This window comes from Physeter macrocephalus, chromosome 10 (assembly GCF_002837175.3).
Source record: "Physeter macrocephalus isolate SW-GA chromosome 10, ASM283717v5, whole genome shotgun sequence".
Taxonomy (NCBI): Eukaryota; Metazoa; Chordata; class Mammalia; order Artiodactyla; family Physeteridae; genus Physeter; species Physeter macrocephalus.
In genome coordinates, this window is record NC_041223.1 from 37,144,242 (window position 1) to 37,216,330 (window position 72,089).

Consider the following 72,089-nt stretch of genomic DNA (forward strand, 5'->3'; position numbering starts at 1 on the left):
TCCATTTGGAGTTTATTTTTGTGTATGGTGTTAGGGAGTGTTCTAATTTCATTCTTTTACATGTAGCTGTTCAGTTTTCCCAGCACCACTTATTGAAGAGGCTGTCTTTTCTCCATTGTATATACTTGCCTCCTTCATCAATATTGCTGTAGTTTTTAATGGTGTTTTTTTCTGAAGTAGGCAAGTTCCAGGCAGGTTGAAAACGATAAATGTGAAAATAAACCACAAGGTGGCGTCCTAGTCTCATGTGTCTCATTCAGACACGTTTAATCCAAGTAACCCATACTTACCTTGGAAACGTTGGATATAGTCAAAATCTAGAGTTTACTGTATTCATAAGGAGCAACAGAGGATTTTTTTCTTTTAGCGTCTTTCTTCTCGTTTCATATGCTTGATTTTACTTGCATATGTACTGTGCTATCAGATTAAATTTCGGGGGAAGCAATTAAGATAAACTCAATACAACAAGTAGGCAGGTCTAGCGTATGACATTTATTCATTCATTCTTCATTCAGTCAGTCATGCATTCATGTATTCAGTCACTTAACTAACATCCACACACATTTTTTGAACGTCTCTTCTGTACCAGACACAGGGCAAAGAGGCCCTGGAAACAATGATGAACAGAAACATAGTCACTATTATTTGCTTTCAGTGTAGCGGTGGAGACAGATTATAATCATATAATCACAAATTTAAATTGCAACTGACAAATTCCGTGAAAGAGAAGTATGTGGTTCACAAGATTCCACAATATGGTTTTGAACCAGCTGGAGATGTTAGAGGAGTGATCCATCTCTCGAGATGTGAAAAATAAGATGAGTTACCTAGGTAACTAGTTGAGTTACCTAGTTACCTAGGTAAGAAGGAAAGGAAAAAGAACATTGTGAGTAAAAGGAACATGTGCAAGGCCTTGTAGCAGGAGAGAGCAAGGAAATAAAAGGGCTGGAAAAATGGGGGATGGCTCGGTAGCAATTCAGAGGTAGCAGAGATAGGTGAGGAGAGGTCTAAGAAGTGGGCAGGGGACAGATCTTGCATGATCTTGTGGCTTGAGGTTAAGGATTTTGTCTTCATTCTAAGAGCATTAGGTAGGCACAGAAAGGAGGGTGAGAACAGCTCAAAGTCCCTGCCCAGTCACTGGTGAGTCAGTAGCGTCATCAGGGTTTATGACAGATTCTGCCTTAAGTGCTAGACAGTGGCAGGACTCTGTCTGCCTATGTGTGATTAGCTTTTTGATAGTGAAGGACATCATTTAAAAACAGTAATATAATTTCAATCTCGGCTGCATTTATTAGATTTAAGATTTTTCTTTTAAAGAAACATGACTCCATTGTATTTATTTTGGATCAAACGAAAAGCCATCGCTTTTTGAAGACAGGAAACATAAAGTGTGCTATTTTAACAAATAAATAGATTTATTTAGCTCATCCACAACAAAATGAAAACCTTTGGCACCTAAAATATAAAACGTATGAAAGAAAGTGTTTCGTTTACGGTCATACTGTCTCAGAAAGAACCATGTATTGGCAATTAGGAGACCTGGGTTAGGAGACGGCTGTGGGGAAAGATCATCGAACTTGACTGAGCTTCCGCTTTTTTCACCTGCTAAATGAAGCACTGGTCTAGGTTATGTTCTTCCAACTCTGAAATTCTGTGAATCTCTAAATATATTCAAAAAGAAATATGTACATGCTATTAATTTAAAGAGAATGAGTATTGGGGGACTACCTGGGCATGTATTTGAGTAAAGTTGTGTGAATGGGACCGAATGAGACTTATTTTGGATCTTAAGACTTTTTTTTTTTTTAACTTTTTGGCCTCACCGCGTGGCACATGGGATCTTAGTTCCCCCACCAGGGATCGAAACTGCACCCCCTGCAGTGGAAGCATGGAGTCTTAACCACTGGACTGCCAGGGAAGTCCCTTAAGACATTTTTAACGAACTAAATTTGAATAAGCTACACTACCATTTGTTGATAGTATACCATGTGCAAGTCTTATGAACATTATCTCATTTTATCCTCCAAAAATCCTTGTGAGATAGATGTTGCTTTTTAAATCCTATTTTACTGATGAGAAAAACAAAGCTTACACAGATAACAGAAATTTGTCCAGAGTCACACAATTAATACATCTCAAGATGTATCCAGATCTGTCTGATTTCAGAACTTGTCCTTTTAGTCATTATACTATTTATTATACCCACTGAAGAGTTGAGATTTTAAAAATGACTTATAAATATTGAGTAGACTAGAGAGACATTGACTAGAATTATAAATATGGATTTTAAGTTATTTATAAGTGATTTGAATAAGTACCAAAATTTTTAATAAGCTCCCACATCTTAAACAAAACTGCTTAATAGACTTGATTTAACTAAGTTAAACATGCAGTGTCCTAGATAGGGCTGTGAAGCGGCACTATTATTTAGCAAAACACCCCCTTGCTAATATGTCTTTACTGTATCAATAGGGGATATGCCTACAGAATTATACTTCTAATCTGTACATTTAAAAAGAACAATTAGGGCTTCCCTGGTGGCGCATTGGTTGAGAATCAGCCTGCCAATGCAGGGGACACGGGTTCGAGCCCTGGTCTGGGAAGATCCCACATGCCACGGAGCAACTGGGCTCGTGAGCCACAATTACTGAGCCTGCGCGTCTGGAGCCTGTGCTCCGCAACAAGAGAGGCCGCGATAGTGAGAGGCCCGCGCACCATGATGAAGAGTGGCCCCCGCTCGCCACAGCTAGAGAAAGCCCTCGCACAGAAACGAAGACCCAACACAGCCAAAAATAAATAAATAAATAAAATTTATAAAAAAAAATAAAATAAAAAGAACAATTAAATAACTCTTACAATTCTCTCACTTGTCATATCCTGAAAATAAACAGTGGTGAACTTTGTTTCTCCTTCTGTCTCAAGCTCCTGATACCCAAAGCGAGTAAGTTGCCTGCTGGACCTCGGTGTCTTGAGAAGTGACTAAAGGCACTTACACTGAGTTACTGCTCCTGTGTTGTTTTGTCTGTGGCTCCTGCTGTTGGGCACGCTTGGGGTTTGACAGTCACATCAAAGGGGTAGACTGTGTTGTGAGAGTGGTCAGCGTGGGCCAGATAATTCATGGGTTTATTGCTGAGACCTGTTCCCATGACAGTCATGGTTAGGTGGTACTTGGTGTTTAAGTCTGTTCTCTTGGTGTAAAACATATGCCTTAAGCCTGCTGAATGACTCAGCAGTTGTTGACTCATGGATATTTTTGGGGGGGCTTTCTGAATTTTGAAAGGGGACACAATGGCCCATCAAGCCTCCTTATTGTAGCAGTAAAGGATGTTTGTCACTATAGGCAATGCTTGCCCACTGAGCTTGACTGTACCCTCATCTGATGTCACCAGGCTGTCTGTGACTTTTGATGTTACAGCACTCAACCATTTGTACTATGCTATGCTTATCTTTCTGCTGTCAGAAATATGTCAAAATAACAAAATAAATTTAACAGTGGCTGCTTGTGAGACAAAAAAGTGACTGGCTTAGTTCCTGTTTAGGAAGTGGCTGGTGACTGTGACTGAGAAGTGTGTTATGATGACAATAAAATATGGCCTGTGTGCCTCTGTGTTTTGCCCTCCTGACTGTGAACACGTCTCCATCATCTTGCCAGGCCCCAAGGGAAGCCTATTTAAAGCAGCTGTGCTGAGATAGACTGGCTAGGATATGGGAAGAGGCCAGCCATTGCTGGCCCAGGAGAAAATGTACACAAACAGAGCTACACGAAGCTCGGGTCATGTTTTGGTGGGAAAAAAACAAAACAAACAAACAAACAAAAAACACAGTCTTTGGGTTCTCTGCAATTAAGGGAAAAGGCTAAAAGAAAAAAAAAAAAGCAATGATAGACCTAGGAAGCAGGCAGAGTTTTATAGTTTTATAGTATGATAAATAATATTCAGTTCAATAGCTTATAATCAGGAAAGAAGGGGTTACCTCAAGATGCTCAGTTGTTTTAGGAGTTTATGAGCAATATAAAATTTATCACCCTACTTATTCAAGTGAAACATTATGAATAATAGCCATTCTTTGCAAAGTAGTTTTTCTTCCGCAGGAGAAAATTTGTTTTCACAGCAATGAAAACATAAAACTATTACAACGCAAGCTTAATGCACGAAACTTTAGAGTTAACTTGCCACTTTCCATCCCTTAAAAAATAAGCTTATAAGGCATTCTATTACATGCATATTCCATTTCATACGCATAAATCTCTTCATTCCCACAGACTAACAGAATGACAGCAGAGGTCAAGGAAACAGAATATTCAGTTCTCAGAAGACTAAGAATTTAGAGGCATATAAAAATGTCTCTGGATATAAGATTTTTGCAAAATTATACACATATAAACTGTTAACTGCTATAGAAAGCATGCTTAACTGCAGGCCGAAGAGTTTAGGTTAGTTAAAAACCCCTTCCTGATAACAAGACTTGTTAAAGTGAATGGATTACTGAGCAGGTCTTCATAGGCCAAATGAAGAATGTTGTTTTATGACATGATGGACCTGGAATGTATAAACATTCAGAATAATCCAGCATTTTTCCCTCAAAAAAACTCTTATCTTTTATATCTAATGGATGACAGGATTTTCTTTCAAACTCAATTTACTCAGCTATCTAGTCTTAATATGTCACTATTTTGCCTCACTTTTGTCAACCACCTTGACTGAGATTATAGAATATTTTTGGTAGATTTAACAGAGGGTAACTTCACTGATTAAGATAAGTTATTTAAAACTTTATTAACTCTCAACTGCTTGACAGATGAAAGTTAAAACTAGGGAACTGCCAAAATAATTTCCTTTTACGTTGCATTACAGAATAAAGTGGAGTTTTTTTTAATCCTTTCATATATTAAAAGGGAGAGATGGTGGAGATTTTTATGCTAATTTACTCGTATTTAGCTCAAAGTGATCTCAGGCAGGTTGAGATTCTTGGTTAGTCTGAATGAGTGAGTCCAAAAGTACTGCCAGAAGCCACAGCCTAGAGGTCAAAGGTATGAGCTTAAGAATCAGACAGGCCTGGGCTGAGTCACAGCTCAAACTGCTAGGTATAACCTTGGACAATCAACCTCTTCTTCTCTAATTCCTAATATGTAAAGATAATAAGACTGTCTACTCTATAGGATAGTTAACCAGGCTTAAGTGAGGTAAGAGATTTCAAGCACTTAGCATGGAGCTTAGCACAGAGAACCAAACAACATTAAGTTAGTATTACATCTTACATCCGTTTTTAGACCTGTGACTTAAACAGTGTGTGTTGGTTCTGTCAGTTCTAAAAGAGGACCTGATTCCCTAACCAGCCAACCCCATTCATGTCTGTTCTTCCAAAGTTAGAAGTGAGGGAGAAAGTGCCAACTGGGACCTAAGGAACCATTTCTCATCTGCCCCTGGCCCCTCATACAAGTTTGTCTATGGAAGCCAAAGGACTTTTCTTCTTTTAAAGATCTCTCATCCAAGTTCAAAGACTTATCCTTCCTTCCAAAGAATATGAGCTATAGTCACAGTTTATGATGTCATATTTGCTGTAATGCTTTGTTGTAGTTGCTGAAATGCTCACAGCCACAGTTATTGCTTAGATCTTAAAAGAATTACAAGGGGAAGTCAAACTCCATTCTTCAGTAAAATGCAGAACTAGGAATAGTCCCATTGGGCAATAAAAACATGAAAAGCTTAAAAAATATATATCTATCTTTAGATCATTAAGCCATTACAAAGTCAACCCAGATTCTTTGATTTCACTAGGACCCTATGCTGGTATTTTAAAGTAAGCTAAATCACCCACATTTTAATCTATGTACATTCCTAGCCATGGATTTTAAAAATCACATTCGAATATAATATTATAGTAGTGCCTCAAATCCAAGATACAATTTTGAAAAAAAGTTTTACACTTTGGAAATTGGGATGTGTAGTTATTTCGTGCTGGTACTTTTCTTTAAAAATCTGACCTTAAACTAATAGGGTATCTTGTAATTGATGGAGTCTTAGACTTACGAAATTATGAAATTCTAAAATTATCTTGCTTTGTGATGATGTTACCTGAGGTGATTACTCTTACTTTGTGTTAACTTAATTACTGGCAAAGGCACAAGTTGAATGTATAATAAGGAAGATAATTTAAAAGGCTTCATTAAGACCGATGATACATAAGTACATGTGGATAATACAACCATCACTCTAGTTAATATTTGAAATATTTTATGTTTTAACATTACTTTAAAAGTCCCTCAGGGACTTCCCTGGTGGTGCAGTGGTTAAGAATCTGCCTGCCAATGCAGGGGACACGGGTTCGAACCCTGGTCCAGGAAGATCCCACATGCCGCAGAGCAACTAAGCCCGTGCGCCACAACTACTAAGCCTGCGCTCTAGAGCCCGTGGGCCACAACTACTGAGCCCACGTGCCACAACTACTGAAGCCCGCACGCCTACAGCCCGTGCTCCGCACCAAGAAGCCACTACGATGAGAAGCCCGAGCACTGCATCGAGGAGTAACCCCTGCTCACCACAACTAGAGAAAGCCTGCGTGCAGCAATGAAGACCCAACAGCCAAAATTAAAAATAAATAAATTTATATAAAAAAATAAAAGTCCCTCGGATTTCTCCAAATATGATAGGAAATATCATATTTGTAATTGCCAAAGATCCCAAGGAGAGAAAAAGCTTCCCTGGCTAGTTCCTAGGAACCCCTTTCCTCATTTTCAGGGCACCTGCTTCTTTTGAGGGTCCCTATGAATAGCTAAGGTGGTAGTCATACCCATCACTGTCAGGCTGTGGGATCCCATAACATTAGAAAGCTGATGTAGACAGCACAATGCTAGGCACACAGTAGTTAGTCAATAAATACTTTCTGGCTCAATGATGTGAAATATAAAGCTGGGTTCTAATTAGACATACATATAGCTTTCATCATTTGGGGAAAACCAAGTTTCTAAAAAAGTCCTTTTTTCTTTTTTTTTCCTTTTTTATCCCCCCCACCAAAAATCCTTTGAGTTAATTTTGGGACTAACTTTTACAAAAACAAAACCCACCAAAAATCAAACCCTAAAAGTTCTTTTCCCTTGAACTATAAACAACATTTTTCTTTTTTCTGTTTTGGTAGTGAACATGAAAATTACCACAACTAAAGGTGAAACACCACTTTCACAAAACATTGGGTCAAAGATGGAAAACTCAATGGTAAATTTAATAGAGTGAAATATGATGTTAAAAACTGAAGATATGAAACACTGATCAAGAACCAATGAACTTTAAACAACTGAAATTACTGGCAATGATTATCTTTAGGAACACTGACAACCCTTAGCAATTATGTAGCATGTTGGCTGGCAAATATTTTAATCAAATGATTTGAAAAATAATAACCCATATGTAACTGGGAAGAAAAAAAATGTAAGAAAAAAAAAGGAAGAGGATAAAAACAAGAAGGAAGAAGGGGATTTATCTTAAAATATTTAATCCAAAAAAAAAAAAATCCCGATCACTAAAATAGTTTACATTCCAAAAAAAGAAGTTATTTGAATGCTGACATTACAACAGGCACAGAATCAACTATTAGATCCTAAATCAAAATTATTTCTATGCCTGCTATCCAAAAATCACGATTAAAAAGCAAACTCCAAATACCACTAAATCCATTTTCTTATTTGTTACTTAATTATATCAGCACTGACAATATAATAGTCACAGAGCTTACAGACAAGGGGAACGAAGGTGATCTGTTTTTGCTCATTTTTTCACCCACTTACAGAAAAAAATTAGATAAACTATATGCTTGATTTTTCAAAACTAAAATAAGAGGCTCCCACTTTTTCCTATAACTTTGAGCATAATTGATAAGCATAACAGAAACATTAAAAAAAAATTCTTCTCATATATTTGGCCCAACAGCTTCAGAAACTCTAAATAGTCTATTTTAGGCTTCACTGAAGAAGGAGGGATACCTGCCTAATTTCTATAGCATCAAAAGAAATCTTGAGGTAGGTACAGAGAATTTATCATCAGGAGGCATATATATATATATATATATATATATGTACACATACACACACCTATCATGCATGCATGTGATGTTTTAAAAATACTCTATAAATATTTCTGAGTTCCAAAATGTATTACACATTCTAGCTTATTACCCTATGTTCGGTATACTGTTATTTGACCTTCTGGTATTTGCACTTTTCCAAGAAGAATGGTTAAGAATAAAAGGCAGAGGAAACTGATCACTTCCTGCCTCCAAATGATGTCGTACTCACCTATGCTTAATTGGTTTACAGGCTCAAATACATGCTATTTTCAAGGCTGTGAATTATATCAAATGACTTTGAAAGAGAAAAAGTAAAGCCATGGCTTAATTTGTTAGTGAAACAAGGCCTTGCTTGAAATTCACGTCAACTTTCCATTCTGCAAAGCAAGTCATCCACATAAAAATGGTCAAAAAAGGACTTCATTTAATTAGTGATATGTAGACTTTTGCATAGAAAAAGGTTACAAAGTAATACAAAAAAGACTAGGTACAGTAATTTTAAAACAAATATTTAAAAGTATAATTTTGCATAATGTTTAACATTTTCATAATGTTTATTGCTTTCTCCACACAGCAGAGAAATGAAGTGCATAATAATACATGCTGTGTCTTTGTCTTTCAACCATAAATTCTCACGTGCTCAATTTCAAAGTATTAAGAGATTATTTTGTCATTAAACAAAATAAAAACAACAAAACCAAAACACCATTATGTAGCACTAGTCTAGGCATGGACAAAAATAATTTATGTACATCCCACTGCATACATTCATCTTGACTTGGGATCAAATACAATCACAAGCTTGACAAAGGACATTTAAAAATCGTGGCTTTTCTCTTCCCATTGTTCTCTCCCTGCCTCATCACTTCCAGAAATGCAACTTCTCCCCAAAAGGTGACAAGAATAGATTTTACATGTTATCGGGATGAAATGAAGAGGATAAATATGTAAAAATAGTCCAAATGAAACTGAATAAATTAAACTTTTACAAACTGGAGAGTTTTCAAGTTGGCATGAGTCAGATAGCCTCTGGTGGGCACACAGTAGGCAACTGCCTCTAGGTGCACTCTATAAATGCATGTTTTATATAAAGAAGCACCGTATTTTGAGCCATAAAAAAAAAAGTGCCTGGGGGTTTGTAGGCAGGGCAGAAATGCTTGTTAATCTGAGCACTGACGTAATAATTGCTTATACTAATACACTGTTAAATGTCACAACTTGGCAAGTTTGTACAAAAAAAGCAAACTAAAATAAAACTAGGTTTCTCAACTTGAAAATTACTTTCAGCAATCCTTTTGGCCAATAAAAACCTGTTGATTTCAACAGAGTGCTCTTTTCTGGTATTTGTACTAAAATGTCTGCTGCCTAATGCAAGACTTCTGTCCCTTCTCCTTTCTTAACCTAACCTCTACGCTCCTCTACGCTCTTCTACGCTCTTCTTTACTTGTGCAACGCTGTATGTTCAAAAGAAAACTTTACTAGCTCAGGCACTTATGAAACACGAATTTTTTTTTCCATTTAGTTTCAAGAAAATTCAGTCAGGGCATTTTTCTTCCGCAATTCAGACATCGTGATGCACTGCTGGATGGTTCAGTCCATATATTTTCCAGGAGACTTCTAGATGAAAACAAGTGTGACATTTTCAAAAGTTGCTGATGTCAGTTACCAAACTGCCTTAAACCAAAACAGAGAAAAAAGATAATACCACATTTCCACTTCTGAGGTTTGTGTCTCAAATAGCTTTATTGTTCCTTTGTGGATCCGCAGACATCTGTATGGCTACTTTCAGGGTGCAGAGGTTTTAAGCTGACTCTGAAATGAAGGACATTCAGTTACTACTGCAAGAAGTTCAATGAAAACTTAAAAAGCTCCCACTTCTGTCCCCCAGGGTCGGTAAGGTTTACTGTTTGTTCCACTGCTTGTCTGCTGAGGGCTGGACGTGGCTGATACCGACAAGGGAGGGCTGATGGCTGTGGCAGCTGCCACCGCTGCAGCTGCGTTTGGGGGGAGCATGGGGAATGCCCCAGCAAAGGACAGGGGGAAGCTGTGCGCAGCTGCCGTGGCTGCTGCAGCGGCCGCGTGGACAGTGGCTGAGAGGGACAAGAGAGAAGTGGAGAGAGGTGGCACACAGGGGGCGATGCTGCCTGTTGACGGCATCCGAAGGGCAGAGTCTGCGTGGGCAAACGTGGCCGTGAGGAGGGTGGAGCCGTGGGCAGGAGGCACTTCTGAAGTGGTGGAGAGGCGGCAAGGCGTGGGCTCCGAGGCGTGGAGTCCGCTGGGTTGGAGCAGGGCTGCCGGAAGGTGGTGGAAGGCTGCCGCCCAGTGGTGAGGATGCAGGGGGTGATGGTGGTGGGCCAGAGAAGAGGTCATTGCCGCCGCCTCTCGCTGTGAGGCACACGTGCTGAGATGAGAGACCAGGCGCACCCGCAGTGGATCGGAGGAGTCCAGGCCTTCCACAGAGCTCAGGTACCTTGCCACTTCGGTTAAGCACTCTCGGAATCCAATGCTCATGAAGTCCATGGCAAGAGCATGGGCGTCAAAGTAGCCTGCAAGGAGATTTGAGCAAAGTGGGGGCCAGGAGAGACAGTGAGAGAAAGAATGATACAATTATGAAGAGTAGCCACCACCTACATTCCACCCTGTCCTTCAGAGATTTAAGTAGAACGACGATCCTTTCTGAGAACGTTGCCAGCTATTTATGGTTGTAATTTTTGCAGAAGTTAAGAAAGTGCACTTTGCAATTCACATGTGTGACAACTCTGGCAATGCTACGTACTGTAGTTGTTCCTGCAACCAAATAGCACAGTGGGGAAAAGAATTAAGAACATCTGTGTTTCAAACACTTCCAGAAAAAAAAAAGATGGTGTCTCTTCTTTTGTATTGTGGGATAGTGAAATTTTCTAGTAAACTTTTCCATGGTATAACAGAGTACCAGTCTCTCTGTCTCTGTCACATGAATTGGAGATTAAAGGGTTTATCTGAAACATCCTCACTCTCTTGGCATTTATAACCGAGATGTGAAATGCATATGAACAGTTTGAGGACTTTTTTAGAAATGTGCCAGAACTGCTTAATAAATTCATAAATGCTTCTTGACTCATAGTGTTTTTTATCAACAAAATGAAAACACCATTGCTTTGTATGGAAAAAAGTTAAAGAAGCAAAATGACTTTTAAAAATTTGATTACTAAATTGAAGATCTTATTTTTCTATCAGGTAATATAACATTACTATAACTCCTAGTTTCCCTGAAGTCCAAATATATATTTCTTTCATTGGTTAGCTTACTTTTTTCTGGCATCCGTCCAAGAAAAAAATGTATATTAATTGTGTCAGTGTGTATACACATACCCTTACACCTAAGGTTACTACCATTAAAATGGCTAGAGCTGGTCTCATTTATGAGAATCCCTTTTTATCCAAGGATAATACATTAGAATAGAAAATAGTAACATCTGATTAGTATCAGTGACAATTTAGGGTACTGATAATAATCAGACATTTGGGGAAATGTCACCACTTTGAATAAGTAACCTCTAATGTGTATAAACGTAACCTTTCTTTTTTTTTTTTTTTTTTTTTTCCCGGTACGCGGGCCTCTCACTGTTGTGGCCTCTCCCGTTGTGGAGCACAGGCTCCGGACGCGCAGGCTCAGCGGCCATGGCTCACGGGCCCAGCCGCTCCGTGGCATGTGGGATCTTCCCGGACCGGGGCACGAACCCATGTCCCCTGCATTGGCAGGCGGACTCTCAACCACTGTGCCACCGGGGAAGCCCCAAACGTAACCTTTTTAGACTTTTTTTCTCATTTGCAACTTTTTTTTTAAACACTTTTCAAATTAAAATTTAGTCTACTCACTTCGGGGATGTGTATATACATAAATGAGAACTATCACATTCAAACAAGGTTATTTTCATCTAAGGCATTTACTACATTCCCTTTTTTTACGTTTTTGTAGATCAAAGTATTACCTGTTTTGTTTAGCATCTATTAACAATTAGACTAGCACTTTGGAAAACAGTAGTCACAATATTCTAAGTCCAAGAGCTAGAATTTCAACAGAAATTTGGAAGTCCCAAAAAGAAATTTGAGGAAAAAATAAACACCATTAAAACAGTAACAACAACAGCACAAAGCTGACATAAGAGAATATCATGAAATGTGGAAGATTAGCAACAAAAAGAGTCATCATCCCAGGACTTCAGCATGGTTAGCAATAAAGCCCCTGGCATTAGGAGGGAACGTTCTTCCTGAAGAAGATGCCTCCAAAGAAAGACTTCACATTAAGAGTCCTCAGGGTTCTCTGCAAGGCTTTGCAGACTTCTGACTTCATGAGAGAAGGGAGATAATCATCAGAGTAGACAAAGAGTCCAGAAACCCAGAGGGATCTAGAAATTTAGGTTACTCTACTAAATTCTCTCTAGAAACTCCTGCAATACCAAGACAGACTAAAGAATGGACCAACAGAATTGTACCCCAGGAGCTTCCAAGAATCTTCATGAGTCGGCATGAAGTAATTGAAATTTGTGATTTGCCAGCTGTATGCGGTTGTATATGGGTGAGTTCTCTGTTGCATCTTAAGGAATATAAATTATGTAATTCCTATACTGTTGCTGAATGCAGAGGGAAATGACAATGAGCAACTGTTTCCTGTGACCGCATCTTGGGCCAATAATCATAGCACAGGGGTCCACACCACTTCCATCACTGCTCTCTGGGCTTTAAGTGAATAAGCTCACAACAACCTTGTGAAGTGAACACTATTACTGTCCTCATTTTACAAATGAAGAAACTGGGGCTCAGAAAAGGTCAGTCCTTTATCTAGGGTCACAGACCAAAAAAAAAAAAAAGAAAAACAAGCCAGGATTTGAAACCAGGCAACCCAAATGTAGTGTCTGTCCTTCACCAGTACATTCTGAGGCCCCCATAGCAGCTGTGAGTCTTTTAACAATTCGAGCCCACACTACCAGCCCCCCTTCTTCAAGGCCCACACGTTCTCCTGCGAGGTGACCTCTCTAATGAGCTGGCAGTCAGGCGACTTGTATGGAGCTTGCTCGGAAATGTCTGTTCACAAACTATTTTGGGATGAATTTTAGGACTGTTCAGGTAGCCAAGAATAGCAACCAAGATGGAACTTAGTGTTTATAATAAGGCATAAGAACAATATTACTCTTTAGAAGTATAGCTCATGCCAAATATTTGAAACGCTGATAAAAATTCTTAGCCTTGTGGCTAACAATGCCAAGGGAAGTAAAGCAATCAAACAACTTTCCCTGCACGATCACTAACCCGATCAGTCCCCTAACATCCTGAGGGAGCAGGTGTAGAGACAGAATCCTGGGGCGGCGGGGGGCCTTGAGGGCTCAGAGTGCTAGTACAGGCCTCCCTGTGCAGCCCAGCACCTCTGTCTCGGCTTAAAGGTTAGTCAGTGGCCAAGCTGGGCTGGATCACAGGCTTCCAGAATTTCATCCAGTTCTCTTCCCTATTACGTAAGAATATTTGCAGCCTAGGCTGAGGGTTACATTTTAAAGAGTAGAAATCACAATTCCATACCCGTTCAGGATGGTTATTCAGGCAGGATGGTTCCTTGAGAAGGTACAACAGAGGGTAAGTCACACCGTGTGTGAGGGCGTCCCTTTACAATGATCACCCCCCCAACCTGACACAGGTAAAAGATGGTGAAGGTCAGGGCTGATGCTCCACAGGTCCTCAGCTGGAGTTAAACACTGAGATACTTCAGTACCAATTGATAAACAGCTATTTCCCTCCAATGCCCTGCTCCTGTCCTGATCTAGGGCAAACTCTGATACTACGTAATAAAAGGCTAATGCTGAGCAGAGATAAGTGTTCAGGGTGTAGCTGCAGCACTTAGCCCCTGTGGTACCCTCTCCTTACCCAGTTATCAAATATATGGAACAGCACCCTTGGCTAAGATGAATACCAAAGGCCTGCTTGAAGGGTGAAAAAGATATAAAAGGGCAAAATCAAGTCTGAGTGATGTGTGAGAGGTGGGATAATGAAATCTGAATGAATACTACATCGTTTAGGATCTCAAGTCCATTCACAGCATGAAGTGAGGGTCAGTTCCTGACCCTCTGGACTTTTCTTCCCTAAATCACTATCCAGTACAGAAGACATCTCTCAACAGCACTGGGCCCAGGGCACCTGCTCCTCTTTGCTCTTCACAGGAATGCCTGCTCCATCAGTGGTTTCCAGGACAGAGATTCACTACCTGCACTTCAAATGCTCTGTGTGGTCTAAATCCAAGATCAACCAAACTCTGAAAACAACAATGAAAATTCACTTCCTTTGGAATAGCTACATTATAGTGAGTCCTATTCCTGATTTAACGGGGGACTGGGGAGAGGGAAAGAAGAAGAGAAAAAGATTGCCTCTAACCTCCTGTTTATGTTTGGATGTTTGTGTGTTTGTTTTGTCTTTCTGTACAAATTCCAGCATGCACTTCTGAAAGTCCCAAACAAACCTCTGACCAGGCTGCTGTGAATGAAGCTTTACTCCCACAGTATTATAAAAGCAAACACAAGCCCAGGGTCAAGTGCTTCTTTTGTTCCAGAAGTTCTTTCCCACGAGTTCAATCCTGCCATTAGCATTGATTTCCACAGCTTTAATCTGGGACCTCCTATCTCAGCTCGTTAAAGAACTGTTCAACTATGACTTCCTTACAATCTTAGGGAGAAAAAATGAAAAGAGAGAGGTAGAAGGGGCGGGGGGGTTGGGGATGAAGTCACCTACTTACCTTTACCCCCAGTTGCCTGGAGCATCTTTAAATGATCGACTGTCATTTGCAGTATTTCAGCTTTTTCTAACTTTGCAGATCCCTGAATAAACAAATAATAAAATCTTATCAGTCCTATGGAAATGAATTTGGAACAACTTACCCTGAAGTTTTAATTTTCCCTCTCACTAGAAAATTCTAAGTTTAACTTTTTCACAGAAAAATATGAATTCTTCCTGAACTTTACATGAAAACACTAATTGCATCACACCTAATGACAGATATTTGCCATTTTAACTTTTAAAGACTAAAAGGCATAATAAATAATTTTTAAACACAAAAATAATTACACTAAGATCACTCTACCCAAACTACTACAACTGCAAAAATCTCAAACTGCATCAAACTGGTTAATAATATACTTTATTTTATCAGGGGATATACAATAGTCTTATATAATGCTGAAGTCTAGATCAGTTGAATCCAACTCTGGAGGAAAAGCAGATAGGATCTCATCAAATTATTGTTAAAAAGCATATTTTTCAAAAATAGAAAATTCTATTATGCCTTTAAGGTAATTCATACTACACCACTGTTAAGTATAGAACCAAAAGTGCGAAGGGAAGACTTTCAAGGTTTTTTTTTTTTCCCAATAATTACCAGCAGGTGTCACTGTAAATTCCAAGATCATAAACAAGGAAGCATAATCTAACTTTAATCTAATAAGCATCAAAAATGCTTAAGGATATTTGAACACTTTAAAATAGTTCTTAATAAAACTGTCATATTTTTATGCCCCTCCCCCATTTTAAAACAAGGCAACCTCTGGAAACCAACTGAAATACAAATGTGCCACTTCAAACTCTCTCAGAGGGCTGTGGGTGGCTTCTAATTTCTTGGAAGAGCTAAATAATTAAATCAGTATGTTTTCTTGAAAAGGAAACTGCAGTTTATTTCAGGTTCCTATGCTTTACTTGTTTTGTGAAAATTGTCAGCACCCAGTACATGGTGAGAGTGCCAGAGTGACTTAAACTGCTTGAAAGAACACTCTTCTAATTATATTGTGACAGGGCCAGCTCTCTAGGGTTGGTCGCCAAGCTCAGCAAATGGGAAAGCCTGTGTTTATGGTAACTAACTGCCAAACTACTGAGGTTTGCTTTTAAGGTTTAAGTCGACATTTAAGAAAAAAAATCGAACGAACTCCACCCCCCCCAACCCCCCGCCAAAAAAATCACCAAACTGTTTCTCATAATTGTAGACATTTCAGCACTGAAAGTAAAAACGTCACTGATTACTGATATTTTCATTTTCAACGTATTGTCATGGGAAATGCTAATAATCAAAACTACAATTTGCCCATTACATTTAGCTCATTAAAGACAGTTTCAGCATATAGAGTGGTGACTTTTTTCTCTTAAAAATGTATAGTCAACAGCATTTGACAACTTATACTTCTGTCAATGTTCAGTTTTTCCATGAATATGTACAGTAGTTTCAGTGAAAGTGACTAATAACAAAACTGCAGTTTCTGGATAATTTCCAAGGGCTTTGTCGGGCTTGCTTTATAATGTTTGTGGTTCATGAAGTAAACAACAAAATGGAATAAACAAACAACAGCTGTCTTATACCCTATTTGAATTTAATTGAAAGTTATTTTCAGCAAAGGTACGATGCCATACTCTGAAAGATGCTCTTTGAAATCTATCAGCCATGGCGGCAGGAGGAAAAACACAACTCTTCCAAGATGAAAAGGAAGATTTAAACATTTGGCTTCCTACTTTACTAAGTGTGCAAATCTTTTTTTTTCTTCCTTTTTTTTTTTTGGTAAAGGAATACTTTAATTCTGAAAAGGGGAATTTATGGCTAGTTTGATTTTTACCAAACTTCCACAAAGATGCCTCAAAACAAACATCATTCTATTAAGCCAGGGATTAAAAATGAAACCAAGTGGTTTGGTAAATAAATTTTGTTAGTATTATTATTTAGGAAATAGAGCTAGAGGTGTTACTTCCTCGGCTTTGATTATTTTTTAAAATAAAAAGCTTACTTTTAAAAGTTTGAGACAAAAATGAAATTTCACATAGATATCTTTTCTGAAGAAGAATACTACATACAGCTCAGTTTTAAACAAAACCACTACTGGTATTCACAGAAAGAACAGAGAGAGCATGAACATGTGAACATGTTACCCTTAAGGGGAAAATAAGCTAGAGAATGGAAATGTTTTTCAACTTCATGATGGATTATGTTTTTAATAGTTTTGCCACAACAAAGCATTTTATTGAAATAGCTGCTCTGTGCCAGATCACGGCACATACACCATTATTTTAATGAGCTTTAAGAAGAACCCACGTTGCCAGATGAGAGAATCAGTTTTTTTGAGCTCACTGGTGGGGTGGTCAGGATGGGGGGGCAGCTTACTTGTTTTTCGAAAGCAGTTGGCACCAGTCGTCTCAGCTCAGATAAACTGTTATTTATCCGATCTCGACGCCTTTTCTCTATTATCTATCCCCCAAAAGCAAAACAACAACAAAAGTTCATGAATACACAAATGATAAAATTACTCGTAATGGAAAAATACAACTGCTACACATTAGGCTGGATTACATGAAATAAAAAGACAAAAAAATAATCACATACCCCTCTCCTTTTCTTTCTTGCCATAATCTGAGATGTCGTTGTTGGAGAATTCGATCTAATCACAGAGCTAGTACTTTGTCTATGAAATAAGAAGAGTTTGTCAGGTGCTGAATTAACATAACAATTGTTTTCTTCTGGGTGCTTGATGGCACCCATTAAATATTCAGAGTGATAGCACAGTTCAGATCAGCATTATTTTATTCTTAATTCTTGCTCTTTGCAGACTTTGCTTTCAGCCCTTATATCTCTTTTCAGATAGGAATCATGCCTTTTTTTCTTTTAATTTTAATGAGTAACCCAGATGTCAAATCAACTGGCAAAAACGTCCCTAAACTTTTACCAAGCTTCCCAATGAAATAATTATGGGCAGTCAGGGTGAGAAGTTAGATATTAGTACTTCCTAGTTCCACTCATAAATGTTTCTTAAAAGTCAATTAATCTCTAATAGCATCCCTCCTCCTCCCTCTGGTAAGACCCAATGAACAAAGCAAAGCTATTTTAAAATAATTACTATCAAACAGATATACAGCCATCACATGTCAAACTGTTGTCCCTAGATGCAATCTTTAAAATAAACAGAAGTTACCTTACTATTTCAAAACTCCAAGTAGTCATACAAGAAAAAAATGACAAATTCAATGTTTTCTATATTAATCTTCCAAAAGAATGACCCCAAATTAAATATGCCACTAATAGAAAAATTAAAATTAGATCAAATACTAAGTAAATGTTTTACTTTGAAAATAAAACTCTAGGTGAGTATCTCTCAGCCTTCAATCTAAGCTTAATCCATTCAGAGTTGTAATCCATATTGAGTTTGCTAATGAAAATATATTCTATATCAAAAGTTCAGTCAAATCACTATACTGTCACATAATTTTTATGATCCTTTCTAGTTTGTATCTGTTTCTCTTCATAATTCATGGATACTCTGCTTCCTCATGTTCTCAAATTCTCCAGGTTCCTGTTATTTGTTCTCTTTCATTATAGAAATATTGCACACACCAGGTTCTTATTACCTCACCTTCTCACTTCTGGATCTTATTTCTGAATTAACTGTTCCCCTCATTCCCACCCCCTTCTCAACTGGTTTCACCTTTCACATGACATCTTTTGTTTTTCCGATCTCATTTTTTATGATGACACAACACTTTAATAATTAGAAGATACTTTGCAAACAACGTTTCAAGCAAATATCTTTGCTTTTGCTGATTCCGGGCTAAGGTTTGTACATATTAGAATAATAATATTGAAAGAAAACCAGTTTTCCAAACGTAGAATTTTACTCTTTGAGTGACAGCTGCAGATAAATAATTAAGGTGCTTCTGGGGATGGCAATTAGAAGCAATTATCATTTGACCCGCCTTGGCACTAAAACGCCTCCATAACCTCCCTCTGTCACTGGAAAGTGGAGGTCTGGCTTCCGTGATCACGATCTCGATCTTCTCCAGACTCAGGAACAAGCAAAGAGACAGATGATGCCTGAAACGATCCTTCATCTGTCACTCACACTCCCGTCAGTCAAGTCACATACGATCAACCTGGAAATCTCAGCCTACTTAGCCTTGACATCGCTAATTGCTTTCATGGCTCCAAAGAGCAAGTCATCTTTTAGTCTCTTTAAAAATAAAAAAAAAAATCATTTTTTTCTCTCTTCGCCTGGCCCATTTTGAAAGTGCTCCCAAATGCAGTTTCGGTGGCGGGGGCGTCGCCCGTCTCCCGGGCGTGCCAGTCCGCAAGCCCAACGCTGACAGCCGGGGACCCTCCTTCGCCAACCTCTGCACACTTTCGGCCGCCCCACCCCTAGGGTGCAAAACCACATGCCTCGACCCACCCGAACACGCGCTCCGTAAGCGCCCACCCCTGAAAGTTTTTCGGGCAAAACTTTCCCCGCTCGGTTAGAACGCGGCGGAGAGGAACCTCGGGATTTCCAAGGAGCCGCTCGTACACAAAGCTCCCCGATGCCTCGGGCTCCGGACAGCTCCCGCCGAGCCCGCGCTCACCCCGAGTAATTGTTCTCGCTCCCCACGTCGATGGTCTCGTCCATGTCGCTCTCAGAGGTCGTCTCCTCACAAGGGCGCTTCATCACGGCGAACACCGCGCGGGGTGCAGCCGGGCCGGAGCCTCGGACACCGAGCCGGACGCAGCGCCCTCCCTGCCTGCCTCCTCCCTCCCACCCTCCCTGGGCCCGGGCAGGCGCGGCTCGGGCGGCGGCGCGGTCGTCTCCTCGCGGCTCTTTCCCACGCTGCAGCCCAGCTCGGCCGCAAGAGCCGGCGCCAGCCACGCCTCCCCGCGCGGGCGGGGCCCCCTAGTCCGCTTCCAGCGCGCAGGCCCCCGCAGCTCCGCCGGGCACCGCCTCCTCGGGAGTCAGCGTGGTCCGGGATTGGCCGGAGCGGAGGGGCGGGGCTGCGCTCGCCAAAGCCCGCCGCGGAGCTCCGGCTGAGGCGTGGGAACGCGGCCGCGCATCTGGGGCCCAGGAGCTGAGCGCGGGTGGGGAGAGGCGGCGGCGAGCGGGAGCGCGAAGTCACTAACTCTAGATAGGGAAGCGCGCGGACGTGGGCACAGGCGCCGGCGCGGGCGCGGCGGGGGTGGGGGCGGGCTGGCGAGGGGCGGGTTCTGGACCTCGGGTTTTGGCGCTCCTCCGCACCCAGCCGTCTGCCGGTGAAGTTTCAGCCCTGTGTTTAAAGAATAACCCCAAGCGCGTGGCTGAGTGTGAGCGAGCGTGTGTGACGTCGGGAGGCGCCGTGGCTTAACCGAACCGCCCCACTCGGCTGTCCCTTGTCTGGACCAAAACTGCTGACTGACTGACCCTGGCGGTCACATTTGCCCTCTGGGGTTTTCGAAAACCCTAAATCAAAGTTGCTTTTCTCTTTGGCAACTCCCAAGGCTACTTCCGCGGCCTCTGGGCTGTGAACAGATAAGGACGCAAGTTTCCCCGACCAGGTACTTAACAGCTGGCGGTCGGAGGGTCTGAGAGACCGGCCACCAAACGATTTTCGATTTGCACCTAATCAGTTCTTTCCATTTGGCCACTGAGGCTGTGGATAATAGATCCCGTTGAGTAGACCGTGGGCTGGAGTTGTGTCTACTCTGGTGGCAGGAAGGACTAGAGCAATGATGCGGGTATTTCAGGACACAATTTTAGTAGTTTTTCAAGTTCGAGTTTTTCGGGCTTGGATTATCCAGATAATTGCAATTCTCCACACTCCCTGGTTTGGGTAGTCGCAGCGGTAGAGTTAAGTAGAATCCCGGACGTGAAAAAAACATCGCGCTTGGAAATTTAGTTTGTTTTTAATTTGTTTTTTAAAAATGTGTTTTCTAAAAGACGAATGCGTGTCCAGTTTTTAGTGCATTGGACAGCGTGGGTTGTGTAAAACTCTAGATGTGCTTGTAAAACATGTTTTCAAGCTGCTCTTTCCCTCCATGCGCTGAGGTAGTTTTTTGAACCCTCTACGCAGTTGTGTCTATGCGAGGGCGGCGGGAGGCGGTGGGCCCGCCGGGGCGCCGCGGTACCGGGCGGCGGGCGCCGGGTTGGTCGGGGTCGAGCTCGAGACTCCACTCGTTGCGCCGGGACAGCTCGGTGCTTAGGGCAGAAAAGCCTCTGAGAGAGAGGCGTCAGTCAGTCGCCACAGCCCTGCCACGACGGAGTCTTATTTTTCTGGGGATCTGCTTAGGGCGTCCCCCTCGGACACTCCATTCTCTCCTCACACAAGACCGGCGCGGGGCGGGGAGGAGAAGAGGAAGGGATGAGACTTGAAAAGACCGGGCCCGGGCCGGGGCAGGGCAGGGGGAGAGCGGGGAGGACCTGCAGTCCGCGGGTTAAGCCCTCGTTAAACCACAAAACCCCTTCCCCACACGCCCTCGTCTCTTTTGTGCGGTCCCCACCGCGGCGCCTGCAATAACCGTGTGAACAGAAACCCGAAACGTTCCAGCCTGACTTCTGAAACCTAACACCGGGCAAAACACACAGTCGTCGGGAGCCGGGCGGGGCCTGGTGGGGATGCACCCGGTCAGCTCGAGGCCGCGGGGGATGGTGACCCCCCAGCTCGGCTGTGGGCCTCCTCTCCGCGCGGGACTCCGGGCCTTTGCTTCGCTGCAGCGCCGGCTGCTTGAGCGCGCTGCGGGGAGCCGAGCGGGCTCGCCTCCCTTCGGCTCTGACCTCCCCCGACGTCACTCGGCTCTCGGTCCTCACCAGATCTGCGCGGGTCGCCAGTCTCACCTCCCCGGCGGATGCGCCCGCGGCCAGTCCGCGCAGGCCACGCGGGGACATGCCGCCTCCGGCCTGGGGCGAACTCAGCCTTCACGACTTTCAGCGAAGGGTGCGCATTTTTCTGAAAGCGAATGTCTACAGATGCAATTAACCTTGGCCACGCGATCAAATTAGCGGGCGCTTCGAAGCGCCGGGGGCAAGAGCTGAGATCATCACTGAAAAAAAATTTAAGAGTTCTTTCTCACTATCCTACTGTATTTAATTATAATGATTGCGAAAAATTGCGAAGAGGGAAATGACTTGCTTGAAATAAAGTTGCAGCTGGTTAAAGTTTTTCCATATTTGTCTTTGAAGACTTAACCACTGTACCATGCTGTAAAGAAAAATATGGCAGGGACGTTCGAAATGCACACGCGGATTTACTGTCGCTTAAAAATACTTCTTAAGCAAAGAGGGTCATATTTTAAAAACGTTTAGAACAGTGCCTGGTACGTGGTAAGCGCTCTATACGTCTGTTAAATAAACAAGAATGCATAAGGCAAAAGACCTCGGCGTTTTGAACTCGACCAAATTAATAACATGCTAACTTATCTGCAAGATACTTGATCGCAATTAGGCAGCACGAGATTTTTCAATTAGGTCTTTTATTCCCCTCGAATATCCCATTTGCCTATGCCCTGGTCAGGCGCCTTGTCTAACACTGAAAGTGCTTCTCGGGTCAGAGGGAGAAACGGAGGAAACTCTTTAAAATGCCCCAGCATCATTAAAAACGGTAGTGGATTCTCTGGAGTGCGGGAGCGAGGTGTAGGGGTGGCGTCTGCAGAGAGAAAGAAAAGAGAATGAGAAAACCGCGGGATTTCAAGCTTCATCGCCCCTCAGCGACATCCTTTTCAGTGAAAGTTGGTTGAAGGCTTAGGAAGAACTCGGGCAGAAGAAAAGATGTCCGCGCGCAGAGCAAACCACAGTTCGTTCCTTTTCAAAGATTTGTACAATGAGATAATTAGACCGAAAGATACGAAGAACTTCCCTACAAAGGAAATGCTATTAGGAAAGAAAGCCCAGAAAAACAGATCTAAACGAAATAGAGGAGGAAAGACTCAGCTGTCTTCCCGAAACTGGTCCTTTCCTCCCTGTTTTGTCCTTCTGTGATTTAACTCACTTACGTGAGTGAGATGTCGAATGCTGAGATCTAGAAACATCAGGCTCAGTGGTCCTGATCCTCCTCCCCAAACTCTTCCCTCACTCATTTAATATAAAGTTACAGTTTTTGCACCTGTATTTTATACATCTGGCCATTTTGACCCCGTTATAGCTTGTCCCACAAAATTTGAGTTGTGTTGCATAAATTAATGAAGTGATTACTTTGCAGCATTCTAAAATTCTCCTTGCAGCATTTTTGGAAGGAAAGTAGGATTTTTTTTTTTTTATTATTATTCTAGGTCTGCTTTTTTCCTCATTAGAGCACTCTGATTTTTTCAAGATCAGTGGTCACACTTTGTTACTTGTTACTTCTCTGAATCCTTTGAGGTACTGCTTACAGTTACTTTAAAAAGTGTCAGCCACTCCAGTGTTTGGGTTCGTTAGAAAGTCACTAAGACATGACACCACTTTAAAAAAATGTTTTAACTTAGCTTCACAGTGAAATACAGGCAGCTCTGTTATTTAAATACCTTTATGTTAGTCTGAGCAGGCTAAGTGCACACAGTTCATATTGAGAAGTCCAATATTTCGCCCTTTCTGAAATATAATTATTTACACAGCTTTCTCTTGCAAATGGAAGACAAGCAGGTCGCCCCAAGATGTGCTAGTCTATTTGCAATTGCTGGGGCAGGTGACATGCACGTGCGTCTGTGGGCAGCCTTGCTGAGATGGCTTCCCTGACTACAAGGCTATTGTGAGCTGGCAACACTTTAAAGTGTGTGAGAATGCTGCACCCTGAGAATGGAGGCCAAAAGCAAGATCCTTGTAAATTTCAATACCTTTCTTAACATCAGTCTGGCAGCAGGCAGGCCAACCTAGGGTCACGGTGCGACACATATTTGCAAGCTAGTAAAGCAAAACAAAGCTCAAAGCAAGGGCAAATTTAGGCCCACCAACCTTGAAGTCATCTATAAAAGGGAACTGCTTTACCAGTTAACAATTATCCTTGCCTGGTTACCCACAAAAAGTGCATCGTTTTTTCTTGGCTTGCCCCAATAGGTGCTACTTATTTTTTACATCAGAAGCTTCAAGGTAGGAAGTCTAAGACCCAAAGGCCCCTTTCTTGGAGATTAGAATGTTTAAATTGATCTCTGTTATTAAGGGGCAATTTATTTAAAAGCTTTTATTTCATGAGTGATGTTATTAGTACCTAGCGCATGCCCAAGGAGGAAGGCTGGTTTTATTGCAGGACACTGGAGAAGAGGGTTGTATAATTAAGTAACCAGTTTTCCATACCCCTTTAAGCAACAGTCAAAAGATAACTAAACTCACTATATTAACTTCCTCTTTGTGAATGTTAAATTGATGTTGGCAGGCTTTTCTATTAAGGAAACTCTTTTAAATTTTCATTTTCTTGAAGTTGGTTTGATTGAGAGATTTTTTTCCCCTCTCTCTTAGGAATACAATAAGAAATATTCACTCCTCTCATGGAAATCATCTTTTAACTAACTTCATCCCCATCCTCTAGAATAGAATAGTGCCTGACACATAATGGATACACAATAAATGATTTGTGAATGAATTTCTTGTCAAAATTAATGAACTCCTTGCTTCTTTCCATATATACAGAATTTAGATACATCAGAATAATAAAATGGAAATAAACAACCGTGAAGTAAAAAAAAAATCATGAAAAAAATTGAAAAGAATATACTTAAACATGAGCAGGAAACCATTTGCTGTGAATGGGCCCTTAGGTCACTCCTGAGCTTCCTGGCAGCCAAGTCAGAGCAGAGTGAGTTTTCTAATTCTTGTAATCGGAAAAGAGGAAGCACATTATTTGTCAAAAAAGAAAAAGTTTATCCAGCTGCTGAATTCTAAACGAGCTACATGATTGCCTTTTTCACAGATTTAAAATTTTTATTTTGTTTAAAACAATTATTTTCTTTGTCTAAAATTTTTCCCCAAGTATCTGCATTAATTATTGCATGAACATTCATATTATGTATAAATGAAGACAATGGTTTATCTCCTAATAGGTGAATAAGTCATTTTCTATGCTCTCACTATTAATAAACTGACATTAATAGGACCAGTGCCTCACATAGTTATAAAAATGTGGATTCTCCATAGGAAAATTTCTTTCAGTTTTAGAAAAAGTTAAATCAAAGATTCATGGATCTGGTTGGTTGGTATTACTTGATGAAAGTGAAAGAGACTCTATAAGTTTCTGAAATATCAAGTGCTATGGAAAAGTTTAAGACTAAAGCAACTTCCCAGTAGAATGCAAATGACCATGTATATTTTTCTTCACACTTTTATTAGGATACATTGATTAGATGTGTGCACATTTATGCCCTTATCTGCTTATTTTTAAATTGATAGAAACTTTATGGGGAAAAATACCCCTCATAGACTGGAAATAAGAAGTTGCTAATTTTAGATTTATTGTAGAAAAATTGAAGGCTGTTTTTGGACCTTCGTGCTTTGTAAACCTATTGAAGTAGTATGTTACAAGGAACAGAAGAACAGCAAGTTTGGCATCTATTGTTTGAAGGGACAGCACAGAAGTTTTTTTTTCTTCTTTCTGGCTTTAGACTTCAAAATAATTTAATAATGTCATAATGTATTGGGAACATATGACTAAAATTTTTTAGAGATAGATTTTGGTCTTAAGTAATAGCTCATTCCATTTCTAGGAAATGAATAAAGAAAACAGTTCTGTGACGAACTGCAGTATTCATCAGGGCAGTGCAGTCTGTTTGGAAGCAAAATGTCATGGTGCTTAGTAGAGAGCAACCATGCTCAGCTGCAGCATGGAGAAGCTGTGTACTCTGCCTTGAATATGTAAGAAAGGTACATGGAAAGTACGTTTCCATAGCACTTTTAATCTGAGACTCCTAGGGCATTATTGAATCATGAATCTAAACTCACAGCACTGCAGCACTTGTCAAGGCTGGCTATCAGGATTTTGCTAGAAAAACTGTCTCAACAGAAGCATTAACAGAGTCTGAAAATAGACCAAGTTATGGATAGAAAACAAAAAACCAATAAAACGGTGTATGTGGGTATATATGTATCTGTCTCCCTACATACAAATGGATAGATAAAAGTATCTGTATATAGACAGATATAAAAGGCACAAAATAATTAAAGGTTTTTTAATTGACATGACTTGATTGTTAGTTTATAAAAGGCTATCGTAATATTTGGCACTGACCAGTAACTCACATCACAGGAAAATGCTGCATTTTGTAATTAAACCACCATTTGTAACATGAAATTTACAAATTGTATATTTTTGTGTGTATTTTCTCCACTTTAAAAAATTACATTCACTGTATTCCAGTTTATATTATTTTAGATATTGAAATATGTTATCTTTTATCTATTCTATCATCTACATTTAAAATTAGTTTCCTTATGCAATTAAAAAAATGTAGATCCTTAGAAAAGCAGACTAATAGTTGAACCTCTTGGTGCAATGTTATGTTAAAACTTTTGTTATGTTAAAGGATTGGGAGAGTGAGTCTCTCTGGTGTTCAGGTGAACAACTGAAAAATCATGTTCTCCGTACATGAACGCATGAAATATTGATAAATTAGCTGTATACTTGCGTGCATAGCTTCTAGTTGAAATAACAAAGGTTTGAACAAAATTTAACATGAAAACATACTAACCATAAATTTATTTTTGTGTGTGTGTGCGAATTGGGAAAAGGATGTCCATACTTTAATTTTAACAACGAAACTCTTTGTTCTCATTCAAAAATGTTGTTTGGGAACTAATACATTAGGAACATCAGAGTGGGAACTAAATAAACAGAACTGAGGGAGGAAATGATCTGAAAATAAAGCCAGAGATTATAGACAGAAATCACTGAGAGAACTATTAGTGTGTGTACTTGAAATTAATAAGGCTAACTCATTAATCATGGCTTGATTTTTCAGACTGTGCCTCTCAATTTGTCTGTTCTCATTTCCAGGCCACTAAGTATTGAACACCTACTTTGAGTAATGCTCTCTCTCTCTGTTAAGCAGTGTGAGTGATACCTGGTGAGTAAGCCTCAATTCCTGCTCTCAGGAAATAACAGGGGAAGTAACACGGCAGTCTAAACACAAACAACTGTTACCGAGATGGGATGTAGTCAAGGCCAAAGTAAAAGGAAAACTGCATGCTATGGGCACAAAGAGAAAGAAGATTCATTTTTAAAGGGAGATCGAATCAGAGGCAGCACCAAAATTTTTGTATAAGATTAAAGGTAGCAACCCTGTTGGAAGGGTGGGAGTGTCCCAAAGACTTTTGTCTTCAATTTCTGTTTATACGACAATCACACTATTCTTATTTAGATATTATGTTTATTGAGATGTCTTTGTATTGCTCTTAAGCATTATGAGAAGGGGAGGTTTCTAACCCCTTACCTCTCCTTTGGTGCAACGATAGGGTTAAGGGAAAAAGTGAGCAGAGCCTTGAAGGATGTCCAGAATAACTACACTCACAAATACACTCTCCTGGAGAAGGACCAGCATTTGCAGACACCTGAAGAGTGCAGGCGGTTCTTAGGGGAAGATGGATGATCCTCTGCTGGAGTGAAGGATATGGAGGAAAGGTGGGTGGAAGGGAAAGAGTTGTCTTGGGAAATGAATTAAGCTGTACCCAAGTCATGGTGGAGCTTGCATGCCATCCTGCATGTCTTGAAGCCATTTGAGAGTCACTGGAGGTTTTTAAGAGAAGTGACATGCTTAGAGCTATAATTCATTAGATTGATCCAGTCAAGTTTCTTCCTTGTTTTAGTTGTCACTAATATGAATTGAAAACATTATAATAGAAGAAAAATTCCAGGACAATTTGTCTTTATAAATGGAATTCTTCATCTTTGTTGCTCAGTGCAAGTCATTTAACCACCAGAAGAGCATTGTCAGGTAAGACTGTTAACTGAGTCCTGGGGAAACTCACTGCTTTTAATTGGGTTCCTTGGGTTTATTTAATATGACCCAATTTAGATAAAAGAACATGTTCACTACCTGTTTTGCGGAGTATTCACAGAATTATGCCAGGACTTGCACATCAATATTTATAGATTTGTTTTACAATCTGTCATGTCATAATTAAAATCAGCACACTGTTATACTCTCAAGGATTAAGAGAACTTTCTAAAGTGAGGTTTTCCGCTTCATTGACTTCAAAGTAACACATGGAACATGAACACTGCTAGCCATCTCAGATTTATCCAGATTGAATACTTTCAGTGGAAGATTGAGTCCTGATTCCTTCTTGCTACTTTCTTGCTGAAAGAGAGAAATAGGTTACAGTTACTTTTCTACAGGGTGCCATAAATAAACATTCAAGGATGTTACAATTCAGGTGTTAATTAACGATTTTTAGACTAGTAAAATTACATCCTTCCCTGAAAGGCCTTGTTGAAATGAAAGTAACTTGCATTTAAACATTGGATATGCAATCAGTAAACGGCAATAATGTTTAATAATGAAATGCAAGACAGCCTTAAAATTGTGATTTTCTTTTAGTCACTGCATTGCAAGTGAGAATAAAACAAGGCTCCTATTAGTGAACAAAGGTTGGCAAGGTAGGGCTCTCGATGAAGTTGAATCAGAGCAGAGAGCTTGCAGTGCAGAGACTTCCCTTCAGATAATACTTCACATTCAGCTTCAAGCCACTGAACAAACATCTAGTGTGCTCATTAAATTCAAAAGCAATGTAACATGTGATTTTTGCCCTTGGAGAGTTTACTATCCAGAGAATACATTAATGATTTGAGTAACTGCCATTTATCAAGTGTTTGCTATGTGACAGACACTAAGCTATCAAAGCGCTATGTGGATTAGTTCATTTAATCCTCACCAGAACCCCTTGAGGTAGGACAATCATTGTATGTATGTACGTATGCATGCATGTATGTGAATTTAGATTTATTTATTTTTTTCTTCCAGTTTTATTGAGATATAATTGACATACAGCACTGTATAAGTTTAAGGTGTACAGCATAATGATTCAACTTATATGCATCATGAAATTATTGCCACAATAAGTTTAGTGAACATCCATTATCTCATATAGATACAAAATTAAAGAAACAGGAAAAAATTTTTTTCCTTGTGATGAAAACTGTTAGGAACTACTCTCAACAACTTTCATGTATAATGTACAGTAGTGTTAATTATACTTATCATGTTGTACATTACATCCCTAGTACTTATTTGTCTTATAACTGGATGTTTCATTATCTTTACCTTACTGATGAGGAGTCAGACCCAGTGATGTTAAATAACTGCACAAGGTTTTATGGGTCTTAAGGGACAGATAAGAGTCATGTTTGACCCAGGGAATCTAATTCTGGGCTAGTGCTCTTACCCAGTACTGGACTTTGCTTCTGAGAAGAATTTATGTGACACAGACACAGACTGTGCAAATCGGTAGAAGTGACACACTTTAAGAAAAATTTTGTTTCCCAATGACCATTTCTAAGTGTGTTGTTTGGAATGCCAAAACATTTTCTCATAGAAATTGTGATACCTGGTGGTTAGTTTTTTGTCTACCCTCAAAAAGCCTAACTACTCCATAACAGAGCCGGGAAAGTTTGTGGTTAAGAACATAAGCTTTAGCATCAGACACCAGGGGGGCATTCCTAGCTCTGCCATTAGTTTCATGGCCTTGAACACACTCCTTTTTCTAAACCCAGGACCTCATTCATGGGGTTAATGATACCTAATAAAAGGGTAAGGATCAAATAAAATAGTGTCAAGTGCTCTTAGAAATGTGCTTGACACAGGGAAAGAGACAGATATTATAGCTGATTAATCGTGGGTCCTGAGAACAGAGGACAAACTTCCTTGTTATTTTATTTCTTTATGAAAATTAAAGCCATCTTTTATTGCTTTTATATTATAGTAGCAATACATGTTCATTGAAGAACAATTAGTAGATTGTGTTAGTAATAATAACATTTAAATTGCCATTTAACCTGGCAATCACAGATAATCACCATTAGTACTTTGATAATTATTCTTTCAGTTTTTGTATTTTTTCCTTTCCACAAAACATGGGATCATTTTGCCTAATAATATTTAATAACCTGCTTTTAAACCTAAATATATATAAAATGAACATTTCCCTCATTTCGTTAAATAGTCTATAACATTTTTTTTTCCTGATAGTGTAGTTTTCTTTGGTATGGATGTACCATAAATTCACTTAATGATTCCTTATTGTTGGGCATTGAAATGTTTATAATCTTTTTTCTATTATGAACAATGCTGAAATAAACAACCTTGTAGGTTAAAAATGTGTATGTGTTTTAAATTATTTTTAATCTAAATTTTTAGAAATAGAATCAGGTGGCCAAACGGTAGTCACATTTTAAACACTTTTGGTATTTCCTGCCAAATTATCTTTCATAACAGTTCGACCAATTTATATCCCTTCCAGCAATGTGTGAGAAAACTCATTTCTTGAATCATCACTAACGCTAGATAGTTTGATAGTTGCCAACCTGATGGGTGAAATAGTATCTATCGTTTTAATTTTAGTTTTTTTGATTATTAATGATGTAAGATGTTTTTCATAGTCTTATTGGTTATTTGTGGTTTTTTATGACTGTTGATACACTTTATTATTCTCTTGAGGTAGTTGTCCTTTTATTATTGAGTTAAAAGTGCTGATTATAAATAAAGGCACAATGTTGTTCTCATATATTACAAATATACATATATAATTATTTCAGCTTCTCATTTTCTTTTAAATCATATTTATGTACCTTTTAATGTATATGTACAGAGGTTTTTACTTTTTCATGTTTATCAGTATTTGATGTTTTTTCCCAGTTAAAAAAATTTTATTCAATCTAGAATTTATTTTGGTATATTTTATTACATAGGGATGAATTTTAATTCATTCAACAAACCTTAACTGCATGCCTACAATGTACCAGGTATGACTTTGCTTGGGGAATAATTGCTGTGTAAGGCAGGCAGAATTCCTACCCTCAGGAGGCAGTTCCTCTTCAGGTGGCTCATTAGTTGATGCTCATACATTAGTTGATGCTCATACATTTCTTTCCTCTCACTGACTTAAATTCCTCTTTTATTCCATACCAAATACATGTGTATAAACAGGTCGTTTTATAGACTTTCTACTTGATACCATTTATTTGTTTCTTTGTTTCTGTGCCAGGATCTCACTGTTTTAATGATCATAATTTTAAAATAATGCATTTTAATAAATAGCAAGGCAAGGACTAATTTCATTCCTCTTGCTTCCTTCTTTTTTTTTTTTAACTATTTCTTTTATTGTGGCATAACATGTGTAACACGAAATCTTCCATTTGAACAATTTTTAAGCATACAATTCAGTGACATTTTTAATTATATACCCAGTATTGTGCAACCATTGCCACTCTTTTTCTAAAACTTTTTATCACCTCGAACAGAAACTTTGTGCCCATTGAGCAATAACTTCCTATAACCCTCCTCCCCCAGCCCCTGGTAACCTCTAATCTACTTTCTCTCTCAGTAAATTTGCCTATTCTAGATATTTTATTTAAGTGGAATCATACAATATTTGTCCTTTTATGCCTGGCTTATTTCACTTAGTATATTTTTAAGATTCATCCATGTTGTAATGTATCAAAACCTAATTCCTTTTTATGGCTGAATAATATTCCATTGTAGGTAATACCACACTTGTATATCCATTCAGCTGTTGGTCGTGTCCTTTGTATTTATAGTTCTGGAATAACTTTAGAATCATTTTGTCAAATACCTCTCCCAAATCCTCTAATGTCATCTTAACATCCTCTCATATCCCTTTCTATCTACCTTTTATTCTATTAATCCTATCTCCCCAGGTTACTAGTACTGAATGCCTTCATACTGGCCCAAGCCTAGCACTGTACCTTGATTCTTGAACTTCCCTCAAGCTGCCCCATGCTTCAAAATTAACTACTTCCATCTTCATTCTCCTAATAAAAATGGACAGTTCCTCGGTGCAATTGATCTCACAGAAGTATTGGGAAAACCATCTGAATTATCCCTAAATTGTGAAAGTTAGATGCCCCTTGGTGGAATGTGTATTTTAAGAAAAGGATATTTTATCCTTTAAATGAATTTAAATGATTTGCTATTTTTAAAAAATTCCAATAGCATAACAAAGTATCTTTTAAAATTTCAGTCTACAGGAGGGTAACTTACTTCTGAGTTGAGAGCTTCTTTTTTTTTTTTTTTTTTTTGTGGTACGCGGGCCTCCCCCTGCCGTGGCCTCTCCCGTCGCGGAGCACACAGGCTCCGGACGCGCAGGCTCAGCGGCCATGGCCCACGGGCCCAGCCGCTCCGCGGCACGCGTGATCCCCCCAGACCGGGGCGCGAACCCGGTTCCCCTGCATCGGCAGGCGGACGCGCAACCACTGCGCCATCAGGGGAGCCCCGGAAACCCCGAGTTGAGAGCTTCTTGAGTCTGCCTGCCCATCCACAGTATCTTAAGGCATTCCTGTTTTGTCAGATACTTTCTGTGTTTTCACTGATGAACTCAATAATTTTCTTTCTTTTTGGAATTCCTACCATATTCATGACTTTATTGCCCCCAGTGATGGTAGAAGTGTTGGAGGTGGTTTATGTGTCTGATTGGCAGTGGGTAGGTATAAATCAGGTACTATTTTAAAATAGAGGCTTCCTGTAAGTAATCAAATACTAAACTGTATATTCTTGTCCACAATTCAGGGATGGAAAAGAGAAATGAGGGCTTGCATGGTATGAGACAGCTTCACGGGTATTTCAAGAATAATTTATTTGAAAAATATATGTTTCTTCGGTTCTTTGCAATGGTAAGGACAAGCTCCTAAAAGAAAGAAACTATTAGATTGATGGTGTTTATTAGTCCACCTCTGTATGTGTAATGGAAAGAGCAATGGCTTTGGAATCATGCAAAATTGGCTTAAGTTCCTGGCTCTGTCACATGGTAGCCTACGTTATCTCAGCCAGATTAATGTTTCCTCTAAGCCTGAGTTTCCTCAACTATAAAATATACCTCACTGAGATGTTTTAACGTTCAAACAAGATAAATAATGTGAAACCTCCTAGCAATGTGTAGTCCATTGTATACCCTCAGTGAAGATCAATTTCCTTTACCTTCCTTCACTAAATAACAACAAAAGTAGTCTGTATGGGGGAAAGCATTTGTAGTACTGAATGTCAATCCTTCTTGGTTAATAGCTGAATAAAGATAATGTCTTAATTTTTCAAAATACCTCACCTTTCCTATGTGTAGCTTTCATTTCATGCTTCACTAAATTATGGTGCTTGCAAAGCACCTTGAACTTTTCTAGTACAGAGCACACTGTAAGCAGGATGGAATTAACATTACCCCTGGTCTATAAAGTATGGTACCTACGTTCTTAGTGATTGACAGGATACATGTTTATACAGTTGATGTCGCCTAGGGACATATTCTTGCCTGAGTCCTACAGCAGTGTTTTGCCACCTGTAACTGTGCTGAATAAAAATGGTCCCATCTATCATTTCTGTAGCTTTTCCTCATAGAAGCAGTCTTGATAAGGATAAGAAATCCAGGACATCATAGCATCAACAATCTTTTCCTCTTCAAAGGCATCTTTCAGACCAGGCTCTAGCAGTCCCTTACAAACATTAATTATATAAATCATACACACTATTGCTTTGTGGGAGGTGAAGTGTTTAGTAAAAATGATTGTCTGAACACAGGTTGGCTGTGTGGGTGCAGAACAGAAATCTGGAAAGTGGAAAGTGAGTTCTCAGCATGCATTCATTGCTGATACGAAGTCAGCTGCATGCTTGGCTCATCCTGGGTACGCTTCTTCTAGGTTTTGACTAATATATGAAATTCAGACTATTCTTTGTTAGAGAGAAATTTGTGAGTGGTATGAGCTACCTGAACACTAATGATATTAATTCTTAAGGTTAATTCTTGTACTGCATACCCAGTGGCACCCTGAGGTCTGGGGTTGAGAGGTTCCATGTCATAGGATGAAGAAACCACCCCAGATTGAGCTCAGATTGAGTCCAGGTGGCTCTATCTGACTCCTGTAGGGAAGTCAATGGTAAATAAGAAATTTGGAAGCCCCTCATCAGAGTGTATCTTCATGCTAGAGAATGATTTAGTGGAGGATTGAGCTTTAAAGTTAATACCAACAGTGTATAGGATTTATATGATTTCTGCATATATATTAGTGTCTACACCTTTTGTTCTGTTTTATTTTGATCATTGCTCCTAATCTGGGGCCCTCGTATCACTCATGATACACAATGGTAGTCATGAATATATTTTTTTGGTGGGGTGGGGGGGGCTATTTCTAAAAGCCTAAGAGAAATCATATATGTTATTTATTTAAACTTTAATAATGCGTCTTAGGCTACCAGCAATTATATTACCTATTTATTTATATCTCAATGATACTTAATAGACTAATAAAAATATCAACCTAGCACAGCACCTGGTATATGTAAGTACTCAGTTAATATTTGCTAGATGAATCAGAATTACATAAACCGTTTTCCATAGTTGAAATTCTTGCTAATTTGACTCTGATTTGTTTCTGATAAACTCATTATTTCTGCATTTGTTAAAAACATAATTTAGAACAGAAAGATTGTTTTTTCTAGTGAAAATCTTATACTTTCCCATAGTTATACTTGCCCAAAAACATAAGCGCTGCTGTGACTGTTTGCACGAACTACCTGTAGTGAACATCAGTTATCTTCTGGTATCCTATACACCTTTTCCCTCCTTCCTTGCAGTACTCAGATTTTCCTCGAAGAGCCACCCCTCCTCATTGTGTAGCAGCTGTTAGTTGTGTGGGATTGAACTGCCTTCAGTTCAGGAGTGGGACCCGAATTGGTATAGACCAATCAGTAGATTGCACTGAAAATTCAATCTCAAGCAGGTTGGGAGATGTGAGTAAAAGCACATGAAACCCACCTTCCTGGGAGACTTGTTTTGGAATCATGAGGGAAGCCTGAAGATGACATTATGAAGAAGGGCAAAACCAAGAAAATTGTAGAAAAACAGAGCCATGTTCTTGATTGAGCTACACCTGAAGCCAGTCCTTACTCTGAACTTTACTGTTATGTGAGTCTCTTTTTGTTTTTAAACTAGTTTGTAAGAGGTTGTCTGTTCTTTATAAGGGGGGAAAAAAACAAAAAAAAAACACCTTAATTTATATACAGCCTTATCTTAATTATATTATTTTACAAGTAAGTGTTAAAAAATACTAGGTTCTCCACAAAATATGTTAACTTTTTGCTTTTAGAGAGAGGCGCAATTAATTCCAAAAGCACAATAATTTTCCTCTGCCTAGAAGAAAAAGATACATTTATGTATTTTAGATAACAAAACTACTAGAAAAACAGGTTGAAATTTATGAGAAACTCATAAATATTGTCTTTTTTTTTCTTCCACCCGTACCCAAGATGTTATGGGGTTTTGCATGGCACAATTCGTCTGTTGTTACACGTACCTGAAATATATCATTGCACCTTTTAGGCATTGTTCATTTAGAAAAAAAACCCTATTATGAAGGAGGTTGGAAAAAAAAAAAGTCATGTCAACAATAAGTCCATTTAGGTAACCTTTGCAGAGTTGGTGTTTTTTTTTATGTCAACAAGTCTTTTGCTTTATATTCTGTGTTGGTTTCCATCATTGTTCATTTCAAAAACCTCCCCAAGTCAGATTTTTCATGAAGAATCATTTAAAACAAAATATATCTGGAATTCTACTTCTCATGACCTAGTTGTATCACAAGAGGGATCAAAGAGGTTTTGTTCTGTTTCTATAATCAGCTATTTCTTTGAGAGGGCAGATTCATAAGAGTTTGAATTATGCTTAGAAATGCATACAAGGCAAGCAGCTACATGGCATTTTAATTACCTCCCTCCACTCCAATGGAAAAAAAAAACAGGCATAAACAGATGTCTAAGTTAAATTCAGTTTGATTCTCTTAACATAGCAAATAATTGGACTGTTTCCTTTCTTCCTAGGCTTTTTCTTTTTTCCTGTCTTTAGTCTGTTTTCTCCCCAGCTCTTCCCTTTTATTTCCTAAGCATTCACCTTTTGCTAATGTTAAGAGAATTTCTAATTGACAAATTCTTTTCCTTGATAGGCGCTATAGGACATAATATTAATACTCACAAAGGGAACAGATGGCTGCCTTTGGAATCCACCAATTATAGTAGTACCTTGCTTAATCTGAATTGACTAATTAAAATCCTCAATTAACTGGAATTGATAATTCAGCATACACGACCCCTACGGTGACCTCATGATATAGTGAGCTTGCTAGTGAGTATTTAGAATTATTTTCCTGCCCTTTGTTGTGAGGACATGTACCTTACCATGAAAAGGCAAGGTAATTGACTCATTTAAGGGATTTATTAAAACTCTAAAAAGATCAAACCCTAGTATCCTAGGTTTGCTATGAAATCAGAATACATATAACCTAAGTTTCCATATTTTCAACATATACATGTGAAACTTTAGATTAATCACTGATACTTTGAGATTTTCCACTTTTCCATTCAATTTGATGAGCATTTATTAACCTTTCAAAATATTCAATATACTGTGCTGTCAAGGCAATAAGAAAAAAAATGTTTCCAGTTACCATTGTTGTCTAAAAAAATCACTCCAAAACTAATGGCTTAAAATAACAGCAGTCACTTTATTATGATCATAGATTCTGTGTGCAGGAATTCAGGAAGGGCTTAGATGGGTGGTTACGGCATTGGGTGCCTTATATGGTTGCACTCAGATAGTGGTTGGAGTTGGAAGAGGAGGGAGCTAGAGGAGCTGAGGACTCTATTTTCCTTGAAGTAGCTTCAGGGCCTGTCATTGTGGTCTCTCTGAGTGGGATAATTTGGGCTTCCTTACAGCATGGAGGCATCGAGGCAGTTGGATTGCTTACATGACAGCTCAGAGCAAGAGGTTAAGGTAACAAGGTAGACACTGTATCACCTTTTATGATCTGGCCTTGAAAGTCATGCAGTGCCATTGCTGCCACATTTCAGTGATTGCAGTGTGTCAATAGTCCCTTCAAATTCAAGGGAAGGGAATTAGACTTCGTATCTCCTTGAGAGAGTGGTAAGTTTCTAGAAAAGCCTGTAGGACTCGAATGTTGTCATTTTTGGAAAATATAATTTGTCATGATGAATGAGACTCAATATCTTTTCCAAAGAAGCTCATACTCTAGTGGATAGAACCACAATTCTAAAACTGTGCATTGAGGTATTCCAGGTCTCTGGAAAATTCATAGGGTAGCTGCAGGATACTTTACATTTTTGAGGGAAACATGTGACATCTGTAAGATATCATGTGAATTACTACTATTAAGTAGCTTGGATTTAATAAGTGAAACTGTTAGGCATTTCTCTTGCCCTAGTTATGCCATGAAAAAATTACAAAGATACTAAAAGATTATAGAGGCAGAGAAAGTTTAGGAATCTCTGGGATGAAAAACAAGACATAGACATTCCAACTACAGTCTTAGCAGGCCCATAACTGACATTTGTAGGGTCTGGGGCATGATAGAAATGAAACTACTAGCTTGTTCCTTTCTTTTCCCATTACAGCATAGGATCTCCCCCTTTATATCCAAGCTCTGTACCTTCTCCCCTACTGAATAACAGCTTCTTTTTGGCCCTAGGAGTGAGCATACTAATGGCAAATCAGCTCTCTGGAGGAAGGACCAGGGTAAGAGGCCCGTGCAGAAGCAGATTCAGTGTGGATTTAAGCAAGTAATTCTGGAGTCCCAGGTATGTGATTTAGGAAAGGAGACCAGGGCTCTGGATGAGCATGCCCCACCGGGCCCACAGACCTCCAGCCCATTTGGAGGGGTGTGGCTGGAGGGCCTTCTAAAATTCAGGATCCTGGGCAAGGCTGGGACCAAAGGAAGTACTGAGACTCAGCACAGAACCCAGCATATAACTGGTCCTCAATATATATGTGATGTATAAATTAATCCAGGGCAGATTCTGATAAGTATGATGTCAGAGGCAAATATTGGCTGCTGTGAAAACTAAACAAGAACCATTAATTTTGGCTAGATATCTTGGAAAGCCTTCTGTGTGTGTTACCTTCAAGGATGAGGGATCGAAGAAATAGGGGGTGATGGCACAGTGGTTGGGAATCCGCTTGCCAATGCAGGGAACACAGGTTCAATCCCTGGTCCAGGGAGATTCCACATGCCGCGGAGCAACTAAGCCCATGTCACAACTACTGAGCCTGCGCGCCGCAACTACTGAAGCCTGCACGCCGCAACTACTGAAGCCCAGGAGCCTAGAGCCCATGCTCTGCAACAAGAGAAGCCACCGCAGTGAGAAGCCCGCGCGCCCCAACGAAGAGTAGCCCCTGCTCACCGCAACTAGAGAAAGCCCGCACGCAGCAACAAAGACCCAACACAGCCAAAAATAAGTAAAAAAAAAAAAAAGAAACGAAAAAAGAAGTAGGGGGAAGGGGGATGGGAAATCAGGAAAAGGCAGGGATTAACAAAGCTGCTAGAGGCAAGCATCAAGAGAAAACTATGTTCCCTGTCAGGGTGAATCTGGGTTTGATGGCTTCCTGAAGCATATAATAATTTGAGGGGCCTTCTTTCAAAAAAAGAATACAGAATTAGGTACAAAAAACACACACAAATTACAATATATGAAAGCTCATAAAGTCACAAATACAAAAAAATCTGAAAAGCAATTTTTAAATTAACTGTATGCCACACCTCTATACTACTTTTTAAAAAATACTGTTTTGGCTGTATACTCTTTGCTTCTTTACTAAATATCAATTTTATGTTCTGTAGAGAGACAAGAAAGATATTTTAATCTTGATTGAATATTTTAAAAAATTAATAGTTTAAAAATTTTAGCACCATCATTGTTAGTAATGTCGTAAATTTTTACAACTGTTGTCAAATTGGTAAAACCTTTTATCATATTGTTGCACTGTGATAGACCTGCTCTCTATTTTTAATATAGTTAAAGGTTTGTTCCCTTTAAATCGAGAAATTCTGATAAATTCTGTCTCACACAATTAGCATAAACTGTGAGAAATATGGACCTTTTATAATTGTATGCACTGCTTTTTAAAATATATTCCTGACAAGAGAAACCATCTGTTTTGATAAGATCTTGATGAGAACCAAATCCTCTGTTAAAATTTTACACACTTGATATTTGAAAGAATTTTCTATGGATTAGCTTCTGGTTCCATACATTTCAACATCATCTCTCCACCATCACATGCTGTCAGAGCTGAGCTACGAAGGAATCACCGTCTGGCCCTGCACCTTTGTGTCAGGAGGCCAGGAGAGTTGACACAGTGGGCTGTAAGGAGATTCTTAGAATCTATACTCTATACTTGCATGAGGATAGCTGGTGACGACTTTCATGGTAGTATCTGTGAACCATATACATATATGACAATGTACTGAAACTATATGTATCCACAGCTGAATCAACAACCCCTTAATCATGTCCTCCAAAGTCACATGGCCACCCAATGTCACCTAGTAGGAGGAAATGCTGGAGTGGAAAGAGACAGTGGTCTGAACCAATTGCTGTTAAAAAATATTTTACTTTGCACATTTTACAAAATCAGGTGCCCATGTGAACACAATGCTATGGCCCTCTCAGGACCTTAGAAAGGGCCCATGCAAATTAGGCACTTGAAGTTTAAACTTCATTCACTTAAATCCACTTCTGCTCACCATTCTCTCTATATTCACTAAAGAAGAGAAGTAGCCCAAACTGAGAAAGCGTGTTTTGTGACAGAACAGACACTGGCCTGGAATCTGGAGGACAGGAGCTTTGTCCCAGCTTTCCCAGCTCTGTTCCTTTGGGCCACCCTTTAAGATTTACTCTTGTTATCTGTTAATTTTTGGCCCCTTCCCCATCTGCAAAAGGAAGTGAGAAATTGGAATTCTAGTTATGGGACCCTTTGTGGCCCCACCTGGAAGGTAAATCATATTAAATTATGCCAATTATGTAAATTTTAATCCATATTGTTTCCATCAGTTAATACTGCCATTTCCATAACTCACACTAATGTCATCATTTATACAGTGATCAAGAATTTAAAAATAGTTTAACTCGACCATAGAGAGGTAGGTGTAGCACAAAGCACTCAGGAGAAGGGAGAACAAACAAGGTATCATTCTGGATACCATCACTAAATGTACACTGGAACATTTTTTTCCAGTTTTAAGAATGAATTTGCAAAAGTCACACAGATTTCAAGAAAATTTGCAAAAGTCACACAAGCTCCTTATAAAAACAATTCAAATGCAGAAATTTATATGGCAAAAAATAGAGATCTCATCCCCAAATTTCACTCCTGAGGAGAATTACTGCTAACAGTTTAGACAAGTGTAGCCTTCCAGAAGTGGTCTATGCCCACACAGTGGTAGGATGACATTTTGAAATATTAACTGAGGTTTTTTTCCCACTGTGTTTCCTGGTGGTCCTGGCCTTTCACACATTCCATAAACTAGCACATTCTTCATTCACTGCCTCAGGGAAAAGATGACCCAACTGAATGCATTTAAAAAAGGAAGTCAACAACTTTTGAGTTGCAACACTTTGAGCCCTTGTGGGAATAGAAAAAGACTTAGGGAATAAAAAGAGATTTGGAAGAACATATGGTAAGTCAGAAGAAGCCTTAGAGCTTTCAAGACTAGATAAAAAAGCTGTCAATTCTTGGGAAAAGAGAGAGATTTAGAGAGGAAGAAAGGACCTCTGGCTGCTTATGCAGCTTCATTCTGAAAATTAGAAAAAGGCCACATTTTGGTGAATGAATTACAGTAAAATGCCTTGTTGAGCAGATCCTTCCCAAGGGCGGTGGCTTAGGTGGCTGACAACACTTTTATACAAAGACAAAAGCCCTTCCTTCTTCCAGCGGCCTTGGCCTCATGCCAAGGGTCTTGACTTTCTAGATTTCATCCCTACTCATACTCAAGCAAGTACCTGTGTACAGTGTTCAAACCATACAACCGTATGTGGCATCCTTTTTTATGGGTTCCTGGGAAAGAAGGTCCTCTGTCTTGACTCCCCAACTCAAGTGAACTTGGTGGTGGAGAGACAGGATGCAAGCATGTTTAGTGAATCTGAAGGTAGAGAGGTTGTGCCTGCTGTCCTGGTAGACCCTCAGGCAGGGGTGGTGTCAAGGCCCCAGGAAATGCCACTGTGGTGTGTCTAGACCCATTGGACTTTAGACAGTCTCTCAGAATTTCCTACAGTGTAGCATGAATGGAATGACTCTAGGGAAGGACTTGGAAGTAGCCAGGAGAGCCAGACTCAGGAAGGGGAGGATGTAGAAATGACTGGAGTGATCCTAAGATGGGTGAACGGACAGGGTTAGAATGGATCCTAGGATCCTTGATAGAGGACGAAATCAAGGACAAGATGTCTCTCCACCCATATGTTGACCCTAAATAAGCCTTCCTGGAACACAACTGCAATATCAGAAATTAATTTCTGTTACCACATACAAATAAGGTTAAAATAGAAAATAAGTTCATCGTTTTAAAAAAGTTACCTTTCTTGCATATTTGAATTTGTAAATCGAGATTCATACTTCATTAGCATTGTAATGCTAATAAAATTGTATGTACACTTGACAACATATTTGGAACAATCTTCTTGATGAGCACATATTAATCAACCTCCGTAAAGAAATCCCTTCAAAGTATGGCTCAGTGTAGCATTTATCTGACCATTTGCTGGATGTTTAAGTTGTCGTTATCAGTGTTTCACTCTTATGAACAATGCAGCAGTATTTATCCTTTTACATAAACCAACTATTGTTAGCACAACCTCTGTGAACAATTTCTTTGTGTACCTAGATGCCAGGTATTGAGAGCACTACATTCCAGCTGGAAATACACACACACACACTCCTATCAATATGAGAAATCATGTGCTAAAATTCATGTTCAGTTCAATTTTTTTAGCACCAATATCCTTTTATCAAGTGAAATATTATTTTGTGGCAAGTGTATACCTTAAAGCTATGAAGTGGAGGCACTCTGCATGGGTGGAAGTAGAAGGCTAAGAGATGTTCTGCTCTGGTCATCGCTCTCCACCTCAGTACCTCACCTCTTCCCTGCCTCTGCCTCTGAGTCATTTCCGAGGTATAGGGGTGATACCTTACCCCTTTCCATGTTCAGGGGTCAGGAATACCACAGACAAGATTTAGGATGTTGGCCTGGAAAAGGCAGGTAGCTTAGGTGTCTTTTATGGCTTTTTTGACTCTTGTTCTGTGATTTAATATCAACTGTTGTGAGGTTAATCGTGCTCTCCTTTGTGTTTCCATAATACTTAGTATATAATTCAATTACAGCACTTACCACATTGTTCCTTCCTGAAAATACTGTTACAGAAGAGGAACATTTCCTTTAGCTTTAAAATCTGTAGAACTTATCCATAAAACTTGACGAGTACTAGTTTTTCCATCAAGGCCTTCTGAGTGAATGAATGAATGAGTCATACACATTTTGCACAACGACTTAAATATAGTGCAGACAAGCTTTTCTTCAAGTATATAGATACTTTTAAAAAAGTACAAATGTTCCTATTTTAGTCTCCCTTAGTCGTCTTTAGACTGACTATATAGGTGTCTAAGAGTTCCTGCTTTAGAATAGATTTATAGAAAAGGATTGGAATTGGCCCAAATGTCTCACATCATATTCTTGCAGCCACCTTTCGGAGATGACATAATGAGAGCAGCATATGTACCTATAACAACTACTACTGTGTGTGAAGGATGGATTTGGTACATGTTAAACAAAAATGGGAATATGTCTGCTTTTTACATCTGACAGGAGAATCAAAGGGCTGCCCACTCCACCCAAACTTTCAATTTTGTTACCACCATGTGTGGGTGGAGGACCCCATAGAATGAAACACAAAATAAAGTAGAGAGCATGTGATAAATGCACAGTAACTAATGGAAGGATCGACCACAAGAGGATAATAGTTTTTTTTCTTATGTGTTTTTATTTTGACATAATTTCAAACTTACAGAAAAGCTGCAAGACAATTTCAAAGGATTCTCTTATACCTTTCACCTAGAGTCTCAAAAAGATAAAAACTGAAACTTGCAGACATGATGCCACTTACCCCTAATTATTTCAAGTGTATATCCTGAAATCAAGGACATTCTTTTACATAATTAAGTGTAATCATCAAAATCAGGAAGTTAACATTGGTACATAACTATTATTTAATATACAGTCAGATTTTTCAAATTGTCCGTGTAATTACCATTATAGAAAACAAATAAACAAAAACACAACAGGAGCAAAACAAACCTCTCTGCTGAATCTCACATTGCATTCAGTTTAGTCTCCTTTAACCTAGAACAGTTCTTCAGTCTTGCTTCGTGTTTTATGACACTGACATTTTAAAGTGTGTGGCCAATTATATTTTGTTCCTCACGTTCCTCAATTTGAATTTGTCTGATGTTTCCTCAGGATTAGATTCGGGGTAGGCATTTTCAGCAGGAATTCCACAGGAGTGATGCTGTGTCTTTCTTAGGGTATCATACCAGGAGGCATGTGATAGTGACATGAAACATTACTGATAATGTTTAATGATTTGGTTAAGGAGGTGTCTGCCAGATTTCTCCACCGAAAAGTTACTGCTTTTTTCATTGTAGTTAATAAATATCTTATGGGAGAAACTTTAAGGCTATGTAAATACTCTGTTATTCATCAAATTCATACATACTAGTTTAGTACCCATTAATGATTCTTGCCTGAATCAATTATTGCAATGATGGCTGTTAATGGTGACTTTCCAAGTCCATCATTTCTTCTATATTCATTAGTTGGTTTTGTACTGTAAGGAAGAACTTTCTCTTCATATGTATGTATGTATGAATAGGACTATGGACTCATGGATTCTTATTTCATACAATGGGTTATAAAAGTTACTGTTATTATTATTTCAATGCTCAAATTTCCAGATTTTGACTAGTGGGAAGTTCTTCGATCTGGCTTCTTTGTCCTTTGGTATGCCTCCACCATTCTTTGAAGCACATCCTTATTTTCTGCCACAAAAAGATTTTCTAGACTCAAGTTGTCCTTTCCGTAGCCCTGACTTGTTTTGTTTTGGGAATGGAGAATGGGTGTCACTGCTTCTAGGTCTTCTGAGTAGACAGAGCTGGGAAAAGCCACAGGAATCATTTAGACCTTCCTTCTTTCCACATTTGTAACTTTGTCAGTGAGGAATCGGGGTCCCACTGACCATTGTATATTTACTTATTTGCTTAATCCTAGAATATACAGAAAATAGTTTCATACCTTTATGTCAGTGATAGAAAGAAACCCTTGCTGACTGCACTTCATGTTAACACTTTTTGTTTTTAGCCTGGAGGTATATAGTCCAACTATTCCACTTAAAAGTTACTTGAGTTAGTTTTCTCCCCCGTCCCCCAACTGGTTCATTTGTTTGTTTCTGTTTGTATTCCGTTTTAGTTTCTGCACATCCTTGTTTTCTTGAGTATATGAAGAAGCATTCACATGATTCCACAAGTCAGGATTATATAAAAAGTGGTGTAATTTCCTACTATTCCTTTTATTATTTTCACCAATATTATTAGTTTCTATTTTGTCCTGTGTTTCTTTATGTGCAGATGAGTAGTTATATGTGTATTTTCTAAATTTATCTTCTCTCTTACACAAAAATAACTTACTATAAATATGCTTCTCTTTTTTCACTTAACAATATATCCTGGAGAGCACTCCATATTGGTTCCATAGAGATCTTACTCATTCTTTCTTACAGTTGCCTAGTACTCTGTTGTGTGGATGCATCATTGTTTATACAACTGCTCTCTTGTAAATGGGCATTTAAGGCTGTTTCCAATATTTAACAATTATAAACAATACTGCAATGAATAATCTGAGTAATATTGTACAGATATATTTTTATAGTTTTGGAGGTGTATTTTCAGGGTAAATTCCTAGAAGTATTGCTGGGTCAAAAGGTATACACACATGTAATTTTGTTAGATATTGCAAATCCCTGTCCATAAAGGTTTTGTACACACCCATTAGTAATGTATGAGAGTGTTTTAAATTTTTGCCATATGATAGATGAGAAATATAATCGCACTGTAATTTAAATTGACATTTATTTATCTTACCATGACTTAGGTTGATTATATTTTAATATTTTTATGGGCCATTTGTATATTTCTTTTGTTGAATTGTCTATGTTTTCTAGGGACAATATTTAGTTGTCCCATAGAATAAATGGAGTAAGTGAAATAAACATGCTCATCTTTAAACAGTTTTTGAGAGAGTAACCAACTTTATATTCAGAGGATTGTTGGTTTCCTCATCTGTAATCCATTGTCTACCACTGACAGCACTCTACCTAAGCTATCTCAGAGAGAGGGGAACCTACCTTGTTTAAAAGGATATCAAAAGTGAGAAGTTCCATAACAACTAGAGACATTGTTCTGATGCTTGCAATTGAGTTTGGGAAGTCAGGGAAGAAAGAATGAAAATAAAAGCTGGTTTTTCCACTTAGTTGTGTGGTTGAATTAGCTGACCTTTAAGGTTCTTTTCCACCCTGAGTTTTATGATTCCATGAATCATTCCTCTGACTCAGGCAAAGTTATCGATGAAATGGCTGGGGAGGTGTAGGGGTCAGAGGTGACCTGGAGAGGTGGTAAGTGGGTGAGAACAAGTGGAAGAGGGAGAGATTTTAAATGAGAATACAGAGTTAAGAAATAAATAATTTTTTTTCTTCTTTCAAAACCTGGTATCAGAAGGAGGAGAAAAAATGTCCATCGGCAGAAAGGAATACTGAGTAGATGGGGAACGGCAGGGGGGTGATAGTGTGGTTGTAGTAGGGGATGGATTCAGAGAGCTGGACAGGATTTTAAGGATGAGTAACATGACAAAAGCATCATCAGCCACTGTTCCACAGGGAGAATAAAGCAGTTATGGGGGTGCACAAAGTCCTTAGAGTGATTTTTCCTTCTTCCAATTCCAACTGCTTTGTATTTACATATATTAAAAAAAAACTGCTTTGGATGAAACAAACTAAGGTAAAACCTATAACATTTTCTGAATAGAAATAAATGCACTGCATTTTGAAAAACTATTTCAGATTTTAAGGCCTTACTTAGAGGAGAGACATTAAGGGAGAAGTGAAAATCTTCTATACATCAAGGTATTTATAAGAAAAGATTGAAAGTATCTTGAGGTAGCAATGTTATTTAGCTATTCAATTGTAGAAGATATTTTCCTTCAGTTGACCAAGGAGAGGTTGAGTTTGCAAATCATTGTATATGAAAGTAGACATGCCATTTTCATTTTGTCTTAAAGAAATATTCAAAATAATGATATACAAAGGAGAAGAAAGCCTGGAGAATGACTTCGGTGACTATGGCACTATGGTCACTTAAAATGAGTATATGTTTGCTTATTATAACAATGATGATGATGAGAATGATGATGGTTATTATGATAGTGATAATTAATAAAAAGACTCACTGGAAAGCTTGAGCTTCTTTTTTTGCTGGTATGATGGAATCTTTCTAACACCACAGGGTTGAAAAAAACATCTGAGAGTGGAAATTCATGTGCACGCAGCACCAAGGTAGCATAAATAAGGAAATGATGTTCCCTTTTAAATGACCTCCGTGGTTCCCTTGTTCTTCTGTGTTGGTTTCACTTTGCTCAACTTCTGAATGATTGAGCTGCAGAAGACAAGTCCTTAGTGCTCTTTGATCAGTGCTCTCATGCTTTTTCTCTCTCTCCTCCTATCAGAATGTGCTTTCAGGACTTTCTTTACACTTATGTGTCCAATAAGTTTAACATGCTATTTACCTCATGAGTATTTATAAGAGCAGAATTACTAAGAAAAAGGAATAAACCTCTGATTGTAGAATCTCAGTCACCAGCTACTGGGAACATTTTTGAGGGGATACGAATCTCTAAAAATGCTCCTTAACTCATACCACTTTATCCATCCATTCATTTCTCAAATATTTATTAGACACATAATGGGTGTGTTGCAGGGTGTGTTCTCTGGAAGCATCTGGAGTCCAAGATATTTATTAGGCATCAACACCTGTGAAAAGAAGGGGACAGAAGCAGAATTGGGCCAAGAGAAGTCAAATTGCAAAGTAGAACTGACAAGATCTCAGCTCATTGAGCAGGGAGCTCTGAAGTCAGACTGCCCATTAGAGTTGTCTCAAATCAGCTTCAGGCCTTTGTCCTCCAACACCACTCTCCTCTCCTTGCTCAGTTACTGGATGGAGTCTTCCGGAAAAGGCATGATTTCAGGTGAGGCAATTATTTATCTACAGTTGAGGCCAACCTTGATGGAGCTAACATCTGGAGGCTGACCCCACTCTCAGCAGCTGGGCAGCAAGTCTTTCCGTGAAGGGGCATCTGTGAGGCACATCTCTGTGCCAGACCCTGGGCTAAGTGCAGGGAACAAGTAGGTAAGGAAGACACAGTCCCTTTGCTCGAGGAGAAATAATTCCATCTGATCTATCGATGGTTATCTCCTGACTAATTTTTTTCTTAATAATTCTTGATTGCCCAAAGCCCTGGATGAGGAGCTTTCCTATTCATGGGCAAACAGTAATGGTGTATTGAAAATAGCACAGAGAGACCTGGGTTAGCCCTTGGAGAAGTCACGTTTCCTGAGTCTTCGTTTATTTATCTATGTGATGAATATCACAATATCCTTTAGAGAGAGTTCTAGAAATTAGACAAGGTATTTATACGTTTCCTAGCAAAGAGTTCTAATACTTAGTAAGTGCTCAATAAATGGTAGCTGTTATTACTACCCTCCTCATCCTCATTGGATTCATGGCCACCACCATCAGCCTTCTCTATAAATCCGTTATGATGGGCTTGAGTCATCTTTTCTGTCCTTCATTTTGACCATGACATATCTTCTCAAATATGTCTGAGTCCTCACATCCTGTTTCAAAGCTCTTTAGCTCTCTGATTCTTATGAGTTTACTAACGTCTATTTCCCCCACCCCTGCTATTTATATTTACTCCTTTCTAGGAAAAATTTCCTTAATGCTTCTACTCCATCCTTAAGTTTTATCTCCTTGGCTACAACTCGTGTCTAGAAAGCTTGTACCCTTTAGTTCATCAGACATTCTTACACATTAAAACATTCTATATTTTTCATAAATTTCTCCAAGATGACTGGAAAAGAGCAGCAAATTCTCACTGACACACATCCTTCATGATTCCTTTTTTAATACTAATCAACTATCTTACTGCGTATGTTTTCTACTTGGCTTACATGCAGCATTCATAAAAATTCATTACCTGGGTAAAGCTAGAAGTAATCGTAGAAAATTTTGGCCTCATCTCTCTCATTTAGAAGATGGGGAAATTGTTCCTAGAGAAGTTAAGTTGCTCATATTCACACAGCTAGTTAAGCAGACACTAGAATTCTGATGATTAAAGTTGTTTAACTCTATGCTTCTGTCTATTCTTTATTTTCTGTGCCAATAATGCCATCTTAAGTTTATATCCCTAAGGCATCAATAAATGAATCAACATGGTCAGCAGAGAATTACTCTTTAAGAGCTTAGTAAACACATGAGGGAAGATGATTCTCACTTACCTTTTGTTTTCTCAATTAGTCATCCCAGAATGAGGGGAGATGGGCCAGTCTTGAGCAGTAAGCTAGCTGTCTTTGTCTCCATCTTCCCTTCTCCCCTCTCCGTACACCTCTGCCAGCAACCCTACAATGTTAGCTAGGCTGTCTCTGTCAGGTGATGCTTCGGGAAGAATTGAGGTCCTTTGCTTACCTTCAGGTTCTGACCATCCTGCAGTCCCGGATCTCAGATATCAGTTTCCTGAGACCTTTTAAGATGAGGGCAGGACCCTATACTGCAAGTCTCAGAGTGGATATGAGAATCTATAGGTCCAGCAAGTGCTCTCAAAGGTGAGCTGCTCAGAGGAATGCACATTTCACCTGGGATAGAGAAAAGGAAATCATTCCAGTGGTATGTTCATGAGGAGATTTTGTTGGCGATTGGATGGACACACTTTAAACACGTGAATAATCCCTGGAAAACAACTCATGGAACTAGTGACTTTAGAGGGCTGTGGGGTTTTCCCTTTGTTCAAGTTCTGGGTCGTGGTGTTCTTTGCTGACAGTTCAATGTATATTCAGAAAAATTCATTTTGGCTTGGGCCAATTCCAAACCACAGACCTCCTTTGCATTCCTGCCCTCTCTACTGTGTCCTCTGTGGGATTTGTAGAGGAGGACAAGACAGTCTGGAGAAAAAAAAGATTCTATATTTATTAATTATAATTATAAATTTGTCAAGTTGGGAAGTTTATCTTTAAGTCAAAAGTTAGATCTCGAAGACCACATGAGAAATTACAGATTATCTCAGGTGTTTCTGAAAGATGCAATTTAGGTTTACAGAGCTCCCTCTGAGTAACTCAACAGGTGTCAAATGGGGTATCCTTTCAACACAATGGTTGTTTGGGAAATTTTTTTCTTTAATTTTTGGAGTCATAGGTTCAGCAAACATACCTTTTCCATTTTTTTTTTTTGAAGCCCAGACACTGCTTTTGCTCATTAATTGATGATAAATTGGTTTATATTATTAAGAAGTTACTAAGACTATTAATGCTCTTTGTAATTCTCAAAAGGCATAGAATTTTAACTTACTCTTCTTCACAGTTCCTAAACAATAAAAACATCATGGCACACTTCTTGTTATAAACATCTTTTCACAGGGTTGGAATTGTGATTAAGCAGTTATTAACTCCTGCCCTCATGGAGTTTAAAGTCTGGAGAGAAATCAGACATTGAGCAGGCATTTATGTACCAGGAAGACAACACCTCCGTAAGTACTGAATGCTGTTGTTTAATAAGATTACAATTGAACACCAGATAAGAATGATCAGAAGTGGCCAAAAAGATAAATGCACATAGGAATATTTTAATCTGTGTTGAATACAGTGGTGATTGCTTGGCAACTCTTACTTAAGAGGGTTGGAGAAGAAAAGTGAAAAATTTTTACAAAGATATCTATTGTTTTTAAGTTTGTAGTTTCTCCTTTCTCAGAAGAAACCTAAATAATGGCCTTTAGGCTTTGGTTGGGGCATAACTATTTAATCTGGTTGTTCCTGGAACGGCCTGGGGGCGGGGGGTTCACAGTGGGCAGGGAGGGAATGTTGGCCTGGCTTCATTTTTGCTTGCACAGATTCAAAACACTTACTTCTTTTCAGAGACCCTAAAGATATTTTTTATTTAGAAATATAAATTAATAAATAGGAACAATGGAAACTTCAAGAAAAGAGACTGTATCTGAATATCAAGAAGCCTGTATCAGTCAGATCTGCTAGCCTCTGGAATAGCATGTCTCAGGAAGTATGAGAAACCCTGTTGCTTGGTATCATTTCAAACTGGAGTGACTAATCTGATACTAAAACAAAAGAAATCATAGCTTGCACCAACAAAAGAATAAATGAAAAGACTTGGTAAAGATTTTCTACTTTAAGTTTTTTGCCATAGTTTTCATATTTGACCGACCATTACCAGCATAGTAAAGATAATCATTTCCTAGCTTAATAGGTTTCTATTGGATATATATTCTCATAAACACATAGCACAATAATAAAAAGCAGGAAATTTTGAAATCATTACATGACAATAAAATTATAGTAAGGCATGTACTTGCTCTGCACATCTGGAATAAATATTCCCCAGAATAAAAGAGACTATTGGGTGAGTTTTCAGTCTGTTTTAATTCCAGAAGCTCATGGTGGATATGCTGATTAGAATCCTCTTTTGCTTTTGTAATAGATAGAAACACACAAATGTGGCACCACAGCATCAACTGTAAGTCGTAGCTGGAGTCTGCTGCCATCTCTCTAGCACCATCCATCCCAAGCACTTGGTATCATTTCTGAAATTCAGCCCAGGATGCAACAGTCAGATTCACTGCATTATATACCTTCAGAATGCATTGGTTTCAACTTTTTAACAGTCTAGATTTATTATTATTAATAGAATGAATGTAGGAAGATATTTGCTTCTACATAGTAAATGTTGAATAAAAATAATTTTGTTTTTACTGGAAGAAAAAATGATGAACCTGACAAACATCCGGATAATATGTATCTGGAGTATGTTTCGTTAGCACAAGGAAGTTTTAGCATGTAAACAAGTTAGAAAGGATACAGTCTTTCAGGTGAATCAAGAGATAGTTCTGAAGTATCCAGACCAGGGTGTGCACTACAGCAGGCCAGGGCAGTTGGTCAAATTCTAGAAATAGAACCAGGGTTGTTTGCTTCAGGTAGGAAGCTCTGAGGCAGGGAAGAGCTGGGCCCCTGAGCAGGAATGGTCAAGCATGTCTTATAGGCAGAAGTCAGCAGGCCCAGTTTCTGGGAGCCTAGTGGATCAAGAGACACTCAAGGTGAGCAGTGAAAAGAAGACAGAAGCGATTTGTTCTCGGCCTCTTTTTGAACTTCTGCTATGTGGGTGGGCCAGGGCTTGCAGGTGTCTGTAGCCAGGAGAGAAGGACCTCGCTAAGATCAACTTTCAGTTTTCTGTTATCCTCACCCCTTGTCTCAAGCTATTCAGCAATATTGCATCTTTAATGGTTAAGCTCTGGGGCAGGTGGCTATTTGTAAGCCTACTAATTAGATAAAGGGACTGATTTGCACCAGGATGCAGATAATGCATGGAATTGTGCCAAGACCCACAGCTCAGGAGTTTATGACCCCCAGCTACCATGGCGACCACAGCTATTCAGTTGGAAGAGCCTTTTTGTTGTGGGATAGTAGGCAGCACACAGGGCAGAGCATCAGCTTCTGTGTGGTTTGAAACAGAAAACTGAAAATAGAAGAGAAGAGACAAGTAGGCAAGAGGGCATTAGATTTATACCCAAATGGGTAGAATATTCTGTGGGCTCACTTCCACCTGCTTATTAAAAAAAGCAGGGCCTTTCCTTGAGGGCAACTGTCTGATAAGCCTGAGTTTGGAAGGAAACATGTGTTTGTGGATCTTCTTGCACTATCTTCACACTTCACAACCCTTACCTCTGTGCCTTTGATTTCTTATTCTTATCCTTATTTTTTCCAAATGTTTTGTTGTATTCACTAAGCAGAATATATAGTAAGCTGCAACCTCATGACTCCAGAAAAAACAGAGATCTATTTTCTGGTTTTAATGTGTGTAATATAACCATATATTCTAGAGCTGGAAGAGGCTATAGAGATAGATGGTCACGTGCCCAGTTTCACTGGGACTGTCCTGTGTCCTGGTGCAATAATGAATAGTTCCCCTTTTCATCCTTGAAAGCAACCTGGTTGGGGGCAATGATTATCCTACTTAGAGATTATGTTATCCAACTCTTCATTTTGTAGGTAAAGACCCAGAGTATTTAAAAAACTTGAACACCAAGCTGAGGAGTTAGAACTCTTGAAAATGGAGGCAACTATTATAAAAGGGGAACATAAGAGTGAAATGAAGAACTAGTGAATCTAGGCTGGATAGGGAAGAAAATAAATCCAGAAAAAGGCTGAAAGATGGGGAAGCAGTAGAGGGAGGGATCAGGCACAGGAATGGAGAAAGCACAGACAGATTAAGAGTCATGGAAATAGAGAACTGAAAAGATAGGAAGTTGTGGTCAAAGATTGAGATATTGAATTTGTGATTTCAAAGGTGAAGCATTAATAGTGTGGTCTGGGGTTGCAGAAGCCCCAGCAGGAAACAAATAACCCATGTAAGGATTAACCGGAGAGAGTTTAATAAAAGGACTGTTTACAGAGGTGTGAGCAGGTAAAACAAAGAAACAAAAAAACTCAACAAGGGATGGTGATACATTCAGGAATGAGTAGAGACAGAAAGCCATGCCATTTTCGTCCCTAGGCTGAAAAAAACAAGGAGAGGGAGTGGTGTTATTGAACCCTGGCTGGTGTTGTAGCCATGCGAGAGGTACTGTGCCTAGGAGCTCTGGCCATAACTAGATAAATGCAGCTATTGGCAAAACTTTGGTTAGAAAAGGATGTGTGAGGAGGGGATCACTGTCTCCTTCTACTCTTGGATCTCCTGCCAGGGCCTCCTGTTGGTTAAGTCTAAACAAGAGGCAGAAAGAAGCAGAGAAGCTCAGAAGATGGATCTGACAGGCGCTGAGAAAATAATCAACACTTTAAAGTGTTGTGAATATAGAGAGTTGCAGCAATTGTCTGTAGATATTGGCTTCACCCAGGATGATAGTGAGAGACGGGGTGGAGAAAAGATGTAATATTCTCTCCCAGAATTTTATATATATTCAATTTCATTCTGCAGAACTATAATATATGATAACTGATTCTTAGAAATATGACCAGAAGGCATTCTAAGATTTTGAGGTCTCATAAAAAGTAAAGCTTATTCAGATAGTTTTGGTGTTATCTATATTTTCTATTCCTATTATTTACAAATTATAAATCCTTCTGTAGGCCATAATAGAGTAAAGGGCTGGATATACATTCCACCTTAAACAACTAGAAAACCAGAGAAAATATATGAAGCAATGGTTTTTAGACATGGTCAAAGGCAGCTGAGGAGAGTGATCACTGAGAGAAAGGGAACAATGAAGAGAACTCTATGATTTCCACAGTTTACTGCTTGGGAGAGATTCCAGGCTGCAACCCAGGGAAGGGAATCCAAAGAGATCTTAGATAATTTTCTAAATTAAAAAGACAGAGTTTGCAGTTCGGGAGGCCAACATGGCTAGAATATGCAGAGGAAAATGCCAGAAAAAGGGAACTACCAAGTGAAAAAGAATTCAGAGAGATTTACAGAGGGGTTCCTTCAAGCCTTTGACTGAATACTTTTATGAACATGCATATGAAGAAACTCTTCAGGCTGGGAAAAGAACCATTGCAAAGGAGTAGGTAGAATAATCTCTGGAGTTTAGAGATTGGGAATAGTTCAGGTTTCCACCAGCCAGAGTAGAAAGATATTCTAATACATGGGGCATTAGGTAGAGTCCTTAAAAAGGACCAAGTTAACGGTAGACTAAAGGCTGCTCTGGACGTACCCTAACACATTTTAAAAGCAAACCTTGACAGAATCAAACTGATTTCAAGCAACAAAACTGTGTCCCAGAAAATCTTCATAATATTAAAAGAATACAAAAAAATCCAACAGCTAAAAATATAATATTTGCTAAGTCTGTCATACAAACAAAAAGATGATCAGACATTCAAAGAAACAGGAAAAAAAAATAGTGCTGATGAACTTAGTTGCAGGGCAGGAATAAAGAGGTAGAAATAGAGAATGGACTTGAGGACATGGGGTGGGCAGGGGAAGCTGGGGCAAAGTGAGAGTAGCATCAACATATATACACTACCGGACGTAAAATAGTTGGCTGGTGGGAAGCAGCAACATACACAGGGAGATCGGCTCAGTGTTCTGCGATGACTTAGAGGGGTGGGATAGGGAGGGTGGGAGGGAGGCTCAAGAGGGAGGGTATATGGGGACATGTGTGTGCATATGGTTGATTTGCTTTGTTGTGCAACAGAAACTAACACAGTATTGTGAAGCAATTATACTCCAATAAAGAACTATTAAAGAAAGAAAAAAGAAACAGGAAAATATAACCCATAAGATCATTACTAAAGTAAAAACAAACTCAAAAATTACCCAGAAGTTAGACTTAGCAGATAAAGGTGGTAAAACAGCAATTATAAATATATTCTTATATATTGAGAAAGATAAAGGACAACATGAACACAATGATCAGAGGAAACAGAAGATATAGAAAAGACAAAAGTGAATCTTCTAGAGTTGAAAAATACAAGTCTGAAATAAAAAGTACAATGGAAGTAATTAACACCACATTAGACACTGCAGAAGAAAAGACTAGTAGTGAACTCAAAGACATAACAATAGATTCTATCCAAATTGAAACACAGAAAGAAAAATGACTAAGAAAAAGTGAACAAAGCATTAGTCATGTGTGGGACATAATGTGAGACAATATCAAACCATTTAATGTCCATGTTACTGGACTCCCCAAAAAGGGATGGCAGAAAAATATTTAAAGTAATAATCAATCACTTTATCTACCAATATCTACCCTCCCTTTCCTTCCTCATGATCAAACAAGTGACAACAGTCAAATCTCTTACCACACAATCCAGAAATTACTCCTTGGTATTAACACAGAGAAGTTGAAAACGTATGTCCACACAAAACCCTGCCCATGTTATTTACAGCAGCTTTATTTATAATTTCCAACACTTGGAAACAACCAAGATGTCCTTCAGTAGGTGAGTGGATAAATAAACTGTGGTGCATCCAGACCATAGAATACTATTCAGCTCTAAAAAGAAATGAGCTATCAAGCCATGAAAAGACATGGAGGAGTGTTAAATGCATATTGCTAAGTGAAAGAAGCCAATGTGAAAAAACTATATACTGTATTATTCCAACTACGAGAGTCTGGAAAAGACAAAACTTATAGAGACAGTAAGATGTTCAGTAGTTGCCAGGGGTAGGAGTGAGGAGGAATGAATAGCAAGAGCACAGAGGATTCTTAGGACAGTAAAAATACTCTGTATGATACCATAATGATGGATATATGTCATTATATATTTGTCCCATAGAATGTCCAAACCCATAGAATGTCCAAACACATTTTTGTCCAAACCCACTCTTATGACACCAAGAGTGAACCCTAAGTAAATTAAGTGCTTTGAGTGATTATGATTTATCAATATAGGCTTATCAATTGTAACAAATGTACTACTCTACTCTGATGAGTGATGGTGATAATGGAGGAGGCTGTGCATGCATGTATGGAAGTAGGGGATATATAGGAAATCTCTGTAACTTCCCCTCAATTTTTCTGTTAACCTAAAACTTCTCTAAAACTATGAAGTCTTAAAATAATTAGTATAGTAGATTTAAACCCAACCACACTGACAATGATATTAAATGTAAATTGTCCAAACTAGATTTTTAAAATAGAAATACAATATGAGCCACATACATAATTAAAATTTTTCTAGTACTCACATGATGAATAAAAAGTATGAAAATAATTTTAATAATTTATTTCATTTAACCCAAAATATATAAAATATTTCAATATGTAATTAGATAAATATTGAGATATTTTCTATTTTGATTTCATGTAAGACTAAGTCTTCAAAAACTTGTTGTATTTTACACTTGAAGCATATCTCATTTTATGATAGCCATATTTCAAGTGCTCGATATCTACATGTGGTCAGTGGCTACCATATTGTACAGTGTATGTCTAAATACTCCAATTAAAAGTCAAAGATTGTCACATTAAAAAAAAGACTCACTATATATCCTTTATAAGAAACCCACTTGGAATGTAAAGATAGATAGCATAAAAGTCAAAGAATGTAAGAAGATATTCTATGCAAACACTCATCAAAAGGAATTTGGAGTTGCCATATTAATATTGAAGTAAATTTCAGAATAAGGAATATACCAGGGATAAAGAGGGACATTTTATAATGATAAGTGGTAAATTTATTATGAGGACTTAACAAATCTAAATGTTAATGTACATAACAAAAGAGCTTCAAAATATATGAAATAAATCTGATAGAAATGAAAAGAGAACTAGATAAACCTACAAATATAGCTGGAGATTTTAACAGTCCTCTTTGTCGATGGAATAAGTAGACAGAAAACTCATTGAGGAAAAGGAGACTGACCAACACTATCAGCCAAATTGACCTAGTTGACATTTATAGAACCATTCACTCAACAACAGCAGAATAAATATTCGTTTCATGTGCACATGGAATATTCACCAAGGTAGATCATATTCTGAGCCATAAACCAAATCTCAATAAAATTAAGACATTTGAAATTATACGCAGTATGTTTGCTAATCACAATGATTTTAAATGAGAAATCAATAACAGGTAGATATCTATTTGAGGAATCTTCAAATAATTGAAAATGAAACAAATCCATTAAAAAAAAAGGGCCAAAGAAAGAAATTACAAAGAAAATTAGAAATTATTTTGAACTGAATAAAAATGAAAACACAATTATCAAAATACGTGTGGTGAAAGCAGTGTTTAGATAAAAATTTAAAGCATTAATTTCTATTAGATACACAAGAAAGTTCTTAAATCCATGATTTAAGTTTCTACCTTAAGAAACTAGGAAAATAAGAGAAAATTAAACACAAAGTAAGCACAGGAAGGAAATAATAAGGATTAGAACTGAAATAAATGAAAGAAAATAGAGAAAAATCAGTGAAACTTAAGATGTTTCACAATAATTCCACTCCTACGTACTTACCGAGGAAAAATGAAAACATGTGTCTATAGAAAAATTATATTTGAATACTCAAAGCAGCAGCTTTACTTATAATAATTGATAGTTGGAATGAACCCAAATGGCTATTAGTTGGTGAGTGGGTTAACAATGGTATATCTACACAATGGAATATTACTCAGCAGTAACAAGGATTAAGTTACTGATACATATAACAATGTTGATGAATCTTAAAAGTATTATGCTAATTGAAAAGAGTCAGAAGCAATATTTAATTTTATATGATTACAGTATGTGAAATTCTAGAAAAAACAAAACTAGTGAAAGAAAGCAAATCAGTGGTTTCTGGGACCCAGGGATAAGGTTATGGGATTGGTAGCAAAGTGATAGGAGCAAATTTTAGGGGTGATGGAGATATTCTATATCATGATTATTATGGTGGTTACATGACTGTATACAATTCTTCATAACTCATTGAATTGTTTGCCTAAAATCAGTGAATGTTATTGTATATAAATTGTACTTCTATAAAGGTTTCTTAGGAAAAAGAGAAACTTTGGGCTATAGATGATGTTTTACAAGTTAGCTTTTAAAAATTATATGCTAAAAAAAAATTATATGCTTAGATGCTTATTTAAAAGAAAAAATATCAAACAGAAGGGTGTAAAATGAAAAGTAAAAATCATTTTCTCTTCAAATTCCCACTTCTTGGGGGCATTTTACTAAAAATTTCTTATGGAAATTAAAAAAATTTTCTATTTTATTTCTATTATTTGTTATAAACAAACATTTATCAGATGTGCCTTATGCTTTAAAATTTTTCTTTCTTTCCTTTTCTTTCTTCTTTCTTTCTCTGTCTCCTTTCACAAGTCGACTCCTGTTTTATGAGTTAAAAAGTTTTGGACACAGAAATAGGTAGATTTACCTTATTCCTTCTTACTGGTGGCATGTTCTTCTATTGAATGGATTATTCTAATTCATTTAGTCGTTCCTCTACTATCAGATATTCAGACGTCTTCCATGTTTTGCTAGAATAAAAATTGCTACAATAGATACTCATAGGTGTGTATACATTTTTGTATTTTGTACCTAACCATGTAATTTTGGGGCCATTGTTTATGCAAATTAAAAAATTTGATGAATATGGTCAAATAGTATTTCCAAAATCTTACTTATTCCAATAGTATCTATTTCCTTGTATCTACACAGATTCTGGGAATTATCAAACTTTCTCATTCACCAATCTGATAGGGAAAAAAAATGCTACCTCCTTGTTTTTTACTAAATGGTATTTTCCTTGCTACCAAACAGAGCACAAGATCATAAGACTGTCTGATACACAAATTTCAGAATAACCATATCTGCCTTCTAGAATTTTTGATGAAGACCTAAATGGCTCTATGTGGACAGCTGCTGAGAAGTACTACCTGTTGTTTTCAGGAATCCCTCCTCTTTTCTGTTAATGATCATACTGCAGTATGTTTTCTGTATAGACCTACCACTTTAGATCTTACAGGAGTAGAATATATATCCATGTGTCTCTTAGAGTTCATGCTTTCAGTCTCTTCTTTTAAATGCTTTTGCTCTCCCCAGTGTTCCTTTCCCGCATGGGTATTTAATCATGTATATAACAAACCAGCCTTACATGTGACTCTCCTAGTAATGCCATATGGTTTCCCTGAATGAGGATAGATGGAGGAATTTATGGACTTTGATCAGTGCACTATAACAAATACAATTATGGCATGGGAAATTTCCTACTAGAGTTCAAGAGAAAATGGGGTAACCCCCTCCTCTGGATGATTTGTGTGTCTGAATGAATCAGGAGGTTTTCCCCAGATCCCATCCTCTTTCATATGTAATCATGGAGATGATGTGCCCATATGCATTACTGGGGAAGGATTTCTCTCCACCCCCATTGTCAATCAAATAATCACTCCTTTAAAACAGAGGGAATGATTTAGCAGTTCAAGTGTTGGCTTTGAAACATTTAGACTTGGTGGCATCTTTCAAAATTTCATCAGGATTGACTTAGTCCTTCATTCTGGAAATATCACAACCACATGGAATTCTAAGCCATTAAAGAAGAGCTCTCTTTCTAAGAAACTGCAAACTTGGGGGCCATATTTACTCTGACATTATTGTACATACAAAGTATCATTTTCTGAATTGTGACCTTATGAGACAAACTAAGAACCATCAGATTCTGATCTTAGTTATCCCTGATAGGTTTCAGAATTTTAAATAGAGAATATAAACTAAATATTTAGTTGAATTCTTAACTCACAATGCTATCTGCATTTTCATACAGAGTGCTTTTACACTTTTTATGGTTCCATAGTTGTCCCTGTGAATAAATAAGTCACTTTGTTTAGGTAATTTGCCATTTTAGTGTTGCTTTCTGAAACTCTAGCAAAATTTAGCCTTTTGTTTAATCTGTGTTCTTAAAAAAGGGAAAAGATAGAAGCTAAGTAAGTTTCAAATCCAGGCCACCCAGATAGAATTCCTGCTTTATGCATTATTTCCAATGAAGGGAATTATCAGGGAGTTGGATGCCCCCTCAGCCTTGGCCTGGCCTCTTTGAGGACCATCACTGTCATTATTGTGACCTAAGCCTCAGTCAAAGAATTCTTTATTAGAGAATGGAAGAAGTCTTGGGAGTTCACAAAGCAACGTCATATGTAGCACAGTGTCCGAGGGAGGCATGCAGAGGTGGGAAGCGAAGGGTAAAAGCAAAGGTCACTGAAATACAAGGAAATGCCTTTGTGTGAGAGGCACAACCTGCTGTGTGATTGCCAAGATCTCTCTGGAGAAGAATTAACCAAATTTGTTCTCACATTTGATAGGATAGGAAGGATTCTCATGGGTGTGTAGTCCGAAGGTGGCTGGGTCACTGAGAAACACAGGAGCCCACTTAGCCCAGACCTGAACTAAAACAATAAAAATACAGCAGCTTGGCCCTTTCTTTCATGTTTCATCTAAATGTCAACAGTTCTGTGTCTCTTGGCAGCCCTGAAGCTTCAGCCCCTGTTGTCCCGGGAGTTTGGCATCTCCCAAAGTTGGAGAGCTGTTCGGAAAATCAGCCTCTGCACTCCCACTCCGAGGTGGCTATATCCCTGACCTCCTGGGCTCCTGGGTAGTTTCTGATGTGTTTTTCTTCTGTACTATGCGCTTGTGTTCTTGTTGTTTGGTGAGTCTGTGGCAAATCCTCCCAGCCTTGGGAACAAAGAGGTTCTGATAAGAGTCTCTTCAGTGGCAGATCTCTATTAAACAATACATGGCTTTTCTTTTTGTTTGTTTCTAACACCCTGCTGGTTGCCAATGGCACCGTGTCCCCCTAGTCCAAACTCCACTGAGGTATGATATCCTTGTTTTTTTTTTTATAAAGCAGTCTGTAGGTCTCAATAAGGACTCTTAACATCAACCACCATCCTGTTGAGAAGCCTGGGGAGACCATTTTAATTGACCAGAACCTAATCCAGTTGTTGACCACAGAAAATGAATGCTTTTAGGTTGGTTTCCCTTTGCACACTTTACAGAGCTAAAGATTAAATATACAAGCACTCTGTTACTAACATATAAGAAGACAAATAATTTCAAGGGCTTTTTTCATTTTGAAAATTGGATGGAATTCCAAGCATCATGATAAAAATATTCTCTGTGCTAATAGAGGGTTCTGTGGATCTTTAATTTTTCCCTTATATAAGTGACATTGATGTAGCATGGACAGATGGTTAAGGGCTCCGTTTAACTGGAGCAAACTCGGAGACTTTTTCTAGTTACTCTGAGGCTTAGTCTTCTCATCTGTAAAATGGGGATACAGACAGCACCTATCTCCAAGAGACATTATGAAGATTTAATGAAATAATCCATGCACGATGACTTCCATGTAGTAAAAAATGTTAGCCACAAAAGTTTCCTTAGTATAAGTATGCAGAAATTTCATAGCTGGCTAAATGCATTTGATTAAAATAAACATATAAAATTAAAGCTTTAAAAAATTACAGGGGGGAAAATTATAGTTGTGGCCCACATTCAGTGGGTTGTGTCATTATGCTAGATAAAATAAATACTTTTGTTGTCTCCCCACACCCTCTCCCCGACCCAGGGTTGATGTATCTGGTGTTTATTAACTCATTAGGGAGAAGAGGGAGTATATGTGACTGATTTTGCTTTTTTACTCCCTTCTCTGAGTGCATACCTACTGTGCATATATCTCTCTTAGCACTTACTAAATTGTATTGGGATTGTGCATTCATCTGTTTGAATTATCCACTAGGATGAGAGCTTTTTGAGGACAGAGACTGTGTCTTATTATCTTTGTCTCGTGAGCAAATTTTATAGCACTTGGCACATGGTGCCATGGTAGGTCGTGAATAAATGTTTCATGACTGACCAGATGTATTTTAAGGACTTTCTGCCAGCTGATAGCAGTACTTAGCTATTATTAACTATAACCAGAAAAATTTTTTTTAAATAAAATAAAGCATAAAATGTGTTCAGGCTGAGAAAATATTATTACAGTGACAAATATATCACGTTTTTAATATCAAATAACTTAAAAATAGTTTTTAAATTTTGAAATATTGAGTTCAGAAATTAAAATAATAGATGCCTATATATCTATCACTAAAATTAAACAAATGTAAATACTTTAGCTTTCTCTATATCTTTATAAAAACATAATGTTAAAGATAGAGGCCTCCCCCATCCATCTCTCCTCTCTCCTCATTACTTCCCCTTCCCTTCCTCTCTGGAGGTAACTGCTATCCTGAAATGGTATATATTTTCTCTGTGGTAAAAGTGCAAAACTATTCAGTTGTGTTTTTTTGTTTTTTTTTTTTAAATAAAAGTTGAGTCTTTTCAAATACAAAGTCTTTCTTAAACTTTCTCTTTTTTTGGTGACATGCTTTTTTCTCTCAGCTCAAAAGACCATGCTAACTAGGACAGTGGAAAATGTCACAGCCCCTCTGGCTAGAGAGCCTGATTAGGGAGGGGTGCAGATTTAAAATTAAACATAACTATGCCCTGACTTTTGTTTGCTTAATAGAAAAGTGTGATCTAGGAGTTTAAACACCTTGCATTTTTGGTCTTAAAACCGCCAATGACATATCTAAGCACTAGGCACTTCATTTTTCAAAGTCTACATCAGTTCTGGAAATAGTCACTAACCTCCTTGTCATGGATGCATAATAGTTTTTCTGCCTGAAGAAAAAAAATATTGATTTTGTTCATTTTTTAAGTGATAGACCTCTACCTGTCTTCTTCACCTTTACCCTCACTGTGCGCATGTAACACAGCAGAGTACACCCCAGAATATATAGTCCATTTGATACAACTTGTTACTCCCTAGATTCAGATTTTTTAAAAATTGAGGTTTAATTCACATATCATGAAATTCACCCTTTTAAGGTGTACAATTAAGTGGTTTTTAATATATTCGGAAGGTTGTCCAACCATCATCACTAGTTCCAGGACATTTTCATTATCCCAAAAATAAACCCCATAACCATTGGCAGTTACTCCCCACTTCCCCTCCTCTCTTTAAGCAACAACTAATTTACTTTCTGTCACTATGGATTTGCCTGTTCTGGACATTTCCTGTAAATGGAATTATACGGTCTGTGACCTCTCGTGACTGGCTTCTTTCAAGGTTCATGTATGTCATAGAATGTATCAGTACTTCATTCTTTTTTATGACTGAATAATATTCCATTGTAGATCACATTTTGTTTAACCTTTCATCAGTTGATGGACATTCGTGTTGTTTCTACTTTTTGGCTATTATAAATAATGCTGTTATGAACATTCATGTACAGGTTTTTGTGTGAACATACATTTTCAGTTTTCTTGGGTATACATGCCTAGGGGTGGAATTGCAGGGTCATATGGTAACTCTATGTTTAACTTTTTGAGGAACTGCCAAATTATTTTCTAAAGTGGCCGCACCATTTCATACTCCCACCAGCAAAGTATGAATATTCTAATTTCTCCACATCCTCAGCAACACTTGTTATTGTGTCTTTATTACAACCATCTAGTGATTATGAAGTGGTATCTTGTGATTTTGATTTACATCTCTATAATGACTAAAGATATTGACCATCTTTTCATGTGCTTATTGGTCGTTTGTATATGTTGTTTGGAGAAATGTCTATTCAAATTCTTTGCTCATTTATTAATTGGATTGTCTTTTACTGTTAAGTTGTAAGAGTTCTTTATGTATTCTGGAAAGTAGATCCTTTTCAGATATATAATTTGTAAATATTTTCTCCCATCTTGTGGTTTATCTTTTCCCTTTTTTTTTTTTTTTTTTTTCTTTTGCGGTACGCGGGCCTCTCACTGCTGTGGTCTCTCCCGTTGCGGAGCACAGGCTCCGGACGCGCAGGCTCAGCGTCCATGGCTCACGGGCCCAGCTGCTCGGCGGCATGCAGGATCTTCCCGGACCGGGGCACGAACCCGTATCCCCTGAATCGGCAGGCAGACTCTCAACCACTGTGCCACCAGGGAAGCCCTATCTTTTCCCTTTTTGATAGTGTCCTTTGATGTAAAAATATTTTAATTTTGATGAAGTCCAGTTTATCTATTTTTTTTCTTTAGTTGCTTGTGCTTCTGGTGTCATATCTAGGAAGCCATTTCTTAATCCATGGTCATGAAGATTTAGTCCCACGTTTTCTTCTAAGAGTTTGATAGTTTAGCTCTTACATTTAGGTCTTTGATTCATTTTGAGTAAATTTTTGTATGTAGTATGAAATAGGGGTCCAACTTCATTCTTTTTTTAAGCCTCAGTAACTTTATATTTTATATTGGAGTATAGCCAATTAACAGTGTTGTGGTAGTTTCAGGTGCACAGCAAAGCGACTCAACCATACATATACATATATCCATTCTCCCCCAAACTCTCCTCCCATCCAGGCTGCCACATAACGTTGAGCAGACTTCCCTGTGCTGTACAGTAGGTCCTTGTTGGTTATCCATTTTAAATATAGTAGTGTGTACATGTCAATCCCAAGCTCACTAACTGTCCCTTCCCCCTGGTAACCATAAGTTTGTTCTCTAAGTCTGTGAGTCTTTCTGTTTTGTAAATAAGTTCATTTGTATCATTTCTTTTTATTTATGTTTTATTTATTTATTTTTATTTATTTATTTTTTTTGCGGTATGCGGGCCTCTCATTGCTGTGGCCTCTTCCGGTGCAGAGCACAGGGCTCCGGACGCGCAGGCTCAGCGGCCATGGCTCGCCGGCCCGGCCGCTCCGCGTCACGTGGGATCCTCCCGGACCGGGGCACGAACCCGCGTCCCCCGCATCGGCAGGCGGACTCTCAACCACTGCGCCACCAGGGAAGCCCTGTATCATTTCTTTTTAGATTCCACATATAAGCGATATCATATATTTCTCTTTCTCTGTCTGACTTCATGCTTTTGAATGTGGATATCCAGTTGTCCCAGCACCATTTGTTGAAAAGTCTATTCTTTCCCCCATGAATGTTCAGTAACCTTGTCAAAATCAACTAATCTTAATTGTTTAGGTTTATTTCTAGGCTCTCTATTCCATTCCATTCCATTGATCTGTTTATCCTTATGCCAGTATCACACAGTCTTCATTACTGTAGCTTTGCGGCAAGTACTGTAGCTTTGAAATTGAGAAGTATGAGTCCTCCAAATTTGTTATACTTTTTCAAGATTTTTTGGCTATTATGAGTCTTTTGTATTTTCATATGAATTTGGGGATGAGCTTGTTAGTTTCTGTAAAAAAGGTAGCTGAGATTTTGATAAGGATTGTGTAGAATTAATTTGGGGAGTATTGCTATCTTAATAGTATTAAGTCTTCCAATTCGTGAACATGCAACATCTTTCTATTTATTTAGAAATAGAAAGATTTTTTCTTTAATTTTTTTCAATGATGTTTTGTATTTTTCAATGTGTATGTCTTACACTTCTTTTGTTAGGTTTATTCCTTAAATATTTTATTCTTTCTGACACCTTTATACACGAAATTGTTTTCTTAATTTTATTTTCAGATTGTTTATTGAAAATGTATAGAAATTTCTATATATACTATATTGCATGTAACCTGCAAATACATATAATTTTACTTCCTCCTTTTCAATCTCAATGCATCATATTTCTTTTTCTTGTCTGATTGCCCTGGTTGGAATCTCCAATACAATGTCAAATACAAGGGGCAAAAGTGGATATCTTGACTTAAGGGGAAAACCTTTCAATCTTTTACCATTAAATATGAGATTAATTGTGGATTTTTCATAGATGCCCTTTATCAGGTTGAGGAAGTTCCTTTCTATTAGAAAGTTGGTTGTTTTTTTTTTTAATCACAACAAGATACTGGATTTTGTCAAATGCTTTTCTGTGTCTATTGAGTGATCATGTTTATTTTTTTAAAATTTTGTCCCTTATTCTACTAATACAGTGTATTACATTGATTTGTTTTGATATATTGAGCTAATTTCACATTCCTCAGATAAATCCCACTTGGTCATGGTGTATGACCATTTTTATATGTTGATTTCAGTTTGCTAATATTTTGCTGAGAATTTTTGCATCTATATTTGTGAATGAAATATTGGTCTATAGTTTTCTTTTCTTGTAATATCTGTCTGCTTTTAGAATAATTTGGGAAATCCCTTCTTTCTATTTTTTGGAAGCATTTGTGAAGGATTCATGTTAATTCTCTTCTTTAAACATTTGGTAGAATTCACCAGTGAAGCCATTTGGTTCTGGGCTTTTCTTTGTGGGAAGTTTCTTGATTATTATTTCAATTTCTTCTTTGTTATAGGCCTACTCAGATTTTCTATTTCTTCTTGACTCAGTTTAGTTAGACTGTGTCTTTTTAGTAGATCGTCCATTTCACCTAGTTATTAATTTGTTGGCATGTAATTGTTCATGGTGTTTCCTTATAATCCTTTTTATTTCTGTAAGACTAAATAATATCCCCTTTTTCATTCTTGATTCACTAATTTGAGTTTCTTCTCTTTTTTCCTGGTCACTTTACCTAAAGGTTTGTCGATTTTGTTGATCTTTTGAAAGAACCAATTTTTGGTTCTTTTGATTTTCTCTATTTTTTAATTCTCTCTTTTATTCATTTCCATGCTAATATTTATTATTTCTTTCATTTTTCTCACTCTGGGTTTAACTTACTTTTTCTTTTCTGGTTTCTTAAGGTAGAAAGTGTAGGATATTGAGATTTTTCTTTTTTTAATGTAAGCATTTACTGTTATAAATTTTATTCTGAGCACTGCTTTCATTGCATCTCATACATTTCGGTATGTTGTGTTTTGTGTGTGTGTGTGTGTGTGTGTTTGTTTTATGTTTCATCTCAAAATATTTTCTAATTTCCTTTATGATTTTTTCTTTGACACTGGTTATTTGTGGTGTGACAAAAGGAAATTCATTTCTAATTTACTTCTGTTCTGGCCATACATACTTTGTGTTGACTTCAATCCTTTTATATTTATTGAGACTTGTTTTATGGCCTTATACATGGTCTATCCTGGAGAATGTTCCATCTGCACTTGACAAGAATGGACATTCTGCTATTGCTGGATGATGTGTTCTATAGATAGGTAGTTTTTCTGATGTATTTTGGGGCTCTGTTGTTAGGGGCATATAATTATATAGATTCAGATTAGGAATGTGTCAAATTGTGCCAGATGAAACAATTGTATATGGACTCATATAGTTGCAGAGCTCGAGCCCACCTTGGTCCTTATCTAGAACTCTTACAGATGAGAAAAAACTGAGATACACAAAAATTAAATGAACTTCCAAAGTGATACAGATACTAGTTATTCCTGGAGGCAGGGTTAGAATTAAGGTCTCCTGACTCACAGACACTCATCTCTACTAATGCCCAATAGCAGCCCGAGCTTTTTTTGAAATAGTATACATATATTACCTTATTACTAACCCTAGAAAATAGTCTTTTTCAGTGTAAAGAGACAGATGAAAAACTATTTGTCCAGTTTTCCTCAAATGGAGAATTTTATATAGTCAATATTAAAAAATCTTAAAGAGAAACTACATGGGGAAGAAATGTGGCTAAATGATGATAATGGTTTTTATGTTCCTCATGGAAAATCTGAATTTTTAAAACATTAGATGAAAGACAAAATTCAGACTAACCTATGTCAAAATAATAGAATGTAATGGAAAAGTAATCAAGGTATTAACTAGCTCTTGCAATCCAGCCATGTTATGTCAAGAAAGATATTAACCTAAAAAAAAATTTCAATTATTGTCACCTGTTGATCTGAGTTAATGGTTTGTTTTTTGGTTGCTTGTTTGTTTTCAGCAGAACTTAGATCTCTGGGCTAGCAAAAGCCAATTAACTCAAAATTGGAAATGAACTTTCCTACTAGGAAAGAAAAAAGACAAGAATAAAGAAAACAGATGTAATAATAAGTTTTGAAGTAGCATTAACTTTGATTTATTTCCCAAGATAACTGTGAATATTTCTTTTAAAATTAACTTTGTTTTCAATAGTCTATGATTTCAATTAAATGCATTAAAATTTGTAGCGATTTAAATCTCAAATACCTTTTCCTACTCGTTCCCCTGTTTTTTTCAGAGACACTTAAGTATAGTTATTGGCCTCGTATAGCTGAAGGTGTGTCTTTTTCTATTCTGTAAGTTAAATAGCTTCTTTCCCTAGAGGTGTGGATTTAAACTAAAGTCAGTGACACATTTCATGTATGGCTCACAGTTGTATTTATCTTCTCTAATTATATTTTTTTATACTCTTTTTTTTTTTAGTCTTAAGCACATAATTCAGATTTGAGTTTTTCAAAGTTCACCAATATCTTTATATTCCCTTGCTTTTGTGAACTAGCACTTTTTTGCCCAAGTGACTTATTTGACATACCATCATTCTTCCAGTGATCATTTGTAAGAACCTGAGTGGACAACAAGAAAGCCCAGTAAACTTAGGACTTTGGGGGAAATTTGGCTAAGATTGAAGGTGTATAAATAAGGGATTACCCTTCATTTGTTTAACAAATATTAATATGACTCCTACTATGTTGTCAGGCACCATTCAACAGTTAACAAAACTGACAAAGCTTCTGGCCTTGTGGAGCTTATATTCTAGTTATGGGGAAAAGATAGTAAAGAAATAAGCAAATAAATATGTGTCTGGTGTTAATAAGTTCTAGAAAATAAATAAATAAGTTTCTAGAATAAAGTTCTAGAAAAATAAAGCAGGTCAGGGGAATAATATTTAAACAGAATATATGTTTAAGGAAGGCCTTTCCGATTAGAAGTCATTGATCTGAATTCTGAATAAAGTGAGAATTGAGCTAAATGGCTATCTTGAGATGAAAAAGCAAAGCTTTGAGGTAAGAGTTTGCTGGGTAAATTCAAGGAGCAACAAGGAGGCCAGTGTGGTTGGAGATGGAAGAGGTGAACCAGTAGGTGAAAGCAGAGAGGTAACAGAACCAGGTCAGTTTGGGCCTTGCTGCATATGGTAGGAACTCCCAGTTTTCTTTGAGTTGGGTGGGAGTCTTGAAGGTTTCGAGCAGAGCAGTGACAAGATCCAGCTTAGGCTTTAAAAGGATCACTCTGGCTTTTGTGGGGAAAATGCAATATAGAGGGACAGGCGTAGAAACAGAGAGACAAATGGGGAAACTAATATTCCAGGCAAGAGATGGTGCTGATTTGGACCATGATGGTAAAAGGGAAAGTTCTAGCAGGGAAATGCTAAGTACTGTTAGTTTGGGTTGGTGAGAGGGAAATGGAGGTATACAGCAGCTAAGTGACTTTTCTTACTTCTTTAAGTTTTGATTGTTTATAGAATTTACAGGAACAATGTAAAGATTTATACTAAAATGAACACTTGACTATTCATTACCTAGAGTAAGAAATAAAAATATTGCCAGTACCTTGAAAGCCATTGTGATCCCCTTCCCAATCATATCTTTTTCCTGCCTCCCAGAGTTAACCATCATCCTGCCTTGTTTTGATCATTCTCTTATACTTTTTTATAGATGTACCAGTGATATATGTATCCCTACACAATATATTGCTTTGTTTTGGAAAACTCTGTGGCAAGCACAAACCTAGCTGCGTAGGGAAAGGATAATACTGCCACTATGAGATAGAGGCTTCTGGGAGAAGATGAGTGACCAGGACTGTATGGTCACAATCTGGCTTCAGCTTTTCTGATAGTTTGCAAGACCCCTCACCTCTAGAAGTCTTTGGGCAAGGTCTTGAGTAACTATAGGGAAACACTGGACTGGCATACTGGAGTTGGGCCAGCAACCAGGACTGTGCTGGGGGCTGGGTTCTAGATGTCCAGCAGGAAAGTGATAGTGAAGTGAGTTGCTCTTTATTTTCTGCTTCTCAGCTAATCACTGCTACTAAGCTTCTAAGCTTACCTCCAGCCCTTAGGAGCAGGTCAAAGTAGAACACTTCTGTGGAGTGAACTGAGTGTCTTCAGCTGATCTAGGCTGCAGGGCATGGAGTGGAGTGGAGTAACTTACTCAGCACGTAGTCAGGAGAAGCCAAGTATAGATAATAGTTTCTTCTGGCTCATGCAGACATTCTTAACTCATGATGAAAAGAAGATATGATTGCCCAGTCTTCAACGTGGGCCTGTATCTTGAGTCACATTGTTCCAGTCTTAGCTAACTGCTCTCTCCTTCCTGTATAGCTATCATCCTGGGATCTCCTTTCACTAACCTTCTTGAAATTCCTTCAATTTTATCCTGCTCCCTGCATCCTATGTTTTTTGAAGTTTGAGCTTAACTCTACTATTGTTATATTCTTTTATAATCATTTAGGTTAACCAACATACCATTTTCTGTCTTTATTTCTTCTTATATCTTTATTTTTCCATCTGGGACCATTTTCCTTTTGCCTGAGAATAGCCTTCAGAATTCCTTTGATGCATGTCTCTGAGTGGTGAGCTCTTTTGGAGTTCTTCTTCCTATTTAAAAAATGTCTTTATCTTCTGCATTGAGAATCAGCAGTATTTTAAAAAAATTTCCATGTGAACATTTATTGACCTTCACCTGACTTTCATTTTTTTCAGTGTTATTTGTTTGGACCTATTTGGCCCTGCATGACTGGCTCTTTTGTGCCACATTCAACCATCTGGATCTACTGAAATGGGAACTTCAGCATCTTTTCATCATTCCCACCCTCATTCTCTCTGTTCCATATGGAGGGTTTACCTCCTGATCTTCTAGACTTTCTTGTCCTCTCTTCCTCTTACGTTTTGACCTCACTTCACATTCTTCTCTTCATTGGTCTTGCCCTATTCCTTCAGACCAGGCTTGGCACAGTTTTTTGGCTAGGCTCTTGACTCCCTCCTTGACTGTCACCCAAGTTCTCTTCCAGCTCTGCTGTATCTAGCCACTGTGGGTAAATCTCTCTTCAAGTTAGGACTGGATCCTGGAAGCTCTGACTTCAGTACAATTTTTATGGGTATAACTTTTGGTGGGTTAGTTCAAAAAATTCAGATTCTGGTTGATGACACAGTTAATTAAAAAAGGGACAGAGAGGATCTTGGGGTGGAAGGGAGAAGTTGCTTCACAATTTATCAAGGTAGAAATTTTAAACATTACTTAGAACAAACCAAATGAAACTCCCAACATATACGTACAAAACCTTGTTTAAGTAGGTATAAATTTTATCTGAAATATTTAAGCTGTTTTCCTGTATTAGGGATTTAGGGCAAATGATTTTTTTTTTTTTTTTTTTTTTTTTTTTTTGGTACGCGGGCCTCTCACCCGTGTCCCCTGCATCGGCAGGCGGACTCTCAACCACTGCGCCACCAGGGAAGCCCCAAATAATTTTTTTAAAAAATAAATTTATTTATTTATTTTTGGCTGCGTTGGGTCTTTGTTGCTGTGCATGGGCTTCCTCTAGTTGGTATGAGCAGGGGCTACTCTTCCTTGCGGTGCACGGGCTTCTCATTGAGGTGGCTTACTCTTGTTGTGAAGCATGGACTCTAGAGGCGCGGGCTTCAGTAGTTGTGGCATCTGGGCTCAATAGTTGTGGCTCACGGGCTCTAGAGCTCAGGCTCAGTAGTTGTGACGCACGGTCTTAGTTGCTCTGCGGCATGTGGGATCTTCCCGGACCAGGCTCAAACCCGTGTCCCCTGCATTGGCAGGTGGATTCTTAACTATTGCGCCACCAGGAAAGTCCCAGGGCAAAGTTTTATGATTTTTAAGTCTCACTATTAAGAAGTAAAAATCTTTTTCTTAGAATAATTAGATATGATTATGCCTTGCAAATTTATTGAATCATTGGAATTAGAAAGTGAGTTGGGAAAGATGTATCATCAAATAATTTTCAAATTATTACAAATGAATTAAAACTTGATCTAAAATATGTATTGTTCAGAGTACTGCTACAATGATCTATCTTATAGTAGATTTATTTAACTGATAGTATGCTTTCAAATAAAAGTCAGTTTCTTTTTGAGAAAAGCATTCTATCAAGAAAGTAACTTTTATAGCAGGTGTGAAAAAAGAAGTTGCAACTCAGTTTGTGACTGATTTTCTGTGTGTTTGAAGGAATTACTTTTTTGGCCTGGATCTCATTTTCCTCAGCTATAATATGGGGAGACTAATTGTTGCAAAGTGTTATGAGAACCTTAAATGGAAGATAGCTATCAAAGTGCAAAGAATAACCAGACATTTTACTACATTTGTGTTCATCTGATTTTGAAATTTGTGCTCTTTTTTCCAGTTTCATAGAGGAAACACCATCTGCATATTTCATCCTGTTGTGATGAATTTTAAGAAGGGATATGGAAGTCAGCTCTAAATTTCCTTTTCTTTTGGTGTATATAAACCAGTCTTTAATGTTATTACCCTGTTGTTTTTGTGGTTTCCTTTCCTCTACGTCACCTGCATTCGTGTGAAGGGCTTTCTCCAAGATTAAACATTTGCCTCATTGGCAGCTTTTCTGAATTTTCATCTGCCAAACTCTTCACATACAGACTACATAAAGCCAATTTTTTTTTTTTCAACTGAAAACAT

The 72,089-nt window shown here is 38.1% G+C and overlaps 1 protein-coding gene and 2 long non-coding RNA genes across 5 annotated transcripts in view; 2 read left to right on the forward strand and 1 right to left on the reverse strand.

Moving 5' to 3' along the window:
• Positions 1–8,588: 8,588 nt before the first annotated feature.
• On the reverse strand, positions 8,589–19,668 carry HEY2 (hes related family bHLH transcription factor with YRPW motif 2). 3 transcript variants are annotated; one of them, XR_003681440.2, is made up of 6 exons: positions 19,438–19,668; positions 17,435–17,513; positions 17,216–17,299; positions 14,816–14,897; positions 9,767–10,604; positions 8,589–9,675 (listed from the first exon to the last, which is right to left on the reverse strand). XR_003681440.2 is itself a non-coding variant. In XM_028494476.2 (6 exons), the coding sequence occupies exons 1-6, from the start codon at positions 19,518–19,520 to the stop codon at positions 9,860–9,862; spliced, it is 981 nt and encodes a 326-aa protein (XP_028350277.1). In that variant the 5' UTR covers positions 19,521–19,649; the 3' UTR covers positions 8,589–9,859. The 3 variants fall into 3 exon arrangements, 2 of the variants coding, with proteins under 2 accessions (XP_028350277.1, XP_007130735.1); XM_028494476.2 differs by having other exon boundaries at positions 8,589–9,870; positions 9,963–10,604; positions 19,438–19,649; XM_007130673.3 differs by having other exon boundaries at positions 8,589–10,604.
• A 4,877-nt stretch (positions 19,669–24,545) lies between these two features.
• LOC114486958 (uncharacterized) lies at positions 24,546–37,486 on the forward strand. Its single transcript, XR_003681441.1, has 5 exons — positions 24,546–24,579; positions 26,770–26,839; positions 27,228–27,393; positions 34,568–34,898; positions 37,468–37,486. It is a non-coding gene; the product is annotated as an uncharacterized lncRNA (long non-coding RNA).
• Positions 37,487–47,053: 9,567 nt separating this feature from the next.
• Positions 47,054–72,089, forward strand: part of LOC129392462 (uncharacterized) — a 62,720-nt gene continuing 37,684 nt past the window's right edge. The window contains exons 1-2 of the long non-coding RNA XR_008618353.1: positions 47,054–47,115; positions 49,559–49,668. This is a non-coding gene — a long non-coding RNA (uncharacterized lncRNA). The remainder of the gene's footprint in view (positions 47,116–49,558; positions 49,669–72,089) is intronic.

Coding starts and splice junctions, on each gene's coding strand:
- HEY2 (XM_007130673.3), bottom strand. CDS start 19,520: ATGAAGCGCCCTTGTGAGGAGACGACCTCTGAGAGCGACATGGACGAG. Junction 17,300..17,434: donor CAAGAAAGAAAAGGAGAGGG/GTATGTGATTAT, acceptor TTTGGGGGATAG/ATAATAGAGAAAAGGCGTCG. Junction 10,605..14,815: donor CCAGGCAACTGGGGGTAAAG/GTAAGTAGGTGA, acceptor ATCTCCTTGCAG/GCTACTTTGACGCCCATGCT.